Source organism: Macaca fascicularis, chromosome 19, assembly GCF_037993035.2.
Source record: "Macaca fascicularis isolate 582-1 chromosome 19, T2T-MFA8v1.1".
NCBI classification, from domain to species: Eukaryota; Metazoa; Chordata; class Mammalia; order Primates; family Cercopithecidae; genus Macaca; species Macaca fascicularis.
Window position 1 is genome coordinate 63,785,001 of NC_088393.1, and position 55,812 is coordinate 63,840,812.

Below are 55,812 nucleotides of genomic sequence, written 5' to 3' on the forward strand. Positions count from 1 at the left end.
CACCCACCCACACACACCCACCCACACACACACCCCTATGCACCACACACACCCCCCCATGCACCGCACACACACCCCCATGCACCGCACACACACCCCCCACACACACACCCCCCCCCACACACACCCCCCACATACACACCCCCCACACACCCTCCACACACCCTCCACACACACCCCCCACACACATACACACACACACACACACATACACACACCACACAGACACACACACCACACACACACCACACAGACACACACACCACACACAGACACATACACAGACACACCACACACACACCACACATGTACACCACACACGTACACCACACACGTACACCACACACCACACCCCACACACCACACCCCACACACACCCCCCACATACATACACACATACACATACACACACACATACACACACACACCACACAGACACACACACCACACACACACCACACAGACACACACACCACACACACACACACAGACACACACAGACACACCACACACACACCACACACACACCACACATGTACACCACACACGTACACCACACACCACACCCCACACCCCACACCCCACACCCCACACCCCACACCCATACACCACACCACACACACACCACACACCACACATATACATACACACACCCACCCACACCCACCCACATACACCCACCCACACACACAGCACACACCACGCACCCCACACACACACCCCAGACACACCCCACACACACACCCCCCACACACCCCCCACACACCCCACACACACCCCACAACCACACACACACCACACACACACCACACACATACATACATACACACACATACATATGCACACATACGCACACATATGCGCACATACGCGCACACACACAGACACACACCCCCACACCCCCCACACACACACCCCCACACCCCCCCACACATACACACACACACATACACACACACCACACAGACACACCATACACATACACACACCACAGACACACACACCACACACAGACACCACACACAGACACACCACACACAGACACACACACCACACACAGACACACCACACACAGACACACACACACACACAGACACACACACAGGTCGCCTCTCCAATTCTACCCCACCTCTGCAGGGGTTCCCCATCTTCCTCTCCTTCTGAGTAGGGACCCACACACTGTAGCCCCTGGACAGCCTGGGGACGTGCCCCACACACAAACCTGTGAAAACGCCACCCAAAAGCATGTGTGCCACTGCCACCTTTGGTTCTCTTTTCCCTTGACCAATTTCCAAACCCTGTGAGCCTCCTACACCTGTCAGTTTCAATGTCAGTCTAATCCTGTTATCATTACACTCGGTCATGAGAAGTTGAGATGGCAGAGTTGTGACTGAAGAATCTATCCCAGAGCCTTGACCCAACACCGTCAAGGCACTCAGTTGATGACGAAGGTGGAGAAAGAAGATCTGATCAGATATGAGTGGATGTGGACTGGCCAACGTCTCCATGGGTTTACGGCAAATGCTTTGACGCAGAGAAAAGGGATAAATAGTCCCTTTGGGGGAGTAAATGCATGTTGGAGAATGGCAGGTAACTTCGAGGCTAGACTGCTCGATCTCCAATCACGAAATAAACCTAACTATATATTCAACCTTCACTAGGTTGTTGGACGTAAAGAAACTGCCAGCGAAGCTGATAAGATGTACCAAATACAAGAGAGTCAGTGGCATTGTAGACACACTCAACAGTGATGCCTACCTGAAGGGCAGAAGTAGGCACAGTAAGATTGCAGACCTCACATACCAGGTACCGTGTTAGAGGATAGAGCCACTGGGTTGGATTGGACTCCACCGTGGCCATGAAGTACCTGGTAAGATACTCATGATCCCCCAATAAAGGGGTAAAAACATGAGCCTACTGACACGTACCTATGGTACCTGAGTTTTGCAGCAGGGCTATGCAAATCCCCAGTGCCCAACAAGGTAAAAACTATGACACCATCATTCTGGAACATTTTCATTTTCCCTAAGGGAGGGCCTGTAACTAGTAAGCAGTCACTCTGTTTCCCTCTCCTCCCCTAAAGGAGCTTTTAAATGCATGGTCGAGCTGGCAGAAAAAAATAAGGAAGTCAATGAGTTTCAGAAGGCAGACATGCACCCAGGGAGTTGCTTTAATGTTAGGTCAGGTGAAGTCGAGCAAACTTTGGCAGCCTAGAGCTCAGTTTTAAGAAATCGTATACAATTTTAGGGCAACCCTGGGGCACATTGAGGTGGGAGGACAGATGAAAGGCCACCACTCGGTGGCAGGGGAGAGACAAATGAGAAGGTTAACTAGAAAATCCCGCTGAACAGAGGGTAGTGTGGAATTCTTACTCTGCTCAGTATCGGGTCTGAGGAGGAAAGGTGAAACAATGGTACCCTTTGAGTTCCTAAATCTGAGATGGACTTCGGAGAGTCATCATTCCATAGCTTTTCGTCTCATGTTTATTTTTGTATTCTGGACCTAAATGCACAAACATGCTAAGAAATCTTTCCTAAAACTTCATTTTTCAGAAATGTCTTAATCTCTCAACTCTGAAAAAAAAAAGTTACATGAATAAAATGGAACATGAAGCCATAAAGACTGGTACTAGGTCTGTATTTGCTGGACCCAGAAAGATATTTATAATACACTATTAAGATGAAAAGCAATGAATGGGACAGTTACCCTGATATATGTATATACAGGCATCATGTCAGCTGAAGCCAGGATTTCAGGGTATACAGAAGAGTGTTAACATGACAGGTCTGAGACTGCTGTCTTTAGGATCTGCCTGCTGCATTGGCCATTGGCTAGAATCTGGAACTTGGATGTGGAGGGCGTCCTCCACCCCCATTCCCAGAGCTGATAAGAGTAGCTCACGCGCCTGTATGGCTTATACAGACAACATGGCTTATGCTAGAGCTTTGCTGTCCCTCTAGAATCCTGGAAGCTTGCATTTTCCTTCCATCTAAGCAGTGAGCCAATTTTCTTAGCACCATTTAATGCATATTTTGGAATATGCTAGGGAGAGGATGTCTATGGGACCAGTTCTCTCTCTCTCTCTCTCTCTCACACACACACACACACACACACACACACACACACACACACACACACCCCCGAGCACTGAGTTTGTAATGATCTTCCACAGCAGACAACATCCCGTGTGTTTTTCACCACTTGCTGCCGGGGGAATTCCGCATGACCTGGGTGACTCTGCCGGGAGAGGACACTCGGGAGCCTGGTTTCCTCTGGATTTTGTCCCATGTGCCTCTTCGCTTTGCCAATTCTGCTTTGCAGCCCTCATTGTAGTAAGTCACAGCTGTGAGCAGGACTGTGCCAAGTCCCAAATCATCCCACCTAACCCAACTAGGGGATGGCATTCAACACCTGACATACAGGGTAACAGGAAATAACCTCACAACATTGAATGACGTCCTCCTAAACTCACATGACCATCTCTTACCTTGCAGCAGGCAGTCCCATTAACATTGTTAGTTATGGGAGATACACTTTCAGGTCTAATTACTCCCTTAAATTGAAGTGTCCATCAGGGCAGGACCACTGTTTCTCTTTCTCCCCAGTGTTCTCAGCCTCTGCATCCATAATTGACCCTTTGCATATTTGCCAAGAGCTCAGTTCTTTTCATGCTCATATGGTTAACAAGATTGCCTTAGTTGGCCGGGCATGGTGGCTCACACCTGTAAATCCAGCACTTTGGGAGGCTGAGGCGGGCAGATCACCTGAGGTCAGGAGTTTGAGACCAGCCGAGCCATCATGATGAAACCCCATCTCTACTAAAATTACAAAAAATTAGCCAAGCATGGTGGTGGTGGGCACCTGTAATCCCAGCTATTTGGGAGGCTGAGACAGGAGAATCACCTGAACCTGGGAGGCAGAGATTGCTGTGAGCTGAGATCGTGCCACTGCACCCCAGCCTGGGAAACAGAGCAAGACTGTCTCAAAAAGAAATAAAAGATTGCCTTAATAGTCTCAGTGGAATTTCTCTTCTCTCTCACCCTGAAATGATATCTTTATGTCATGACTGAAGATGTCAAAGAAAAATTTTGGAACTGAGGCTTAGAATTTTATCAGACTGCAAAATTAATAATTACGTCAATTAAAGTAGATCTGTACTTCTCATGGAGAATACTTATTGCAACACATTTTAAATCCCATGAGAGCTGCTATGTGTGCACATGTGTAAGGCCACTGCAACCCCAATTAAGTACGTCATAATTATGGTATTACAAATCCATAGATATGAAATATGCATTAAATGGTGCTGAGAAAATGGGCTCACTGCCTAGATGGAAGGAAAATGCAAGCTTCCCATCACTATGCAAACAAAATTCGGTAAATAAGATTGGGTTGTATTTTTTAAGGTATGATTGGGACTTAATATTTAATTAAGAAATATTTAATCATGCCCTTGTTTCTGATTTTAAACTTATAGAATAAGGAATGTTCCATAAGCTTTATGCATTGTGACTCTGGGGCTTAATGAAAACAGATGCGTGTCTGACCTTTGAAGAAACACATGTAGACAGAATCAAAGGATGAAGATAACGTAGAAAAAGAGACAAGGTTTTAAAGTTATTGGTTTAAGAACTCGATTCACAATCATTGAGGAAATATCAATTAGATATAAAACTTGAAGAGAAAAGAAGTTACAAATGGCTAACACGTGTGTATACAATATTGGCACCTTGGAGTTCAGTCAACAGCAACTTCCAGCAATCAATTTAAAAAGCATTGCACTATGGTCAGATGAGGGCATGAAATGTTGGTATAAAACAGTGTTTTGCCTTTTGGGAAAAGTAATAGGAGCTTTTAATACACATTGACTCAACATTGCATTTTTTTTTTTTTTTGAGGAACCTATGAAGCAGAGTCACTAGGCATAAAGCTCATGGAATACTCTTTAAATTATCCTATATAATAGTATAAAATCAGAAACACCTGAAGCCTGATAAAGGCATGATTAAATATTTCTGGTGCACTATTATGTATTAGCAACCCACTTAAAAATCATTCTTTAGGGCGGGCACGGTGGCTCACGCCTGTAATCCCAGCACTTTGGGAGGCCGAGGCGGGCGGATCATGAGGTCAGGAAATCGAGACCATCCTGGCTAACACAATGAAGCCATGTCTCTACTAAAAATCCAAAAAATTAGCTGGGCATGGTGGCACGTGCCTGTCATCCCAGCTACTCGGGAGGCATGAGGCAGGAGAATCGCTTGAATCCCAGAGGTGGAGGTTGCAGTGAGCCGAGATTGTGCCACTGCACTCCAGCCTGGGCGACAGAGCGAGACTCCATTGCAAAAAAAAAAATTAAAAAAAAAATAAAAATAATTTAAAGAACACAAGGAAAAAGCTCATACAACAGTGTTTAGAGAAGTGTGAACTGTTTGAGTCTAAAGGTAACTCCATTTTCTTAAACATATTAGAGGGAAATAAAGTTGACTCCTGAACTCAGAAGTCAGTGGTACCAGCCCGTAGGCAGCCAAAAATCCATGTATAACTTTTGACTTCCCACACTGATAGGCAACTATTGACCAGAAGCCTTATCAACGAAGTCAATTAACACATAAGTAGACGAACATCTGTATTGTATGCATTCACGACATATCTGACTTTAATTTTTTAAGTATATCTAGGCTGCCTGGTTCATCCACAAGTTGTCATACATCTCCCCCAAAATTCTCCAATATATTTATTTTTGAAACTTCATGTATAAATGGACCCCTGCAGTTCAAACCTGTGTTCACGGGTCCACTGTGAATCCATTAAACACATTTGTGTGACACAAGTGTTTTCTTCTTTTAAATCTTGTGTTGGTGTTTTTCCCCCCTAAGCGAACACAAGTAGATTAGGGATTAATAAGTTAAGCCTCACCAAGTCCAACCCTTCCCCAAATTCTTCCCTCCTTTGACTTCTATTTCACCATTGCCTTTCTTTGAGCCCTGTCCTTGTAACTGAGACTTATTCTGAGCGACTTCTGAGTTCAGGAGTCAACTGTATTTCCTTCTAGTGATACGTTTGTCTAAGAAAGTGGAGATACCTTGAGACGCAAACAGTCCGTATTTCCCTAAACACTGTTGTATGAGCTTTGTGTTCTTTAAAGTATGATTTTTAAGTGGGTTGGTAATAATGCACCAGAAATATTTAATCATGCCTGTCTCAGTCTTCAGGTGTTTCTGATTTTATACTATGACATAGGATAATTCAAGGAAAATTCGAGAAGATTTATGCCTAGTGACTGCTTTATAGCTTCCTAAAAAAAAAAAAAAGCAATGTTGAGTCAGTGTGTGTTAAAAGCTTTCATTACTTACTTTTCCCGAACAGCAAAACACTGTTTACACCAACATTTCCTACACTCATCTGACCACACTGCAATGCTTTTTAAGTCGATTGCTGGAATTTGCTGTTGACTGAGCTATAAGGTGCCAACTGCACTATGAGGTAAGCTCCAATACCTGCACAAAAGCTGCCATGACAGCATTGCACGTCCCGAGTCGGCGTTACATCAGAATAGCTGATCACCGCACAGCTGGACACTTCAAGCACCTCTGACCAGACCTTCTCAAGCACTGAGACTCAAGGGAATCACCTGGGGAGTCCTCAAAAACCCCAGTGTCCAGAAATACAGACACTGATTAAATTAGAGACTTTGGAGGTTGGGCCCAGGAATCAGTGGATTGTTTCAGTCCCCACTGTAAATTCAGTACTTAAAGTTAAGAATCAATTTGTAAACTAAAAATAACATGTTAAGACCCCCCCTCCCCCCCACCCAACCAACTGAGCGGACCCCTTGCCTCCTGGCCAAGGGGACCTGAGAGATACTTGAAAAACAGAATTACTGACCATGGCAGGAAGGGAGGTCAAACCTCCTCCCATCTCTTTCCTTTCAAAGCCAGCACAACTCATGGGCATTAACATTAAAATAGAGCTCAGGGCCAGGTGCCAGGGCTCACACCTGTAATCCCAGCACTTTAACAGGTCAGGAGTTCGAGACCAGCCTGGCCAATATGGCAAAACTCCATCTCTACTAAAAATACAAAAATTAGCCAGATATGGTGGCGTGTGCCTGTCATCCCTGCTATTTGGGGGTTTGAGGTGGGAGAATCGCTTGAACCCGGGAGGCAGAGGTTGCAGTGAGCCGAGACTGCACCACTGCACTCCAGCCTGGGCAACACAGCGAGACTCCATCTCAAAATAAAATAAAATAGAGCGCAGAAGATGGACAGAAGAGATTCTTTGTGGCAATAAGATACCAGATTATAAACAAGACCTAAGGCAATGCCAGGAAAGGATTAAGTCTTTCTCATGTGAAAAAAATCTCATGAAATGGCTAAGAAGAAAAAAACAAGAAAAACACCTAGTGTAATGTGGCTATGTTCCAACCTGACTCTGGTATCACATCACATGACAGACAGCAGCCCCACCCCCTGCCCCAACTGAAGCATTGCTTTCTACTGACTCCAAGTCTCTGGACAAAGCTTAACTCTTTCAACCAATTGCCAACAAAAGAATCCCTGAACCCCCGCCCCCATGACTTGTAAGCTCCCACTTCGAGACATCCCACCTTCTCGGGCCAAACCAATGTACAATCTCCATTTATTGATTTATGACGTTGCCTGTAACTTCTACTTCCCCAAAATATACACAAATAGTTGTGACCTGACTGCCTGGCGACCACTTCCTCAAGGCTTCCTGTGTGCATGTTTTTCCCTGGGCCACGGTCGCTCACATTGGCTCAGAATCAACCTCTTTAAAGTATTTTACAGAGTTTGGTTTTTCTGTTAACAAATCAATACCTTAGAGTTGAGCATTCCTAAAAGCAGGGAAGCTACCTGAGTGCTTAAAGTATCCTTTCCTCCTGCCATTTGCAGCCATGTGGGTGGAACTGGAGATCATGATGTTAAGTGAAGTAAGCCAGGCACAGAAAATAAATGTCGTGTGTTACCACTCACGTGAAAGCTAAAAACGTTGACCTCATGAAGGTAGAAAGTGGAGATAGTTACCAGAGGCTGGAAAGGAGGTGAGGATGCAAAAGAAGTTGGTTAATAGGCACAAACATGCAGTCAGATAGAAGGAATAAGTTCTAATGTTTGTTAGCAGAGAAGGCTGACTATAGTGAAGAATGTATTATTTATTTCAGAATAACTAGAAGACAAAAATTGAAATGTTTCCAACACATAGAAATAATACTTGAGGTGATGGATATTCTAAATACCCTGACTTGATCATTACACATACTATGCCTGTAACATCACATGTACCCCATAAATATTATGTATCAATTTACTTTTTAAAAAATTCTTGGCCAGGCCTGGTGGCTGACGCCTGTAATCCCAGCACTTTGGGAGGCTGAGGTGGGCAGATCACGAGGTCAGGAGATCAAGACCAGCCTAGCTAACATAGTGAAACCCTGTCTCTATTAAAAATACAAAAAATTAGCCGGGCGTGGTGGTGGGCGCCTGTAGTCCCAGCTACTCGGGAGGCTGAGGAGGAGAATGGTGTGAACTCAGGAGGCGGAGCTTGCAGTGAGCCGAGATTGTGCCACTGCACTCCAGCCTGGGCGACAGAGCGAGACTCTGTCTCAAAGTAAATAAAAAATAATAACTACAATAAAAACATTCTTTTTGCCTCTAACACTTTATACATCACATGGAAGAATGGCATCTATAAGGCTACGATGATGAGTTAGCTACGTTTAACCACTCCACCCACAAGGCACATACACTTCAGAACATCATGCTGTACACAATACATGCAATTTTATCTGTCACCTTAAATAAGTTTGCAAAAAAAAAAAAAGCATGACACAAGTTCACCCATGTGAACTTGAAAAAGGTAAAACAGTTTGGCCGGCCCTTAGTACCTTTAGTCATTGTATTCCCCCACCATATTATTTCCAGCTCCTAACCAAAGAGAAAGCTAAAGAACCAATATAACGTCACAAAAAAGACCTTAAAATTCAAAGAAGCAAATCGGCCAGAAAGGTAACTCACCAACCCTGCCACCAGGTCTCCTTGGCTGGTCGAAAGCAAAACAAGCCAGGAAACGGGAAGAAAAAGGCAGTGCCTGCCCTGTGATTAGCCAGCTGATTCCTCTCTTGATTGGCCAAGGTGGGTTCTTGATGACCTTCACGATGGAGGGGGAGTACTGCTGCACCTGTGTGTTCCTGCCCCAGATGCCCCAGTTGTCTTCATCCACCCAGGACTGAACAGGGTCTGCTGATTAGAAGACAGTGCAGACCCCGTTTATGATGTTGGAGCTCGCGGGGCATCTGACCAAGAACCTCCGAAACAATTGATTTAGGCGGTGCGGGGGGGAAAGAAGTTTTCCACCGATAATCTCCATTTTGGATAACCATCTCTGCAATAAGCTCCATGAGGGGAATACGCTGTTTAGTCTACACCACCACCTGGCAAGGATCCTTTCAAATCTGAGGGAGGCCATAAATATTTGTGGAATGAATGCAACCGAAGGGATGTTTAACAGGTGATAGAATTTGCAGAGACACTTCCTAGATCCTCCACCCAGGGGGCCTGGCTTGGCAGCCTATTGGAATCACCTGGAGGCCTTTAATGATTGACTGATAACTCACTGCCATGTGCAGATATCTGCTTTGGTCAGGAGGGAGAATGCTCTGGGTATGACTGACCAATATAGCTCCTCATATTGAAGAGATTAAAGAAAAACAGGGGCAGGGGCCGGGCACAGTGGCTCAAGCCTGTAATCCCAGCACTTTGGGAGGTCGAGACGGGTGGATCATGAGGTCAGGAGATCGAGACCATCCTGGCTAACAAGGTGAAACCCCGTCTCTACTAAGAAATACAAAAAACTAGCCGGGCGAGGTGGCGGGCGCCTGTAGTCCCAGCTACTCGGGAGGCTGAGGCCGGAGAATGGCGTGAACCCGGGAGGCAGAGCTTGCAGTGAGCTGAGATCCGGCCACTGCACTCCAGCCTGGGCTACAGAGTGAGACTCCGTCTCAAAAAAAAAAAAAAAAAAAAGAAAAACAGGGGCATCTTCATAGGTACGAAAGGGGAAATATAAAAGAGTCTACATCTCTTCATGCTTTTAGATGTATCTTTGTAAATTAGGAAATAAAAGAATTTCCTTCACCCAGTAAAGTATTCCAAAGAAGCAAAAGCCACCAAAAATCTCATAATGAATGGGAAAATGATGAAAGAATATCTTTTACAATAAGATGCAAGACAAACAAGGCCTCCATCCCCACTCTTGTTTCAACATAGTGCACCTGTTCACTGGGGCCTGAAGACGGATCTGAAAGAAAGAGGCGAAATTATCATATTGGAGATAATTTGAATATCCATGCAAACTCTCTCCCCTTAAATCTGTTGATAAATGGTTAGGATTCAAAGCAGATTTGGTGAATATAAATCAACATACAAATCTGATTGTATTTCTCTAAAAAAAAAAACTAATTGGAATTTAAAATTTTAAAGGATGTCACGTGCGGTTCCAAGAAAAATATAAACTAGAAATAATTCTTATAAGAGATTGTAAACCTTAATGAATGTGATATTCATTAAGGATGTTAATGAATGTTACTGCCATATACAAGATCCTTATAAATGAAGGATAACATTACATTCTTGTACAGGAATTATTATTAAGAAGATGTCAATATGCTCCCAAATAGACCTTTATATTCAGGAAAACAATAAAATCCCAATAGAAATTTTCATATCAAAATATAATTCTGAAGTGTACGTGGAAAATAGAAGGGACTAGTACAAGCCAAGAGATGCCTGAGGAACACAGGTGGGTGGGAGGTGGGAAAGTTGATTGAACTGGATCCACCCTCTGAAGATTTAATTAAAAACTATGGTAATTAAGACTTATTGGCTGGCCAGGCACGGTGGCTTATGCCTATAATCCCAGCACTTTGGGAGGCTGAGGCGGGCGGATCATGAGGTCAGGAGATCGAGACCATCCTGGCTAACACGGTGAAACCCTGTCTCTACTAAAAATGCAAAAAATTAGCCGGGCGTGGTGGCGGGCGCCTGTAGTCCCAGCTACTCAGGAGGCTGAGGTGGGAGGATTACTTGAGTCTGGGAGGCAGAGGTTACAGTGAGCCAAGATCATGCCACTGCACTCCAGCCTGGGCGACAGAGCAAGACTCCGTCTCAAAAAAAAAAAAAAAAAAAAAAAAGACTTATTGGCACATAGATGAGCAAATACATAGTGACACAAAACATAGAACCCAGAAACAAATGTAGGCAAATATGAAAAGATGGTTTATAACAGATTTCTGGGCAGTAGAGTAGGTGAACCATTCATTAAAAGGAGCTGGTGCCATTTGTATTTAAATGACCAAAAAAAAAAAAAAAAAAATGGATCCCTTCTCCCTACCTTAGAGAAAAGTCATGACAAGTGACTTAATATTTCTGTGTGAAATTCAAAACTCGATCCTATTTTAAAAGACAATATCAGATATCTTCATGAGTTAGAGCAGGGAATGATTTTGTCAACAAAGCCCTCACAGTTATAAAACACGAAGTACATGTTGATCAATTTGATTTCATTTAAAATAAAAACTGTTCAGTGAATGGTTCTTACATAACGAAAGCTACAAACCACAAACTGGGAGGAGATATATGAAAATACATAATTGACCACGCCACTGTTTCAGAATATGTCAAGCACTTCTTCATGCAAATGAAAACAGAAAACAACCCATAGAAATATAAGGAAAACAAGGAAAAGGCATTTCACCAAAGAGGCAACAAACAGCTCACAAACATGAGAAAAATGCTCATGTGTATTAATAACCACATAAAAGCAAATGAAAACAATAAAATACTTTTTCCAACCAATATTTGGGGACTACTTTAAAATGTCGACAACATCGGGAGCAGGCAGTGAGGTGCAGCTGTGGGGATATTCACCTGGGCCTGATGCTAATATAATTGGTGAAACCACGTGTGAAGAGGTAACTGAAGTCACCTGTGCCTCAGGGACCCAGCCATTCCACTCAGGTAGTCCAAGAGGCCTGTGGGCTCACGAATGCATGCAAGAAGGTTCAAAACAGCCTTGCTCATATTGGCAAAAACTGAGAAACAACCCAACCATCTATCAGTGACAGAATGCGTCATGAAATGGTGACCTATTCATGCATTTAAATACTGTGAGGCAAGGGCTAGAAAGGAACCGCAGCTAAAACATTACCATTAATTACTCTCAAAAACAGTCAAAAGAATCAAGTCACAGAATGATACATTATAATTTGAAAATGAGGAAAACAAAACATATCTCTTAGGGGAAGGTATATCACTGGGAAAAACAAAAAGAAAATTGAAGTGAGTGAAGTTCACTTCACAACTGGAAATTCACTTTGGTGGCAACATCCGAGGGTGGAACGGGTATGCTGTTACGGCTACAGGAGTCTGCAAGGGTCCCCATCATGTCCACTTCTCAATGTAGGTTCTGGACCACGGAGACTTGTGTTATGATTACGGTAATTCCTTAAAGTTTTCATTATGTTTTTCTACACTCCTTGATGTGTATATGTCAAAACCAGGGTCATCACGACCTTCATAACACTGAACTCAGGATTCTTATAAGGAGGAAGTAAAATTGTGATTGTAAAAGGATAGCTCCTAGGACACTGAGGTTTGGTACGAACTCAGAAGATGACTGTAATGGTTGTAGGGAAGCTGGAATAGAAGGAAAACCATGCCCAAGGGTGAAATGTTGACCTCGTGTCTAAAAAACTTAGCACCTGTTCTGCCCATGCAGAAAGAGAGTAGCCGATATCCATTAAGTTCTTCTTGCAGGCCAGGCACAGTGGCTCACGCCTGTAATCCCAGCACTCTGGGAGGCCAAGGCGGGCAGATCACTTGAGGTCAAGAGTTCGAGACCAGCCTGGCCAACATGGTGAAACCCTGTCTCTACTAAAAATACAAAAATTAGCAGGGCGTGGTGGTGGGTGCCTGTAATCCCAGCTACTCAGCAGGCTGAGGCAAGAGAATATCTTGAACCTGGGAGGTGGAGGTTACAGTGAGCCGAGATGATGCCACTGCACTCCAGCCTGGGCCACAGAGTGAGACCATATCTAATAATAATAATAATTAATAATTTCTTCTTGCATGATAGGTTTAGTTACGCAGAAAGATGTTGTGCCACATGGACATTCTTCAAGGAGTTTAGGATGTAGGAAGGAATTAAGCATTTAAATTATGAACAGAGTCACCTCAACTCTCCAAATGAACCATTTTGGAGAGACTGGAGGAGCATATCTGCAGCCGGGAGCCCTGGGAATCCTAAATAGGGACCTCAGCCTGAAACGTCCCCCGCTCTATAGGACACCAGGAGCAAAGGTCTGGAACAGGCCCTCAAGGGGCGGTGGGAGTTTCGCTTCACATATTTTCTGGATCTGTTCATCAAAAGCCCTCCTGAGCCAATGGGAAGGGAGCAACTCATTGGCCAATCAAATGGCACCAGGGATCTTTTCCTCCCGCTTCCAGCCGCCAATCATTAAGACCAGGAAGGCGTGGAGCGGTGAGTTAGCGCGTCGTGCTGGGCTGTGCTTCTCTTCTATCTGCTGATTTCCTTGGTTACTTTGGGTCTTCCTTTTTCTTTCTTCCTTTCCCCCTGTCTCCTTTCTTGATCCTGATCAATCACAGCCAGGCTTCTCCATCCTGTTTACCCAGCGTTTTCCTTCTCTCCAGTTAGTGGGGTAGATGAACGCCCTGTATTTATAAGGTGCCTCCCAGTTGAGCCTGAGACCTGGGAGAAGAATGGGGAGTGCAGGTGGGGGACACTCATCACGAAGGGAGACCTTGGAGCTTCGAGGGTGGGAATGTTCTTATTAGATTCTTCATCTCTGTTGACACAAACATGTAGGAGAAGCTGGAGAACATAGACAGGGATGAGGTAAGGGGGCCCCTGCCCGTGAACGGTGGGACCCAAGTCCACTCTGCTCTTGTGAGCTTGCTCTCTGACCTAGGGCAGCAATATCTTTGATACTATAATTCCAGCATGTGATTTAAAAAGAAAATCACACTTTTAGTTGACTCATACTAATTGTGTATATGAGATGCAGAGTGATGTGTTGGTACATGGATACATATCATTAAATCAGGGTAATTAGCATATCCATCTCCTCATACACGTATCATTTCTTTGTGTTGGAAACATTCAGAATCCTCAGGTGGGAGGAGGGAGAAGGTCAGGAAAAGATAGCTGTGGGGTCCTATTCTTAGTACCTGGGAGACGAAAAAAATCTGTACACCAAACCCCTGTGATACGACTTTACCTATGTAACCGGTGTACATGTACCCCTGAACCTAAAATAAAAGTTAGAAAAACCCTTGAAAATATATAAGATATCATTAACTATATTCAACCTACCGTGCGCCCATTCCTACCCCCAGGTGTAATTTGGTATCCATTAGCCAACCTCTTTTCATCCCCCTTCTCCAATTATGCCATTTGTTTAGACTATGAAAGAAACATGTATAGAAAGAATATCTATCTTTCTATATCAATAAAAGTTGGTTTTTACTGTTAAGGGTTGAATTGTGTCCCCACCCTAAAAACACACACACACAAAATCAAAAACAAAAACTAAAGTCCTAACTCCTTCATAGGGTGACAAAATAAGGTTGTTGCAGTGGTTACTAGTTAAGATGAGGTCATACTGGAGTGGGTAGGCCCCCTAACTTAACGACAGGTGTCCTTATGAAAATGGCCACATGCGGCTGGGCATGGTGGCTCATGCCTGTAACCCCAGCACTTTGGGAAGCCGAGGTGGGTGGATCACCTGAGGTCAGGAGTTCAAGACCAGCCTGGCCAACATGGTGAAACCCTGTCTCTACTGAAAATACAAAAATCAGCTGGGCGTGGTAGCAGGTGCCTGTAATACCAGCTACTCACGAGGCTGAGGCAGGAGAATCGCTTGACCCAGGAGGCGGAGGTTGCAGTGAGCCGAGATTACATCATTGCACTCTAGCCTGGGTGACAGAGCGAGACTCAAAGCCACAAAGCTAGGCACAGTGGCTGACGCCTGCAATGCTAACACTTTGGGAGGCCGAGGTGGGTGGATCACCTGAGGTTAGAGGTTCAAGACCAGCCTGACCAACATGGTGAAATACAAAAAATTAGTCAAGTGTGGTGGCACAGCCCTGTAATCTCAGCTACTCGGGAGGCTGAGGCAGGAGGATTGGTTGAACCTGGGAGGTGGAGGTTGCAGTGAGCCAAGATTGTGCCATCGCACTGCAGCCTGGGCAACAAGAGTGAAACTCTGTCTTAGAGAAAATGGCCACATGAAGATAGAGACAAGCAGAATGGCATGTGACAGTCAGAATGGAATTACATAGCTGCAAACCAAAGAATGACACAGATTGCCAGCAAACCACAGAAGCTATGAGAGACAAGGAAGGGAGGCTCTCCTGGGTTTCAGAGAGAGCACTGCCCTGCCAGCACTTTGGTTTTGGACATCTAGGCTTCAGAACCATGAGGCAGTAGGTTTCTGTTTTAAGTTACCTAGTTTGTGGTATGTTGTCATGCCAGCCCAAGGAAACTAGTACACTATTAAAAAAAAAATGGATGTGATTTTACCCTTAGAGAACAGCTTCGAGAATATATCCTTTACTTGGGATCACCAAATGTTAAAGGTTGACCTTATTTAATGTCTCTCTACACTTATGTATTTTTCCTGATCTGTTCAAGATTTGTACACATTGTACAAATTTACACCTAGTATTTTACCCTAAATGCTTCAGGGTTTGTGTTCTAAAAATAAGAATAAAAGTAAGCTCTTTTGATAACCACACTATATAAAAAACAGGAAATTAATAGTACATTATCTAATGTACAGACCTTACACTTAATGGACTTTAAAAAATTTTTGTATTTGTTTTCACAAGTGGACTTAACATGCAAATTCTTACACTAAGCCTGTTTTTTGTTTTGTTCTAAGTTCTGGGATACATGGCTGAATGTGCCAGTTTGTTACATAGGGATACATGTGGCATAGTGGTTTGCTGCTCCTATCAACTGGTCATCTAAGTTTTAAGCCCTACATGCATTAGGTAGTTGTCCTAATGCTCTCCCTCCCCTTTCCTGCCCTCGCCACAGGCCCCGGTGTGTGATGTTCCCCTCCCTGTGTCCGTTTGTATTCTCATTGTTCAACTCCCACTTATGTGTGAGAACATGTGGTGTTTGGTTTTCTGTTCCTGTGTTAGTTTGCTGAGGATGATGTAAATTTGTATTCATTATCCAACCTATGCCTCAGTTTGAGACTGTGTGCATTCTCTCTCACTTTCCCACACACACACGTGCTTATGCCCTCTCACATACCCACACCATGCTCTCTCTCTGTTAGATTCTGGAAAAACATCATTTTTATTTAAATTTTGAAATAATTTGCTGATGAAGACGTTCGAGCCTGAAGTCTTCTCTGGGGAAAGGATTTCACATGTTTTTTTGGTTGTTGTTGAGACAGAGTCTCGCTCTGTCGCCCAGGCTGGAGTGCAGTGGCCGGATCTCAGCTCACTGCAAGCTCCGCCTCCCGAGTTCACGCCATTCTCCTGCCTCAGCCTCCCGAGTAGCTGGGACTACAGGCGCCCGCCACCTCGAAGCTTTCACAACTTCACACACAAAAAATAGATGAAAGTTGTCATTTTCTAAGAATTTATGTATTTGAAAAAAATATCAGTTTTATTGGCATCAAAATGGTAATAGGCTCTATTTTTGATGTCTGTAGGATACACAGTGGTGTCTCCTCTTCTGTTCCTGGTATTTGTCGCTTGTGTTTTCTTATTCATCAGACTTGTTGGGGCTTATCCAGTTTGTATTGTCAAAGAACCTACTTTTGACTGAGTCTTGTATTTTAATTTTTATTTCATTGATATTTTTTCTACTTTCTTTTGCTATGTTTTGCTTTTTAGCTAAATGTATAATTAGCTTATGAATTTACAACCTTCCTTATACCTTTGAAGTAACACATTTTTCTAGGTCCTGATTTAGCTGCATTTCACTCACTTTATATGTAGCATTAAATATTCAGTTCAAAACGTTGTATTCGATATTTTCTCTTTATTCATAGGTTACTTAGAAGTTATGTTTCTTAATTTTGGAATGTCCTTCATTTCATTGTCAATTTCTGACATAAACTATGATCAGAATATTCTGTGTAACTTATTTGAAATATGTTGAAGCTTGCCCTGAGGATCAGTATATGGCTGACATTGGTAGATGATTCATCTATCTTAATGTGTTTTTTCCATTTATTGGATGAAAAGGTCTGTGTCCACAAGGTAAAATTTATCCATTGTCTTTAAACCCTTTATTTTCTTTTTAACTTGTTTATTTAATTACTAGAACAAATTTATAAAATATCCTATGATTAGGGACTTGCCTAATTCTCCTTATGGTGCTGACCATTGGGGGGTGTGTGTGTGTGTATAGACATACATATACACATATACATGTATATACATATACAAATACATATATACATATATACACACACGTACATATATACACATATACACATACATATATACATATACACATATACACATACACATATATACATATACACATAAGCACATATACATATATACACATATACACATATACATATACACATATATACATACATACAAATATACATATACATATACACACATATACACGTACACACATATACACGTACACACACATATACATACATATATACATACATATAAGCGTGTGTGTGTGTATATATTTATTTATTTTGAGATGGAGTCTTGCTCTGTTCTGGGCTGGAGTGCAGTGGCACGATCTTGGCTCCCTGCAGCCTCCGCCTCCCAGGTTCACACCATTCTCCTGCCTCAGCCTCCCGAGTAGCTGGGGTTACAGGTGCCTGCCACCACGCCTGGCTAATTTATTTTTTATTTTTTATTTTTTTTGGTATTTTTAGTAGAGACGAGGTTTCACTGTGTTAGCCAGGCTGGTCTAGATCTCCTGACCTCATGATCCGCCCAACTTGGCCTCTCGAAGTGCTGGGATTATAGGCATGAGCCGCCGTGCCCTGCTGACCATTGGTATATTTTAAGGCCATGTTATTGTTGCATGTATGGTTATAATTGTTCTCTCTTCCTGGTAATCTGAGCACTGTGGTTATGCAGCATATAGATTTATCACTAATGTTTTGGCTTGGGGTCTGCTCTTCTGATATTAATATTGTTACAACAGATTTTTTTTTTAAACCTGGAATAATTTAATATCTTTTGCCTCTAATTCAAGTCATGCAATAAATGGAATGGATAGAGTTTGGTGAGTAAGGTTGGTTATAATACCTTATGCATGCATGACATGCTATTTTGTTCAGATTTCCCATTTAAAAAAATTTTAAATTGACACATAATTGTACATATTTATGGGGTACGGTGTGATATTTTGACACATGTATCCATTGTATAATGATCAATTTTGATGTATCTATTGTATAATGATTATATCCGTTTCTTGAGACATTTATCATTTCTTTGTGGTGATACTCAAAATCTTCCAGCTATCTTGAAATATCCACCACACTGTTACTTGCTTTAGTTACCCTCATGTGTAAGAGAACGCTAGAACCTGCTCTTTCTAACCGTCAGTGTGCCTGTTGACCAGTCGTTCCTGGTCTCCCCCTACTCTCCCATCCCTTCCCCAGCCTGTAGTAACCGCTATTCTACTCTCCTTCTATAAGTTCTTTTTAGATGCCCCACATAAATGAGATCATATGGTAGTTTTCTTTCTGTGCCTGCCTTATTTTACCTCATGTCCTCCACGTTCATCCAGGTTGCCACAAATGACAAGATTTCATTATTTTTTTTTTTATGGCTAGTACTCCATTGAGTCTATAGACCACATTTTCTTTATGCATTCATTTATTGACGGGCACTTAGGCTGCTTCTATATCTTGGTTATTAGTGATAGTGCTGCAGCCCGGGCGTGGTGGCTCATGCCTGTAATCCCAGCACTTTGGGAGGCTGAGGTGGGTGGATCACCAGGTCAGGAGATCGAAACCATCCTGGCTAACACGGTGAAACCCTGTCTCTACTAAAAATACAAAAAAAAAAAAAAAAAAAAGTAGCCAGGCGTGGTGGCGGGCGTCTGTAGTCCCAGCTACTTGGGAGGCTGAGGCAGGAGAATGGCGTGAACCTGGGAGGTGGAGCTTGCAGTGAGCCGAGATCGAGCCACTGCACTCCAGCCTGGGTAACAGAGCGAGACTCTGTCTCAAAAAAAAAAAAAAGAAAAAAAAAAGTGCTGCAATAGACGTGGGAGTACAGATATCTCTTTGACGTCTGAATTTCCCTTTTAAAAGATATATATACCCAGCCGTGGAATTACTGGGTTATATGGTAGTTCTATTCTTAATTTTTTGAGAAATTGCCATACCGTTTTCCATAGTGGTTCTGCTAATTTACATTCCTACCAGTGGAATGTAAGAGTTGCCTTTTCTCTGCATCCTTGCCAACATTTGTTGTTGTTATTTTTTTTTTAGTAATAGCCATTCTAACTGGGGTGAGTTACGCCAGATTTTTTTAGGTTCAAATTTGCATGTTGTTTAGTTTTTCAACTTTTGTTTTTTTGTTCTTAGTTACCTCTTTAAAGAGCAAGTATTTGGTTTTTGTATTTAGTCTTACCAGCTTTGCCTCTGTACCATTGAGGCAATTATTTTGTGTAATTACTAATAAGAGTTTAAATCAACCATCCCTTTTTTATTTCCCCTATATATTGTAGGTTCCTATTTCTGTCTGTCTTTGTTATTTTTTGGATTAGTTTGACATTTTTCCTCTTTATCTACTTTGGCAGGCAAACTTTTTTATGGTTATATCAGAATTCTATCAGTGGGTGTATCAGAATTTCATATCAAAGTTTTACTTCTGTCATCTTCCCGGAGAAGAACATTAGATCTCTTGATGTCCTTTTTCTCTCTTTTTTTTGATTTATGTGCCAGCTGTGATAAATTTTAATTCTATTTTCTGTCTCACAAGACTGACTCTATAAAGCAACTTTTCTTCGAATTCACTGTGGCATCTCTTAATTTTCACCTGGAATAATTTTCCTTCTCTCCAGTGGTCAATTTTCAGAATTTCCTAGAATGTAAGTCCTCTGTTGGAAAATTTGTCATTTATCTGCAAATATCTATTTTTACTTACTTTATTTTTGAGACGGAGTCTCACTCTGTTGCCCAGGCTGGAGTGCAGTGGTGTGATCTTGGCTCACTGCAACCTACGCCTCCTGGGTTCAAGCGATTCTCCTACCTCAGCCTCCTGAGTAGCTGGGACTACAGGCACCTGCCACCATGCCTGGCTAATTTTTTATATTTTTAGTAGAGACGAGGTTTCACTGTGTTAGCCAGGATGGTCTCAATCTCCTGACCTCGTGATCCACCCGCTTCGGCCTCCCAAAGTGCTGGGATTACAGGCGTGAGCCACTGCGCCTGGTCTTAAAGATTATTTTATTCTGGTTAGACTTGAGTCGGCAGCTATTTGTTTTGGGCACCTTCCATGGTTTACTGCCTTAGTTTCTTCTTTCTGTAGTATCTGATAGGTCAGCTGTCAACATAATGGCACAACCTTTTGAACAAATTATTGCCCTCCCCTTGCCTTAACCTCACTCTGGAATGCTTTCAAAATTTTCCCTTTTGTCTAATTTCTTTATGTTCTAATGTCATTAAGTTTCCCTGTAATGTATCTAGGTGTGAGTTCGTTATTGATGCTCTTGGACTTTATTGGGCTTCTTAATTAGTAGATTGATTTTTTTTAAATTGGTTAATAGAAACATCCAGGTCAGGCACAGTAGCTCATGCCTGTAATCCCAGCACTTTGGGAGGCAGAGGCGGGTGGATCACCTGAGGTCAGACGTTCGAGACCAGCCTGGCCAACATGGTGAAACCCCGTCTCTACTAAAAATACAAAAAAATTAGCTGGGCGTGGTGGTGGGCACCTGTGATTCCAGCGACTCGGGAGGCTGAGGCAGGAGAATCACTTGAACCTGGGAGGTGGAGGTTGCAGTGAGCTAAGATTGTGCCACTGCATTCCAGCCTGGGCAACAAGAGTGAAACTGTCTCAATTGAAAAAAAGTTATAAAAAGAAGCATCCTAGTAGCAATCTTACATTAGGTTGGTGCAAAAGTAATTGCAGTTTTTGCATTATTTTTCCTGGCAAAAACCACAATTACTTTTGCATCAACCTAATAAAACATACTACATCTGGTCCACAGTCTCTTTTCTCCTTTTGGGGAGCCAGTAACAAGTGTTAGCCCTTTTCATCCTCAGTCCCTTGTCCTCTTTTATGATTTTAGTCTTTTTTCTCTAATTCTCCTTGGATGACTTCTCTTTACTTGTCTTCTAGACCACTAATTATCTCTGTCAAATCTGATACTAACACATTGTATTAGCTTCCTGGGACTGCCATAACAATGTACCACAAAACAGACAGCTTGTGCAACAGAAACTTACTGTCTCACAGTTCTGAAGGCTAATAAGTCCAAAATCAAGGTGTTGGCAGGTGTAATTCCTTCTGAAGACTGTGAGGGAGAATCAGTTTCATTCCTCTCTATTAACTTCCACTTGCTTTACGTGTGCTTTGGTTAGTAAGTGGCATTTTCCCTGTGGCATGATATCCTCTTCCCTCTATTCATATGTGTCCAGATTTTCCCCTTTTTTATTTTTATTTTTTGAGATGGAGTCTCACTTTATTGCCCAGACTGGAGTGCAGTGGCGTGATCTCGGCTCACTGCAAGCTCCACCTCCTGGGTTCAAGTGATTCTCCTGCTTCAGCCTCCCGAGTAACTGGGATTACAGGTGCGTACCACCACTTGGCTAATTTTTGTATTTGTAGTAGAGACAAGATTTCACCATGTTGGCCAGGCTGGTCTCGAATTCCTGACCTCAGGTGATCCGCCCACCTCGGCCTCCCAAAGTGCTGGGGTTACAGGTGTGAGCCACTGCGCCCGGCCAGATTATCCCCCTTCAATGAGGTCACCAATCATATTGGACTGGGGGCCCACCCTGCTTTAATATGACCTCATCTTACATGTTCCAGGACAGCTAATTACATCTACGAGGATGCTATTTCCAAACAAGCCCAGAGTTCAGTTGCACTTGATGACCTCTAGTATGGCTCATTGTATCTACAAGGATGCTATTTTCAAAAACTTCATACTTCAGCATGTAACTTTTGCAGGGGGACACACATTGGATGCAGAAAAGATTCCCCGGGGATTTTTGTGGTGGTAGTGGTGGTAGAGGAGTGTGTGTGTGTGTGCACGCGTGTGTGCATGTGTGTGTGTGTTTGGGGGAATATTGAAAGTTCGATCTGTAGCAAATCTGAATGCGGTCTTTCCCTTCACTTTCAGAGGATCTCTTCCCAGAGCAGAAGGTATCAATATTTCAGCCTGTGGCAAGAGGCTAAACTCGGATCTTGACACTGTCTCTACATCAAGAAAAGCCCAGCTCTAGTTGCCTGCTTCTCCAAGACGGTTTCAGAGCAAAGCACCAGCAATGTTCTTGCCCAAAGTCATTCTTTAAGTCAGTGGTTTTCAAACTTGGGCATGTGTCAGAATCAACTGAAGGTGTAACAAGTGGCTCTGCCCTACCCTCAGCATTTAGTATGTCTAGGGAAGGAACTGGGGATTTCCAAAGCAAGTTGCCAGTTGGTGCTGATGTTGCTTGGAGAAGCATTGCCTTAGGCCTTGCTCAGTGGTGGCCTCAGGACTCAGATACATGTTCCTACAATTAAGATTTATTGGCAAAAGCACCCAGAGGAGAAGCCATGAAGGTCACCTTTCCATCATCGTATTCTCATTCTGAATACTTCTTAATAATTTTCCCTGGCCGGGCGTGGTGGCTCAAGCCTGTAATCCCAGCACTTTGGGAGGCCGAGACGGGCGGATCACGAGGTCAGGAGATCGAGACCATCCTGGCTAACAGGTCAAACCCCGTCTCTACTAAAAAATACAAAAAATTAGCCTGGCGAGGTGGCGGGCGCCTGTAGTCCCAGCTACTCGGGAGGCTGAGGCAGGAGAATGGCGTAAACCTGGGAGGCGGAGCTTGCAGTGAGCTGAGATCCAGCCACTGCACTCCAGCCTGGGCGACAGAGTGAGACTCCATCTCAAAAAAAAAAAAAAAAAAAAAAAAAAAAAATAATAATAATAATAATTTTCCCTAATTTTTGTGGGGGGTTTTTTGTTTGTTTCTTTGAGGCAGTCTCGTTCTGTCGTCCAGGCTGGAGTGCAGTGGTGTGATCTCAGCTCACTGCAACCTCCACCTCTCAGGTTCAAGCGATTCTTGTGCCTCAGGCTCCCAAGTAGCTGGAACTACAGGTGCCCGGCTACTTTTCTCTAATTTCTGGATCTTAGATGCTATTAAATTGTTTTTTAAAGATTTTCTCCAAATTACCTAGTTTATTCGGGGCAACATTCTGCCTAATGGCCACCCATGAATAAAACAGTTTTATTTTTATTTTCCACTGTATAACTTAAGCCTTTTATTGACTTTACTACTGATCTCTAATTTCATTGCCTTTAAGACAAAAATGACCTCGCTACTGTTGGCTTTTTCTTTTTGAATTACGATTTGCTTTACAGCTCAGAGCTCAATTGATTATCATGAATCCTCCATGTATGCTTGGAAGAATGTGCTCTTGTTTCTATAAATATCTGTAAGATAATGTGTTGATTTTTTATTTTATGTATTTATTTATTTTTTGAGATGGAGTCTCACTCTGTCGCCCAGGCTGGAGTGCAGTGGCGTGATCTTGGCTCACTGCAAGCTCTGCCTCCCGGGTTCATGCCATTCTCCCTCCTCAGCCTCCCGAGTAGCTGGGGCTACAGGCACCCGCCACCACACCCAGCTAATTTTTTCTGTTTTAGTAGAGATGGGGTTTCGCCATGTTGGCCAAGATGGTCTCAATCTCCTGACCTCGAGATCCACCTGCCTCGGCCTCCCAAAGTGCTAGGATTACAGGAGTGAGCCACCGCGCCTGGCTATACTATATTGTTTAAAAAGTCTCTATGTACAACCCACATGATATGGCTGTGTCCCCACCCAAATCTCATCTTGAATTGTAGCTCCCATAACTCCCAGGTGCTGTGGGAGGGACCAACTGGGAGATCATTGAATCATGGTGGTTTCCCCATACCATTCTCATAGTAGTGAATAAGTCTCATGAGACCTGATGGTTTTACAAGGGGAAACCCCTGTCTTTTGGTCCTCTCTTGTCTGCCGCCATGTAAGATGTGCCTTTTGCCTTCCGCCATGATTGTGAGGCCTCCCCAGCCACACGGAACTATGGGTCCATTAAACTACTTTTTTCTTTATAAATCACCCAGTCTTGGGTTATGTCTTTATCAGCAGCATGAGAACAGATGAATACACCACACTTGAGAGGTGGGGAGTTATACCGCATCTCCTTAAAGGGGAAGAATCCATCCAGCTAAGCTACTTGGAATTCTTCTTGCTCAAGTTGTTACAGTTTTAGCTACTGGAGGCTCTTTCAGCCTGCGCTTGGTTTCTTTTGTTAGGAAGCGGTCTTAGAAACCAAGATCTGATCTGGACACTGGGTGTATCGATTGCCACTAGGGTATCTGTTATACTTCCAGGCCTTTGCATGAGTGTGACCATAACAAAGTACCGTAGATAAGACTAGACTTCCAGGGATCATTTCTCTAGGTCACTACAAAATACTGCAGACTGGATGGATTACCAACAGAAGTTTATTTCCTCTAGTTCTGAAGGCTGGAAGTTCAAATCAAGGTCCAGCAGAGTCCGCTCCTGAGGAAGACTCCTTCTGGATTGTACACGGCTGCCTTCTGTGTCCCCACGTAATAGAGGAAGAGATGGGGAGAAAGAGAGCTAGGGAGGGACTTCCAGTTGTTCCAGCACCATTTACGGAAGAGATGATCCTCCTTCATTGTTCCTTTGTCAAAATCAGTTTGCTACATTTGTGGGGCATGCCTTCTCTATTGTTTACTGAGAAAAATGTAATTTCTATATTTACAATGTAATTTCTATATTAAAATGTAAAAATGTAATTTCCCTATTTACAGTGTAATTTCTATATTTAAAAGTAAAAATGTAATTCCTGTAGCTACAGCGTAATTCCCGTAGTTACAGTGTAATTCCCGTAGCTACAGTGTAATTCCCGTAGTTACAGTGTAATTCCCGTAGCTACAGTGTAATTCCCGTAGCTACAGTGTAATTCCCGTAGTTACAGTGTAATTCCGGTAGCTACAGTGTAATTCCCGTAGTTACAGTGTGATTTCTAAAAATGTAAAGTCTATATTTGCCTGGATATTGAGACTATGTCAGGTGACTGTAGGATTCTCGTATCTTCTAGATTATTGTGTCTGATTCCCCCATCTATTATTGAGACTTTGCATGATCATTTCAATGAAAAGGTGAAATGAACCTAATAACTTTCTGCCTTCATCACCATGCCCCCAATACTAGCAAGATACTGTATAAGAAAATGGTAATCTTGATCCATTTATTTTTAATGATTTGGCACTATCCTGAATTTTCCACAGGTTTTATTTATTTGTTGTTCCTGGTCACTGTCTCTTTGAGGATTGGTATCTCTGCTCCGGACAAGATGGCGGCCTCTTTCTTCTCTGATTTTGGTCTTATGTGGTATCTGGAGGAGCTCAAAAAGGAGGAGTTCAGGAAATTTAAGGAACATCTCAAGCAAATGACTTTGCATCTTGAACTCAAGCAGATTCCCTGGACTGAGGTCAAAAAAGCATCCCGGGAGGAACTTGCAAACCTCTTGATCAAGCACTATGAAGAACAACAGGCTTGGAACATAACCTTAAGAATCTTTCAAAAGATGGATAGAAAAGATCTCTGCATGAAGGTCATGAGGGAGAGAACAGGTGAGGGAGTCTGGGAAGAGGGTCAAGGCTTCTTATAATGACCATGTCCTAATTTTGGTCAGTGGTCTCTGCCTGTCTACAACAGGACCAGAATGTGCTATGGGAAAATATTAGTCGGTTTTTCCTTTTTTATTTTTTGTAGATGGAGTCTTACTTTGTTGCTCAGACTGGAGTGCAGTGTAGTGGTGCGATCTTGGCTCGCTGCAGCTGCAACCTCCACCTCCCAGGTTCAACCGATTCTCCTGCCTCAGCCTCCTGAGTGGCTGGGATTATAGGCACCTGCCACCATGCCTGGTTAATTTTTGTATTTTTAGTAGAGCTGGGGTTTCACCATGTTAGCCAGGCTGGTCTTGAACTCCCGACCTCAGGTGATACACCCACCTTGTCCTCCCAAAGTGCTGAGATTACAGGTATGATCCACCACACCCAGCCTGAAAATATTGTCCTTATAGGCAGGAAATGGTCTCTTAGACCTGGTGGTTATATGTGGGTAAAATGTCCGTGGCTATTATGTCCTAACCTGTATTGTACCTTTATCTGGGTCACCAGTGATTTTTTACCCTAAGCTGAGAGCTTGCAGCCAAGCCAGAAACTCTCTGAGGTGAAGTTGTAGCATAGGAACTATGCACTTGACTTATTTGCAAGAGCAGCCAACACCTGCGGCAGAGGACACAGTGAACTGAGGCTGACTGTTGTATCGTGCGTTTAGCCAAAGTTCACATCAGAAAAGCTATGATCTATAAGCAGCGTGGCTTTTAGAGTCACATTTATATTTATCCTGGCATAAGGTGTTAACCGTGACTTTGCACATTTGCGACATCAATGGCAGGAGATAGCTCTTTCGACTTGACTGCTGAATTGTTTCTCTTTGTCGTTGTTCAGTGTTTTACTGTGATGTGCCTGGATGTGGTTTTGTTTTCATCCCGACTGGGATTCTTTAATATTCTTGCAACTGAGATTCAGTAACTTTCTTCAGTTCTCAATTTCAGCCATTGTCTGTGTATTCCATTCTTCTGTTGCTTCTTCTGGGACTCCAGTTTCACCTACTGGACTTTCTTGTTTGTTCGAGATAGGGTCTGGCTCTGTCACCCAGGGTGGAGTGCAGTGGCATCATCACGACTCCCAGCAGCCTCAACTTCCTGGGCTCAAATGACCTCCCACTTCAGCCTCCCAAGTAGCTGGGACTACAGGTGTGTGCCACCATGCTTGGCTAATTGCACACCTGGCTAACTTTTATAAAAAATTTTGTAGAGACGAACTCTCACTATATTGCCCAGGCTGGTCTCAAACTCCTGGGCTCAAATGATCCTCCTGCCTTGGCCTCCCAAAGTGCTGGGATTACACGCATGAGCCACCATACTGGCCTAGACTCTTTATTATTATTATTATTATTATTATTATTTTTACAGAGTATCACTCTGTTGCCCAGGCTAGTGTGAAGTGGTATGATCTTGGCTCACTGCAATCTCCGCCTCCTAGGTTCAAGTGATTCTCCTGCCTCAGCCTCCTGAGTAGCTGGGATTACAGACACCCACCACCATGCCCAGCTAATTTCTTTGTATTTTATTAGAGACAGGGTTTCCCCATGTTGGCCAGGCTGGTCTCGAACTCCTGACCTCAGGTGATCTGCCCACCTCAGCCTCCCAAAGTACTGGGATTACAGGCGTGAGCCACCACGCCTGGCCTTGATTTCTTAAATTTAGTTCACATGTTTTATTTATGCAGTTTGCCTTTTCACATACTTCCGTTTTTTCTCAATATTTATTCCATCTTCTATTTTATTGAGCATTTTAAATTACTTTAAAATCTGCCTGAAGATTTTAACATTTACAGGTCTCTTTCTACTGTTTCTTTTTATCTGGTCATACAGTCTCCTAGTATGTACGGTAATTTTGAGTGCCAGATTTTGACTATGAGACATTGAAAAGATTGAGGATCTGTAATATCTCATTCCAGTGAGATTGGAATTGGTTCTGGTAGTAGTTGGGGGGAAAGTTCCTTAATAGTGAGGATTAAAATAATTGGTTTGAAATAAGATAATTTGAGAGTTTCCATTTTTGGTGATGCTAGGCTTTCTTGCACATTTTCTTGATTTGGAACATTACTTGGAAAAAACCCTTCCCCGTCAAATTTTTTTTTTTCCTTTGAGACGGAGTTTCATTCTTTCACCCAGCCTGGAGTAAAGTAGTGTGATCTTGGCTCACTGCAACCTCATTGAACGCCCCAGGTTCGAGTGATTCTCCTGCCTCAGCCTCCGGAGTAGCTGGGATTATAGGCGCCGCCTGCCACCACGCCCAGCTACTTTTTATATTTTTAGTAGAGACGAGATTTTGCCATGTTGGCCAGGCTGGTCTTGAACTGCTGACCTCAGGTGATCCGCCCGCCTTGGCCTCCCAAAGTGCTAGGATTACAGGTGTGAACCACCGTGCCCGGCCCCCCAGTCCAAATTTTTAAACAAATTCCCCCATGTTTCCTGGAGTGTTTTGGTGTCACATGCTGCAGTCTCAGCTACACTGGAAGCTGAGGCAGGAGGATCACTTCAGCCCAGGAGGATGAGGCTGCAGTGAGCTGTGATCCTCCTGCCTTGGCCTCCCAAAGTGCTGGGATTACAGGCATGAGCCACCATACTGGCCTAGACTCTCTTTTTTTCATTATTATTATTTTTTACAGAGTCTCGCACCACTGCACTCCAGCCTGGGTAACACAGCGAGACGCTGTCTCAAAAAAGTAATTTATAAAGAAGAACATTCTTTGCACGTGGAACTATTTTAGACTATTGCTAAAATAAAACGTAAGCAGGTCTGAAGATAGATCTTCCACTAGGTACTTACGCCTCTATCTCTTTTCACAGTTAGTTTGAGGTTGTAGCCACTTAATTCCCCTTAATGAGCAATGAAACATGTCACCGAAATCTCCAGAATGGCTAAGAGGACCAGGAAAGTAGGAAGCCACTGGGGAATGGGTAAACAACTTACTGAGCTTAAGATGCTAATGGGATCCTACCAATGTCAGACGGCATTTTTACCAGTTAGGAACTTCAGGGGACTGAAAAATTGGGGGAATCCCTTGTTCTCCCCAATAACTTAAGGTAGCATTACCTACAGTCACACCCAGCAGTCTATGGGCATTGGATTATATCTTTCACCTGCATCCAATCAAATCCATAACCATCATGCAGGGGCATAGGGAAAATTTCTCGCCTACAGCTGCCCCCCACATTTCCAGTCCAGCAACCACTCACCTGCAGAACATAAACATCATACTAGTTATTTAAGGAACAGATAACTGTAAGGGAGTTCTCAGCCTGGCTAAAGGATCCGGCTCTAGGCTGGTGCTCCAGAGATGACTCTAAGAACTGTAGCACCAGGGAGCTGCTACCTCTCCTGCAGCAAGGAAAGAGGGAGATGGGAAGCCCACTGTTAGAACTGTGACTTTAGAAATACACCACAACAGCTATGATTCAGAAATTGGGAAGCTCACCAGTGCAGCAGCTGCCTAAAATCAATGACTACAGGAACTGGTTTTTGTTTTTGAGACAGTCTCGCTCTATTGCCAGGGCTGGAGTACAGTGGTGTAATCTCTTCTCACTGCAACCTCCACCTCCCGGGTTCAAGCAATTCTCCTGCCCTGGCCTCTCGAGTAGCTGGGATTATAGGCCTGCACCACCACGCCTGGCTAATTTTTGTATTTTTAGTAGAGATGGGGTTTCGCCATGTAGGCCAGGCTGGTCTCGATCTCCCGACCTCAAGTGATCCACCTGCCTCAGCCTCCCAAAGTGCTGGGACTGCAGGCGTGAGCCACTGCCCAGCCAACTACAGCAATTGGAGACAAGGCTTCTGTTACAGAAGAGCCCGGTGTCTGTGTGTTCATGGAAGCTGGTAGCAAAACAGGCAGAAGATAGACTCCACTCCCCTTCTCCTTCCAGTGTCACAAGAGTGAAGGCAAATCGCAGAACTTAATCTGTACCTTGATCTTAGCTACAAGGAGTTGTGGGATGCGTAGGGCTTGGTCACTATTGTTGCTGGATTTTTTTCTTTTTTCTTTTTTTTTTTTTGAGACGGAGCCTCGCTCTGTTGCCCAGGCTAGAGTACAGCGGTGCCATCTCAGCTCACTGCAACCTCCGCCTCCCAGGTTCAAGTGATTCTCCTGCCTCAGCCTCCCAAGTAGCTGGGACTACAGGCACCCACCACCATGCCCGGCTAACTTTTGTATTTTTAGTAGAGATGGGTTTTCACCATGTTGGCCAGGATGGTCTCGATCTCTTGACTTCATGATCTACCCACCTCAGCCTTCCAAAGCGCTGGGGTTACAGGTGTGAACCACCGCACCCAGCCTGTTGTTGGATTTTTTGCTTGGTTTTTCTTTTGAGAATTCTGCCATCAAAAGAAAGCTCACTGGCATAAAGTTGGAATGGATGCGAGGTGCCATTCTATCCTATCTACTGCACCTTGTCTCTCTCCTAGAGGCAACTGCCTAGATCAGGTCCTTCTTAGGGAGACTTTCAGATCTAGTCCCTATATGTGAAACCTATATCTGTATCTAAATCCCTTGTTGACCCAAATGAGTAAATGGAATAGACACTGTCCTGTTATTGATCCATGTGAAGAGATTATTCCATACTTTTAATATCTGTATGATAGTTTGTATAATATCTGTATAATAGTTTGTGGTTTCATAGTTACTTTCCAGTTATTTTGCTATCATAGTAGCAATGAATACCTGTGAAAGTAGAAGTTGTCAAACTTTACATAGTAGCAGTGAATACGTGTGTGTGTGTGCGTGCGTGTGTGTGTGTGTACTGAAAGAAGTTGTCAACCTTTTTGTGTAGAGGACCACACGGTTTTCTATTTTAACCTTTGTGGGTCATACAGTCTCTCACAGCTATTCAGCTCTGCTATTCAATCACGAAGGCACCTGTAGACAATACACCCGTGAATGGCATAGTGAGTTCTCATGAAACTTTATAAGAGCAGACTGACCAGGTTTGGCCTGGGGGCCACAGTGTGTAGACCCCTGGAAAGATACATCCTTAGAAGAAAAAAATTTTCAGGGGCAAAGAATATATACAGGAATGCTTAACTTTGTGGTTTTTTTCTCCTCTTGCCCTCATTGACTCAGGATACACACAAACCTATCAAGCTCATGCAAAGCGGAAATTCAGCCGCTTATGGTCCAGCAAGTCTGTCACTGAGATTCACCTGTACTTCCAGGAGGAAGTCAAGCAAGAAGAATGTGAACATTTGGACCACCTTTTTGCTCCCAAGGAAACTGGGAAACAGCCACGTACAGTGATCATTCAAGGACCGCAAGGGATTGGAAAAACGACACTCCTGATGAAGCTGCTGATGGCCTGGTCAGACAACAAGATCTTTCGGGATAGGTTCCTGTACACTTTCTATTTCTGCTGCAGAGAACTGAGGGAGTTGCCGGCAACGAGCTTGGCTGACCTGATATCCAGAGAGTGGCCCGACCCCGCTGCTCCTGTAACAGAGATCGTGTCTCAGCCGGAGAGACTCTTGTTTGTCATCGACAGCTTCGAAGAGTTGAAGGACGGCTTGAACGAACCCGATTCGGCCCTGTGTGACGACGTGATGGAGAAACGGCCCGTGCAGGTGCTTCTGAGCAGTTTGCTGACGAAGAAGATGCTCCCGGAGGCCTCCCTGCTCGTGGCCGTCCAACCCGTGTGCCCGAAGGAGCTCCGGGATCGGGTGCCCATCTCAGAAATCTACCAGCCCCGGGGATTCAACGAGAGTGATCGGTTAGTGTATTTCTGCTGTTTCTTTAAAGATCCGAAAAGAGCCATGGAAGCCTTCAGTCTTGTAAGAGAAAGTGAACAACTGTTTTCCATATGCCAGATCCCGCTCCTCTGCTGGATCCTCTGTACCTCTCTGAAGCAAGAGATGCAGAAAGGGAAAGACCTGACCCTGACCTGCCAGAGCACCACCTCTGTGTACTCCTGCTTCATCTTTAACCTGTTCACACCCGAGGGTGCCGAGGGTCCGACTCCGCAAAGCCAGCGCCAGCTGAAGGCCCTGTGCTCCCTGGCTGCAGAGGGCATGTGGACGGACACGTTTGAGTTTCGTGAAGACGACCTCCGGAGAAATGGGGTTGTTGAGGCTGACATCCCCGTGCTGCTGGGCACCAAGGTTCTCCTGAAGTACGGGGAGCGTGAGAGCTCCTACGTGTTCCTCCACGCGTGTATCCAGGAGTTCTGTGCTGCCTTGTTCTATTTGCTCAAGAGCCACCTTGATCATCCTCACCCAGCTGTGAGAAGTGTACAGGAATTGCTAGTTGCCAATTTCGAAAAAACAAGGAGAGCACATTGGATTTTTCTGGGCTGTTTTCTAACTGGCCTTTTAAATAAACAGGAACAACAGAAACTGGACGCGTTTTTTGGCTTCCAACTGTCCCAAGAGATCAAGCAGCAACTTCACCAGTGCCTGAAGAGCTTAGGGGAGCATAGCGATCCTCTGGGACAGGTGGATTCCTTGGCGATATTTTACTGTCTCTTCGAGATGCAGGATCCTGCGTTTGTAAAGCAGGCAGTGAACCTCCTCCAAAAAGCTGACTTTCATATTATTGACAACGCAGACCTGGTGGTTTCTGCCTACTGCTTAAAATACTGCTCCAGTTTGAGGAAACTCTCTTTCTCCGTTCAAAATGTCTTTAAGAAAGAGGATGAACACAGCTCTACGTGAGTCCGTCCTACGACTTGTTATCTCTTTTCAGAATCTGTCTGTATTTCTGAGTGGGTTTTGCTGATGGAGTGTTTAATATAGGATCATGGTTAGAAACTCCCTTTTTCTATCACAAAACCTCAGCTCACATCTTGGCCCAACCCTTTAGGGGCTCTATGACTTTGTGAGCCTTGCCCTTCTGTGGCCGCAGTGGCCCCATTACAGATGTGGGAATAATAACACGTGTATTGTGAGGAGTGAATGAGGACCTGTGTGAAGTGTTTCGCACTTTCTCAAGCATTAGCTGATCAGTGCTATAATTGATATCATTTCCATAGCACCACACGCATGTGTCTCGACCTCTTAGCTGCAAATTACCTTTGAAAACTTACTGTAAAAAAAAAAAAAAAAAAAACCATACAGCCCGGGTGTGGTGGCTCATGCCTGTAACCCTACCACTGGGGGAGGCCGAGGCAGGTGGATCACTTAAGGTCAGGAGTTCAAGACCAGCCTGACCAACACGGTGACACTTCGTCTCTACTAAAAATACAAAAATTAGCCAGGTGTGGTAGCGCACACCTGTAATCCCAGCTACTCGGGAGGCTGAGGCAGGAGAATCACTTGAGCCTGGGAGGCAGAGGTTGCAGTGAGCTGAGATCGCACCACTGCCCTCCAGGCTGGGTGACAGTGAGACTCCCATCTCCAAAAAAACAAAACAAAACAACAACAAACAAACAAAACCCTACATAAGTAATACACTTTTTTTTTTTTTTTTTTTTTTTTTGAGACCGAGTCTTGCTCTGTCCCCCAGGCTGGAGTGCAGTGGCGAGATCTCAGCTCACTGCAAGCTCTGCCTCCCGGGTTCACACCATTCTACTGCCTCAGTCTCCCGAGTAGCTGGGACTACAGGCGCCCGCCATCACACCCGGCTAATTTTTTGTATTTTTAGTAGAGACATTTCACTGTGTTAGCCAGATGGTCTCGATCTCGTGACCTCGTGATCCGCCCACCTCGGCCTTCCAAAGTGCTGGGATTACAAGTGTGAGCCACCCCGCCTGGCCAAATCATACAAATTTTAATTTATGGCTCACGCCTATAATCCTGACACTTTGGGAAGCTGAGCAGGAGGATGCTTGAAGCCAGGGGGGCTAAGACCAGCCTGGGAAAAATAGTAGGACCCCACTTCTACAAATTTTTTTTTTTTTTTAACTAGCCAGGTGTGACAGCACATGCCTGTAGCACAAGCTACTTGAGGGAGGCTGAAGTAGGAGGATTGCTTGCTTGAGCCCTGGAGTTAGAGACTGTAGTGAGCCATGATTGTGCCACTGTGTATCCCAGCCTAGGCAACAGAGCAAGACCCCATCTCAAAACCCAAAAGAATCACGTGTGGTGGATCCTATTATCCTGTTCCAGGTGAGGAAACTGGAGGTCAGGTGAGCTGCCAGGATCTCATAGTTAGGACGTGGAGAGTTTCAGGTCTGAGCCTAGGCTGAAGATGTCAACTTAATGGCTGGGCTGTGCTGCCTCATCTTTTATTATAAACCAGCCTGGCCAACATGGCAAAACCCCGTCTCTACTAAAAATACTAAAATTAGCCGGGCATGGTAGCGGGTTCCCAGAAACCCAGTACTTCAGGAGGCTGAGGCAGGCGGATCACTTGAGGTTAGGAGTTTGAGACCAGCCTGGCCAACATGGAGAAACCCTGCCTCTGCTAAAAATACAAAAATTAGCCAGGCATGGTAGCACACACTTGTAATCCCAGCTACTCAGGAGGCTGAAGCAGGAGAATCGCTTGAACCTGGGAGGTGGAGGGTGCAGTGAACCGAGATTGCACCATTGCACTCCAGCCTGGGCAACCAGTGAAACTCCATCTCAAAACAAAACAAAACAAAACCTGTTTTGGATATAAGATAGGGTTTCTCAACCTTGGCACTGGTGATGTTTTGGGGGCTGGCTCTCCTGTTACAGTGGGGGGCTCTCCTGTGCATTGTAGGATATTTAGAAACATCCCTGGTCTCTACTCAGTAGATGCCAGAAGCACCCCTCCCCCAAGCTATAACACCCCAAAAGGCCTCTGGACATCCCCAAATGTCCCCTGGGGGGAAAAGTCACCCCAGGTTGAGAACCACTAACATAAGGTGAGCTTTCCTGAAGGATCTTCTGACTGAAGGAGGCTCTGCCTCAGACGTCTTCTGTTTGAGAAGACAGAGTAGTGCGTGTATGTGTTACAAGTGGCTTATGTTGACCGCCTGCCCGTGGAAAGCTCGTCCTTTCTTGACTGCAGGTCGGATTACAGCCTTGTCTGTTGGCATCACATCTGCTCTGTGCTCACTACCAGCGGGCACCTCACAGAGCTCCAGGTACAGGACAGCACCCTCAGCGAGTCAACCTTTGTGACCTGGTGTAACCAGCTGAGGCATCCCAGCTGTCGCCTTCAGAGGCTCGGGTAAGTGGAGAATCGACCTTGACTCGAGTATGTCACGGAGATGATGTTCATCTCACCTCTAGCTTTCAGTCGAGGCTAACTGCACAAGCAGAGAATTAACACGCAGAGCCGTTTCTCAACCTCAGCACTTCTGGACATCTCATTGCAGCTCATTCTTCATCATAGGGCTGTTCGGTGCATTGTAGGGTATTAAGATGCATCCCGGGTCTCTACCCTCCAAATGCTAATAGCTTCCCCTTGTCCAGATAACCGAAATAGTGTCCAGACACTGCCAGCTGTCCCTTGTGGGGCCAAAATCTCTCAAGTTGAGAACCACTGAGCTGTGTCACTGGGCTGCGAAATCAGAGAATGAGTTCATTACGGATGATAAGAGACAAACATAGGTGTGCAGGCTGTGCTCCCGTTAGATGAGACTCATCCAAAGTTTTCTTTGTTTTTGCAGAATAAATAATGTTTCCTTTTCTGGTCCGAGTGGTCAGCTCTTTGAGGTGCTCTTTTATCAGCCAGACTTGAAATACCTGAGCTTCACCCTCACGAAACTCTCTCGTGATGACGTCAGGTCCCTCTGTGATGCCTTGAACTACCCGGCGGGCAACGTAAAAGAGCTAGCGTAAGTCTGCATTTATTGAGACCACTGATGGGATTTCAGAGAAGACTATGCATTTCTCTTTGCAGGGAGGAGCTGCATAGTTTTAACACATCCACCTTTTCCTTCCAGGATTTGTGTGCAAACTTAGTTTCCTGAGAACTTGAAGGAGGGAGGTTAAAGTTTCTCAATCGATGCAGTCATTTCGGAAAACTGTGTTTGTCTTTAGCCTTCATGGATTCTGGCAGATTGTGTAACCCAGTAATTCCACCTGGAGGTGGACAGAGGGACTGTCTCAGTTTGCTGAAAGACAGGCACCAAAGCATTCCCAGCAGGTGTTCATAATCTCTGAGAAGTAGAAATACCACTGACAGTAAGTTGGATGAGAAACCTGTGGTTACATGCTCCTGTTCCATGAGAATGAATACTCCTGGCCGTATGCAAAAACTGGGATGAATCTCAGACATTGTTGATGGCAATGAGCCAGACCCAAGAGTACATCCTATGGCTTTATGCCTGTGAAGTTCAAAGATGGGCAAGGCTCTGGCTTTACTCCTGTAAAGTTCAAAGATGGGCAAGGCTCTGGTGTTGGAGGTTCGGGCAGTGTATTCCTCCGTGCTCGTGCTGCCATAAAGACATACCTGAGACTGGGTAATTTATAAAGAAAAGAAGTGTAATTGGCTTATGGTTCTGCAGGATGTACAGGTTTCTGCTTCTGGGGAGGCCTCAGGAAACTTGCAATTGTGGCAGAAGGCAAAGGGAAAGCAGGCATGTCTTACGTCGGGGAGCAGGACGAAGAGAGAAAAGGGAGAAGCACTACACACTTTCAAACAACCAGCTTGCGTGAGGACTTGCACAGGAACAACACTAGGGGATGGTGCTAAACCGCTAGAAACCATCCCCATGATTCCATCACCCCCCCAGACCCCTCCTCCAACACTGGGATTACAGTTGGACATGAGAGTTGGGTGGGGACACAGCCGAACCATATCTGACAGCAGTTACCTTTGTTAAGATCGTGACTGGAAAGGGATACAGGAGATGATGAACCCGCTCTGTTTCTTGACATGCTGGTAACTCAAGTGCCTTAAATTCATGACAGTCCATTGGCTGGCACTTAACCATTGTGTGTGCTTGCCAGTATGTATGTTTTAATTCAAGCATTTTTTTTTTTTGCAATTAAATAAGGGTTTCCTCTAGATACTTACCCTCTACTTATCTTCGTTGGTACTCACACATTCAAATACCTCTCTATACTAGTCTTTGTCGGCCATTTTTCTGAGCTTGCATCAACCAAATACAAAACGACCCAAACCCCCTTTTTTTTTTTTTTACAAAAAAATAACAGCTTTATTGTGATATCCACATACCCCAGAACATATTTTAAAGTATGCACTTTATATGCTTTATACTTGAAAATGTGCTTTTAAAGTATAATTGTATACTTTATGCTTTTAAAGTATGATTGTACACTTTATACAGTTTAGTGATCTTCATATATATTCATGAGGATGTACAACCATCATGACTGTCTGATTTTTAGAATGTTTTCATTATCTCAGAAAGAAACCCCATACCCGTTAGCATTCGCTCCTCATGCCCTTATCTCTCTGGTCCCTGGGAATTACTAATAAACTTTCAGTCCTACTGGATTTTCCTATCCTAGGCATCTCATATAAGTTGAATCACATGTGGTCTTTTGTGAATGGCTTGCTTTCACTTAGCAGAATGTTTTCAAGGTTTATCCAAATTGTACCATGTGTCAGTACTTCATTCCTTTTCTTGGCTAAATAGTATTCCACTGTATAGATATTCCCCATTTTGTTCTTCTAGTGTTCATCTAGTGATGAACACTTGGGTTGTTACCACCTTTTAGCTATTCTGAATAGAGCTCTATGAACACTCATGTTTGAACACCTGCTTTCACTTCTTTTGGGCTTGTAACCAGGAGTAGAATTGCTAGGTTATATAGTAATTCCATATTTAACTTTTGGAGGAACCACCAGGTTATATTTTCCTCAGTGACTGCACAATTCTGTATTCCCCCCAGCAATGTCTGAGAGTTCTGTTTTCTCCACATCTTTGCTTATTTTTTACTTATTTACTTACATTTTAAAAATTATTACTTATATTTACTTTTTTTTATTATACTCATCCTAGTGGGTGTGAAGGAGCATCTCATTGTGGTTTTGATTTGCTTTTCCTGGATGACTAATGATGTTGAGCATCTTTTCCTGTGCGTTTTGATTATTTCTGTATCTTCTTTGGAGAAATGTATTTTCAAGTCCTTCACACGTTTTAAAAACATTTATCTTACATTCAGGGGTACAGGTACGGGTTTATTATATAAGTAAATTGCATGTCATGGAGGTTTGGTATACAAATTATTTCATCACCCGTTAATAAGCATAGTACCAGTTAGGTAGTTTTTTCTTCCTCACCTTCTTCCCACCCTCGGCTCTCAAGCAGGCCCTGGTGTCTGTTGTTTTCTTCTTCATGTCTATATGTACTTGGTGTTTAGCTTCCACTTATAAGTGAGAACATGTGATATTTGGATTTCTGTTCCTGCATTAATTTGCTAAGGATAATGGCCTCCAACTCCATCCATGTTGCTACAAAGGATTTTCTCTTACTCTTTTTAATGGCTGCATAGTATTCTGTAGTGTATATGTACCACATTTTCTTTATCTAGCCCACTGTTGATGGGTATTTAGGTGAATAGTGCTGTGATGAGCATACAGGTGCATATGTCTTTATAATAGAATGATTTATGTTCCTTTGGGTGTATACCCAATAATGGGATTGCTGGCTTGATGGTAGCTGTATTTGAAGTTCTTCCAGAAATGGCCAAACAGCTTTCCATCATGGCTGAACTAATTTACATTCCTACAAAAATGTATAAGTGTACACTTTTCTCTGCAACCTCACCAGCATATATTATTTCTTGACTTTTTAATAATAGCCATTCTGACTTGTGTGAGATGGTGTCTCCTTGTGGCTTTGATTTGCACTTTTCTAATGATTAATGAGCATTTTTCATATGGTTGTTGGCAACACCTTTGCACATTTTTAATTGGGTTCTTTATATTTTCTGATTACAAGTTATATATGAGACATGCTTTGTGAATATTTTCTGCCATTCTGTGAGTTTTCTTTTCACTTTCTTAATGGTGTCCTTTTGAAGCACAAAATCTTCTAATCTGAGTACACTTTATTTTTTTATTTTGTCTCTTGTGCTTTTGGTGTAATTGCTACAAAACCATTGCCTAACCGAAGTTCATTAAGATTAACTTTTTCTTTTCTTTTTCCCCCCAAATTTGAGATGAGTCTCACTCTGTTGCCCAGGCTGGAGTGCAGTGGTGCAATCTCAGTTTACTGCAACCTTCACCTCCTGGGTTCAAGTGATTCTTCTACCTCAGCCTCCCGAGTAGCTGGGATTACAGGTGTGCACCACCATGCCCGACTAATTTTTGTATCTTTTTTTTTTTTTTAGTAGAGATGAGGTTTCACTATGTTGGCCAGGCTGGTCTCAAACCCCTGACCTTAGGTGATCCGACTCTCTTGGCCTTCCAGAGTGATAGGATTACAGGTGTGAGCCACTGTGCCTGGCCCTTTGTTTCCTTTTAAAAGTTTTGTTTTGCCTCTTATATTGAAGTCTGTATGATCCATTTTGAGTAAATTTTTGTGAATAGTGCGAAGTAGGCCACATTGTATTTTTTTCACTCCTTGAAAATAATATTAGGTTGGTGCAAAGGTAATTGCAGTTTCTGCCATTAATGGCAAATTACTTTTGTACCAACATATACACACACACACACACGTATGTGTATATATATGCGTGTATATATGTATATACATATATATGTGTATGTATATGCGTGTATATATGTATATACATGTGCGTGTATATATGTGTGTACATATGTATATACATATATGTGTATACACATATATATGTGTGTATGTATATATATACAGAGAGAGTTGTTGTTGTTTTTGTTTGTTTTGTTTTTTAGAGGGAGTCTCGCTCTGTCTGCACCCAGGCTGAAGTGCAGCGGTGTGCTCTCTGTTCACTGCTCAGCCTCCCGGTTCAAGCAATTCTCCTGCCTCAGCTTCCTGAGTAGCTGGGACCACAGGCGCCTGCCACTACGCCCGTCTAATTTTCATATTTTTAGTAGAGATGGGGTTTCACCATGCTGTCCAGGATGGTCTCGATCTCTTGACCTCGTGATCCGCCCTCCTTGGCCTCCCAAAGTGCTGGGATTACAGGCTTGAGCCACCGCACCCGGCCACACCAACCTATATCTTAAAGCTAGGAACAACGTTAAAAGCACGCATGGCCACAGAGCCCTCCTGCAGAGGCGTGAGGAGCCGTGGACTCGGTGACTTGCCAATTCCACGTTTGTTTCTTGACAACTCCCACGATGGCTTTCATCTTTATGCTGTTGTCTCTGAGTTTAGTTTATTTTTTGTGGCAGCCAGAGGTAAGGAGTGTGGTTGAGGTAATAGGAAACCACAACTACTGGCAACACAAATCAACTCAAGCACCCAAAAAAGGAGTCCTATGGGACTCAGGTTCAAAGCTTCTTCCATATTCTTTGAGGAGATATTACTTGAGCAAAGACCTGAATAATAAGGATGTGTCTAACCACAGGCCAGAAAAAGAGCATTCCACTTGGGGTGCACACATGCAAAATAGCCCAAGTTCGGTAAAGGAGCCGCTAAAGATGAGTTTGGGGAGGATCAAACATGAATAATACCTTAGAGAATGAAACTGGTGTTGTCAAGCAACTGAAAAGAACCAGGGTGACTGGGACACGGGGGCTTGGGAATGGGTAGGACCCTCGTGGATCGTGTTGTATATTTTGGGATTTTCTCCAAGTGCAGTGAGATAAGTTACTGGGGGAGGCTAAGCCAAGCATGCGTATAACTGAGATGGTGCATCTCAGGTTGGCCATCTCTGTAGCCCAGAGACCGTAAGCCAAGCACGCATATAACTGAGATGGTGCATCTCAGGTTGGCTATCTCTGTACCCCAGAGACTGTAAGCCAAGCATGTGTATAACTGAAACGGTGCATCTCAGGTTGGCTGTCTCTGTACTCCAGAGACTGTAAGCCAAGCATGTGTATAACCGAGACTGTGCATCTCAGGTTGGCTGTCTCTTTACCCCAGAGACCGGGTTGACAGGGATCAAGAAAGGGGTTGGGAGGCAGTGAGTCTCTCAAGGATGGCAAATGTGGGCTTCCCGACTCCTATAGGATTAGCAAGAGGAATGAGTCCGGGAACTAGAAACCAACAGAATGTGACATTTTCCCTTTCCTGCAGGCTGGTAGATTGTTTCCTTTCACCCATCGATTGTGAAGTCCTTGCCTGCCTTCTAACCAACAACAAGAAGCTGACGTATCTGAATGTATCCTGCAACGACTTAGACGCAGGCTTGCCTCTTCTGTGTGAAGCTCTGTGCAACCCAGACACGGTCCTGGTATACCTGATGTGAGTGGATGTCGGGGGATGCGGGGGGCCGTGGCGGCAGTCCAAACCTGGGCCTATTGACAACAATCTGCTCATTGATGGAGGCCACATAGCAGAGGTTTAAAAGCTCGTGCTTAAGAATCAGAAAAGACTTGAGTTCTATTTCAGGATTTAACACGTAGGAACTGTCTTCTTGAGCAGAATATTTAACTTTGAATGGAGGGAGAGATCCTGTCTTAGAGGTCTTACGGTTATCAATTGAGATTGTCTAGACAGAACACGTACTACATTTCAACGCTGTGAGGAGGTTGGATTAATGCACCCGCAACACACGTGGTACTTCCTGTGTTGATAACGGTTACTTCAGGCACGTAGGGTGGACTCGGTAGGTACTTGGGACCGTAGCAGAGCAAAATGTCTGTGGGCCTGTTGACCCCAGTTAGTACTACATGTGATGTTCTTGCAGTAATTGGATGAGAAGAGACTATTCAAGCCAGTTTTAGGGTATGTAAAACACAGAAGGAAGACAGATGAGTAAGTGGTAAAGGCCAGTTGATTTACCGATTAATGGAATTCTAATATCTTTAGGCGATACTTATAAAAAAAAAAAAAAAAGGAGGGGAAGACAGAAGAATAAATATGCATTTGTGTCTTTTTTTTTTTTTTTTTTTTTTTTTTGAGACAGAGTCTCGCTCTGTCCCCCAGGCTGGAGTGCAGTGGCTGGATCTCGGCTCACTGCAAGCTCCGCTTCCCGGGTTCACGCCATTCTCCTGCCTCAGCCTCCCGAGTAGCTGGGACTACAGGTGCCCGCCACCATGCCTGGCTAATTTTCTGTATTTTTAGTAGAGATGGGGTGTTAGCCATGTTAGCCAGGATGGTCTCGATGTTAGGCAGTGTTCTCAATGTTCACCGTGTTAGCCAGGATGGTCTCGATCTCCTGACCTTGTGCTCTGCCCGTCTCGGCCTCCCAAAGTACTGGGATTACAGGCGTGAGCAACCGCGCCCAACCTTTTTTTTTTTTTTTTGAGGTGAAGTTTTGCTCTTGTTGCCCAGGCTGGAGTGCAGTGGAGTGATCTCGGCTCATCGCAACCTCTGCCTCCCGGATTCAAGCAATTCCCCTGCCTCAGCCTCCCGAGTAGCTGGGATTATAGGCATGTGCCACCACGCCTGGCTAATTTTGTATTTTTAGGAGAGATGGGATTTCTCCATACTGGTCAGGCTGGTCTTGCGTGTGTCTATTTTTTAATATGCAAATATCATTGGAAGAAATAGTATAATACAGGCTGCCTGTGAGAAATAGAACTGGGAAGCTGGGAGATAGGGGAGGATGGAGATTTTTCCCTCTTTATACTTTTGGGCATTTTGAAACATGAACAACGTGAAAGTGAGAGTGTTCTGAAAATGTCAAGAAAATGAGAGGATTTACACCTCAAGCTAAAATAGAGGGATGGGGACAGGACTTAACCTCCCACCCAAAACAACCAAAAATAACCAACTAAATAAAGCAACTGTTTAAGACCTCAGACATCAGGCAATGAAGGACAGTGACTCCTGAGCGATGAGGGACAAACACGTGAGTCCTGTATTTGTCCTTGGTTACTACCTGGGGAGAGATTTCAGGATGCAGTTTAGGAAGGGGAACCCAGATGGAAGTTGGTAGACTCCCAGAGTTGGTGAAACCCCGTCTCTAGTAAAAATACAAAATACAAAAATCAGCTGGGCTTGGGGGTGCATAATCCCAGCTACTCTCGAGGGAAGCTGAGGCAGGAGAATCGCTTGAACCTGGGCGGCAGAGGTTGCAGTGAGCCAAGATCGCACCACCGCACTCCAGCCTGGGAGACAGAGCAAGACTCTGTCACAAAGGAAACAACAACAACAAAAGCCCACAAATGCCTGGATATGCCAGAAAATTGAGATCCATGAAAGAAGCAAGCTGGGTGAGGCCTGCGTGGAAATGCAGATCTTGTGTCTATCGACAGGAAGCAGCTGCCCGTTCTGTCCTAGCCTGTTGGATTTCCACGTAGGAATGTGACTCCTTATTGCCAGATAGCCCAGTTTTCAACAGAGGTTGAAATCTAGATTTCATATAAAATGTCAATGATGGTTATAGATTGCCAACTGATTTTGTTAAACACGAAAGTGCCAGAAAACTTAAATATCTGTAGGCCATGTGTGGTTCATTCATCACTAGCTTTCACCCTCTGCTTTTTTGTTTTTTTCTACTCCACACTTTTTTTCAAAGCGAACATGGATCCTTAAAAAAAAAAAAAAAAAACATAAACTGGCTGGGAGTGGAGGCTCTCACCTATATTCCTAACACTTTGGGACGCCAAGGCAGGTGAATCGTTTGAGCGCAGGAGTTCAAGACCAGCCTGGGCAACATGACGAAACCCTATCCTGACAAAAAAAATTAAAAAATTGCTTGGTGTGGTGGCACACACCTGCAGTTTCAGCTACTCAGTAGACTGAGGTACTGAGGTGGGAGGATCCCTTGAGCCTGGGAGGTAGAGGCTGCAATGAGCTGTGATCATGCCACTGCACTCCAGCCTAGGTGACAGAGCCAGACCCTGTCTTGAGGGAAAAAAAAAAAAAAAAAAAAAGTTTTGAACCTATTACTATTTTAGAGAATAATGAAATTGAAAAAGTTGAGGATACTACACACGAGGTAATCAATGCACTTTACCAGTCCATGAGGCAACAGTCTCAGAAGGCGCATGTCTTGTCTAAGGACATCATCAGATGGAGAATTAGAACCAAAATTAAAGCCCTATTAGAGTATTAGCTATGCCATATTACACGATACTTTTTCCTTCTGTGTTAACCTCTTACTTTGATTCTTCTATCAGGCAAGTAAGAAGAAAGGAGAGGGTCAGACGTGGTAGCTCATGCCTCATAATCCCAGCACTTTGGGAGGCCAAGGTGGGCAGATCACCTGAGGTCAGGAGTTCGAGACCAGCCTGACCAACATGGTGAAACCCCATCTCTACTAAAAATACAAAAATTAGCCAGGTATGGTTTTGGGTGCCTGTAATCTCAGCTGCTTGGAAGGCTAAGGCAGGAGAATCACTTGAACCCGGGAGGTGGAGGTCGCAGTGAGCTGAGATCGCGCCATTGCACTCCAGTCTGGGTGATGAGAGCTGAGATCGCGCTGTTGCACTCCAGTCTGGGTGACGAGAGCAAAACTCCGTCTCAAAGAAAAGAAGAAATGAGACAGGGTGTTTTCAGATAATCCAGAACTTCATCTCAGTTGGGGAGTTTGTGGGATTATAGAAATACTACCCTGAATATGAGATTAAGCAAAGCTCCCTGAGACGACACATCCCTCTTCACTCTCCTTCTTTTCTCCTTGTGGTTTTGTCCCCGTAGGCTGGCTTACTGCCACCTCGGTGAGCAGTGCTGTGAATACATCTCTGAAATGCTTCTGCATAACAAGAGCGTGCGCTATCTAGACCTCGGCGCCAATGTCCTGAAGGACGAAGGACTGAAAACCCTCTGCGAGGCCTTGAAACGCCCAGACTGCCGCCTGGATTCGCTGTGGTAGGTTTTTTGCCGTTTCTTGGAAGACCAGGACGTCTTTTCAAGGGCATGCGCTTCTGAAAATAGGGCACCTGGAACTGAGGAAGGCCATAGTGTCTGTGCCTGGGAATGTGAAGGTTTAAAAACTGGTTGCCTCAGATTCTTGTAGAGACATTCATGTAAACAAATCTGCACCCTGACTTCTGTGTCACAGATTTAATATGTTGTAAATAGTTCTGCAGAGGCCTGAGAGAGCCAGAATTAGGTCTGGGACCTGAGGGGCAATTTCATGGCTAAGACGATATTTGGTGCGTGTTCTACAAGATGAATACAATTTCATCAGGTGCAAAAATAAAGCCAAAATTCCAGGTAGAAGGGTAAAATGTGAAGGCGGGAGATCCAAAAATACACTTGAGAATTAATGTGTGTAACAGAGAATGCTTTAGAAGAAGACAGAGGAGAGGGTAGCATGAGATCAGCAAAAAGGAGATAGTGCAAAGACTTAATTTCATGTCATCACATAGAGAAATATCTGGGTAATCTCTGTAGCGGTGGTGGCAGTGTTTTAGAGTTACCAGTTAGGATAATACGTTACGCTCTTTCCCTGAAAAATACAGACTTGTGAAATTTGGCAGCATGATTTTTACCTAATCCATTAGGAAATCAGAGTTTAGAATTTTGTATTCCTCACTTGAAGAGTATGTTAAATAACATACCAAAAACACAAAATGCATTCATTCTCTCCCGATGGTGTGTTAGGCTATCTGGGCCAATCACTGACACTGAAAGACACCAAAAATGTAAGATACAATATTAAGAAAAAATTTAAAAGCATCTAGAAGCTAAACAGAAATATTCTTTTTTTTTTTTTTTTTTTTTTTTTGAGACAGAGTCTTACTCTGTCACCCAGGCTGGAGTGCAGTGGCGCGATCTTGGCTCACTGCAAGCTCCGCCTCCAGGGTTCACGCCATTCTCCTGCCTCAGCCTCCCGAGTAGCCGGACTACAGGTGTCTGCCACCACACCCAGCTAATTTTTTTGTATTTTTAGTAGAGACAGGGTTTCACCATGTTAGCCAGGATAGTCTAGATATCCTGACCTCGTGATCCATCCGCCTCAGCCTCCCAAAGTGCTGGGATTACAGGTGCACCCAGCCTAAACAGAAATATTCTAAAGTAGCAGGCTAAGTAGATAGCACTTAAGGCTTTCCAAAAATCCTTAAGACATATTTAAAAAAAACACAACATAACCTTAAACTAGTACTGAACCAGACACCTGAAAGAAACAAGAGCAAATCGTCTCTGGAGGTAGGTAATAGGATGACATGATCCTTGACCTTGGCTTATTCCTAAAAGGAATTTTTAAGGTCAGTAAATACCACACAGTTAAAATAACCCAAACCACAAGGAGATAAAGCACATTGAGCCAAGGACAAGTCAAAATACAAACACCTACCAAACTTTATCTAATTATCTATAAAGCAATTATACTTACTATGTTTACAGAAATATAACAAGTTTGAATCTTAGGGAAAAAGGAGATTAAATGAGCAAGTAGTACGACTAGAAATTATAAATATAATAACAATATATGGGGTGAATAGTAGATTAGACATAATTAAAGACAAAGTAAAATAGAAGATAGGTTATAATTACCTAGAAAGCAGCATGCAAACAGAAAAATAGGTAAACTTAGAATTAGCTTATAAGACTTAGATGATTAAGACATTCTAACAAACTTACTGGGAATCCCAGAAAGATAAAATATTTTAAGGCTAAAATTTTTCTGTAACTGATGAAAGATTCCAGTTCAGATTCAAGCATCCAAATAAGTGCTTAACAGGATAAATAGTGGAGAAACTGCAGAACACCCGATATAAAGATGTTGGCCTGGAAAGGTTTAACAAGGGGCTGGGAGCTGGCGGAAATGATCTACGAGAAAGGCTAGACAGACTTGGGTGAAGAGTAACAGTGGAAACCAGAGGGCAGTACAGGGAGATATCCAATATGGTGGGGAGAGGGGAGGGTGGATTGTCAACCTAGAATTCTATAGCCACCAGAAACTATCAAGAATGAGGTTAAAACACCTTTTCAAATAAATACCAATTTCTTACCACCAGATCCTTCCTAAAAGTAATTCTAAAGACTGTTTCTTAGACGAAGTTAATCGTTCCAGATGGAAGAGAGACAGAGCAAAGGAAGTGGTAGATGTCTGGATAAATCTAAACAAAATGTGGTTTGTGTATAAAAATAATACAGTCTTGAAGATTTAATAGAAAACATATACAACCGCCATAACAAAGTATAAAGGGGTAGATTAAAGTGAATACTCAAATTAGCAGAAAAGAGGAGACAGAATGATTAAAAATACCCAATCCAAAAAAGAGGAAACAAAAATTGAAGGAACAGATAAGAAAATATAAAACAAGATATATATTTGAATTCAAATATACTAGTAATTAGATATAAACAGATGAAATGTCTCAGCTAAAAAAAATTACCATGTTAAAACATAACTAATGTTTATAAGTTACTTATTAAAACGTAAGCTTGTGGTTGTACAACATTGTGAACTGTAGTAAATGCCACTGAACTGTTCACTTAAATATAGTTAATCTCATGTAAATTTTACCTCAATAAAATGATGAAAATGATAGAAAAAAAGACCTTGCAAATATTAAACCAAAGGAAGCTGATGAAACTGTATGAATCAGACAAAATAGAATTTAAGACAAAGTATCATCTGATTCATTATTTGGTTCCTGCTAATATTTAAATTATCTTCCTACTCAATTGAACTTTAAATTTTATGAGGTGAACATAATTACTTCCCATATGCAGTCCAGGAGTCCAAGGAGAGAAATCATAATGGAAATTAGAATGTATGTTGAAATGAAAAGAGAATATACTTTGCAACAAACTCAGATGGAGCTATAGTACATGTATATATTTTGAAAGGAATCTAAAGAATAATGAACTTAAGGGTTTTTTTTTTTTCATGGTAAAATAAACCCCCTAAAGGATAGAAGGAAATAAAAATAAGGACAGAAACTAATTAAACGAAAATCCCAATGGAAAAGATGAGAAACCTGCAAGGTGGTGCTTTGCAAAACCAATTTTTGTTAATGCCGTCCTATAGAATATAATGCAGGCCACACATGTAATATTAAATTTTCAAGTAGTCATATTAAAAATGAAAGTAAATATTTGAAACTGATTTTAATAATATAGTTTATTTAGCCATATATCAAACTTCAATATGTAATTCATATATCACTTCAATATGTAATCAGTACAAAAAATGACTAATGAGATTTTACTTTTTTTGTATTAACTCTTTAAGATTCACTGTTTTATACTATGGCACATCTAGATTCAGACAAGCTACATTCCAAGTGCACAGTGGTCACACGTAGCTGGCTATCACGTTGAACAGCGCAGGTGTATACCAAGAATGGGCAAAGAAACGTTTCTACAAATGCTACCGATATTAAAAAGATTCAATATGAGCAACTTTACACAATAAACTTGAAAATTTAGGTATTTTCAAGACTCAATAAGCTTCTAAAATAACTTAAATGTACTCAAGAGAAAAATGTATCAATCAAATCTTTTTATGTAGAAAATTTTAGGCTTAGAAGCTTTCACTGGTGATTCTTACCAGATTTTCAAAGAATAAATAATTCCACTCTTAGAAATCAACTTTTTCAGGATCAGAAGAGAAGAAACTCCCCACCTTTTTTTGTGACTAGCATAATCTTAATGCCAGAAACCAATAAGAATTTTATCAGTTGCAATATAATCCTTACAATTTTTGTAAGAAAGCAGAATTAAAGGCTAGTGTCGTTCATGAAATGCAAAAGCACTAAACAGAATATTAGCAAGCAGAATCCATAAATGTATTAAAAGAATAAACATAATAACTAAGTTGGGCTTATCCCCAAAATGTAAAGTTGCTTTAACATTAAAAAGATTAGTAAAAAAATCAATGTAAATCACTTTACCGGTTAAAAATAAAAATCATGATCTAAAATGCAGAAAAGTTTGAATTAAAACATATAACTCTTGAAAAATTATTTGGGAACTTCCTTGATAATCTAAAGAATATGTTCAAAAAAATCTAAAACAAACATTTGTCTAATGATAGAAAAGCTTTCTCTTCAATATCAAGAAAAAGATAAGAATGGTGGCTATAATCACTTCTAGTTAACAATGTCCTGAAAATCTTAGCAAATGCTTCAGGGTAAGAAAAACACTAAACCTGTAATCCTTGAAGAAACACCTAAGTCTATGCAGATGATTTGAATGTACATAGAAACATCCAAGAAAATCTATAGCTAAATTATCAGAATTAGAGTCTAACAAGCTTGCTTGAAACAATATATCAAAAACAGTTACCGATATATCAACAAGAAGTAATAAGCTAGTAGAATTAAAGTACCATTTACAGTAACATAAAAAAGAAATTACCTAGAAATAGCTACTGTGATATATGTGAGACTTTTGTAGAGAATGTGTACAAATTATGGCATAAAACAATGTTATATTCAAAGATTGAAATATTCAACATCTAAAAAGTCAGTTCTCCTTAAGTTGAATTCATTTGCTTTCATGAAATCCCAGTGAAAATGCCATATTTTTGTTTGGGGATTGAATTGAACTTGAAAAGTAAATTTTACAGTGTGTATGGAATTTGCAAGAGGCCAGTAATACCTAAGAAACACCTAAAATATAAAAAGTAGGGCCGGGTGCGGTGACTCACGCCTGTAATCCCAGCACTTTGGGAGGCTGAGGCGGGTGGATCACCTGAGGTCAGGAGTTCGAGACCAGCCTGGCCAACATGGTGAAACCCCATCTCTACTTAAAAAAAAAAAAAAAAAAAAAAATTAGCTGGGTATGGTGGTGGGCGCCTGTAATCCCAGTTACTCAGGAGGCTGAGGCAGGAGAATCACCTGAACCCGGGAGGCAGAGGTTGCAGTGAGCCGAGATCATGCCATTGCATTCCAGCCTGGACAACAAGAGTGAAACTCCAGCTCAAATTAAAATAAATAATGTAGGAGCCCTTGCTCTAAATGTATCAAGACTTTCTAAAGTTTTAGAAATTAAAGTATGAGATTCACACAAGGATAAGCAGATAGACCAGAGACACAGAATAGAGATCTCAGAAACAGACTGATCCACGTGTGTTCAGATGTTGCATCGTGGAATAGTTTATCACTGGTGCAGAGAGAGGAGAGACCTTCAATGAACGATGCTGAGGCAATTCCAGTTGTCCCTCCATATCTGCAGGAGGTTGGCTACAGATTTCCTCTGAGGATTCCAAATCTGCAGATGCTCAAGGTCCTTATGTAAAATGGCATAGTGTTTGTTTTGAGATAGTCCAGTTGCCCAGGCTGGAGTCCAGTGGTGCCATCTCAGCTCACTGCAACCTCTGCCTTCCAAGTTCAAGTGATTCTCCCACCTCAGACTCCTGGGTAGCTGGGACTACAGGCACACACCACCATGCTCAGCTAATTTTCTGTATTATTATTATTAATTTTTTTTAGTAGAGATGGGGTTTCACCATGTTGGCCAGGCTGGTCTCGAACTTCTGACCTCAGGTGATCCGCCCGCCTCGGCCTCCCAAAGTGCTGGGATTACAGGTGTGAGCCACCGTGCCTGGCCCATAGTGTTTGCATATAATGTATAGGCATCTTCCTATAATACTGTAAATCATCTCTAAGTTACCAGGATAGGTAATACAACGTAAATGCTGTGTGAAGAGTTGTTATACTCTATTGGTTTTTTCATTTGTATTATTTATTGTTGTGTTATTATTTTAATTCTTGAATAATTTCAATCTGCCTGTAGTTGAATCTGTGGATATGGAGGACTGACGGTACCTATCCACATGAATGACAAAGGCTGTCATGCTTTGGTGTCTCTTTTCCTGATATTAGACCGAGGTGTGATAGCCTTTAAGCATGGTACCCTTACTCTTTTGCAGTTTGGTAAAATGTTTTATCACTGTTGCCGGCTGTGAAGACCTCGCCTCCGCTCTCATCAGCAATCAAAACCTGAAGATTCTGCAAATTGGGTGCAATGAAATCGGAGACGTGGGCGTGAAGCTGTTGTGTGGGGCTCTGACGCATCCGAATTGCCGCTTAGAGGTTCTTGGGTGGGTATTGCCAAACTCCTGGTTATATTTTCATGAGTGGCAAAGATGGAGAGTGGATGGGAAGAAAGAGAAAGAGGAAAACTCCAACAGGACCACATAGCAGTTAGCCGTGGTTGCCTAATGAACCAGTGTGAAACTTGAGGGCTTAAGGCAATGAGCAGTTAGATTGCTGCTGGCTCTGCTTGTCTGGGCATCGCTGACCTCAGCCAGGTGTGCTTAGGGAGCTGGTTAACTGAGGGACTGGCTGCTTTGGGACCTTGCTATATGGTATGGAGGTTGACTGGCTGGGCTGGCTGTCCCCTTGGGGATGACAGGTGTAACTGAGCCAGTCATCTAACTGGTTGGTCTGGGCTCGTTGACATGGCATCTGTATCAGTTTGCCAGGGTTTAAAAAGTACTATGGACTGAGTGGCTTAGATAACAAATTTATCATTTCACGCTTATGGAGGCTGAAAGTCTGAGATCAAGCTGTCAGCAGAGTTGGCTCCTTCTGAAGACCATGAGGGAGAATCTGCTCCAGGCCCTTCTCCTTGTCTTGTCGATGACTGTCTGTCTTCTCCCTGTGTCTTCATGTTCTCTTCCCTCTGTGTGTGTGTGTCCAAATTTCCTCTTATAAGAACACCAGTCATATGACTAGGGCCCCCCGCACAGTGTCCTCATTTTAGCTTAATTGCCTCTATAAAGACCTTGTATCCAAATGATTCCGTTTTGGGGTATTGGGGGTTAGGACTTCAACATATACATTTTGGCAGTGACAAAATTGAGCCCATAGCATCTCAGCAGTTCAGGAGATGAAGTATAGAAAACATCCGAGATCACCAGGTGTGATGGCTTATTCCTGTCATCCCAGCACTATGGAAGGCTGAGGCAGGCCAATAGCTTGAGCCTAGGAGCTCAAGACCAGCCTGGGCAACATGGTGAAACCCCGTCTCCACAAATATTAGCCAGGCGTGGTGCATGCCTGTAGCCCCAGCTACTCAGGAGGCTGAGGCAGGAAAATTGCTAGAACCCAGGAGGTCAAGGCTTCAGTGAGCCATGATCATGCCACTGCACTCCAGCTGGGATGACAGAGACCCCATCTCCAAAGAAGAAAAATATCCAAGACGGTGGCTAAGAACTCTCCTAACCTTGCTTCCATTGTGTTATATTATCCAAATCAAGGTATGAAGCTGGCTCAGATGTTATATTCTCCAAAGCAAGGTATGAAGCCAGAAATAGACTGTCTTAGTGGAATGAGCTGCAAAGTCACACTGCTGTCGGCAGGGCTACGGAGAAGAATGGACAGTCGTGGCCACTTTCACCACCTACCCACAGACACATGATCTGATGTCATAAACACTGGGCTGTGAGATACTGCACTTGACGCCTCAGCTAGACGTCTAGCTCACATCCCATCCTACCTCCACCCTGAGGCTGGGGTCACTTATCATGTGTCTTTTTATTGCAGGTTGGAAGAATGTGGGTTAACGAGCGCCTGTTGTAAGGATCTCGCATCTGTTCTCACCAGCAGTAAGACCCTGCAGCAGCTCAACCTGACCTTGAACGCCTTGGACTACGCAGGGGTGGTTGTGCTCTGTGAGGCCCTGAGACACCCAGAGTGCGCCTTGCAGGTGCTCGGGTGAGCTGGGGTCTGTTGTGCTCTATGGGCTAAGAAGGGATTGGCTGGGACCTGCAGTATAATCACATTGCATTTAAAGTGCAAATGATGTTCCTTGTCTCAGGGTTGTTGCAGGAGTAAGAACCAAGCAGGTGAGTATAAAACTCTGACCACAGTAAGTGGTGAATGGTGAGTGCCCAATGAATGGAAGCACTTGTGGAGTGGCCTCATTGTCTGGGGTAACACCCGAGGTTCGTTGTCCCGGGGCCATGGAGATCCAAGGACGCAGACACACGAAGAGTGAGGTTAAGAGAAGTTTAATAGGCAAAAGAAAGAAGAGCTGTCTGCTACAGAGAGGGGTCTCAGAAAAATGGATTGCAGGATCCATGGTGAAACGCAGAGAGTTTTAAACATGAGCTGGTGGGAAGGTGGTGTCTGATCGACATAGGGCATGAAAAACTGTTTACGACCAGGTGTGCTATTGGCATAGGGTGTGAATCTCTGGCAGCCCCCACCCCAGTCTTTTTATTAAGCGGGCAGGTTCTCTGCCTAAGCTGTACCATGTTGCCCATTTTTTTCTTACTGTGCCCATGCTAATAAAAAAGGGAAGATGGTCCTTTCATGGTGAACAGGCCTGGCCCCCAGGTAGCTCTGTTCACTGGCACAGCTGCTGGCATTCCCCCCCCCCGTGCAATCTTCCAGCTCCCTTATTTATGTTTGCAGCTCAGTCTTTCAGGATGTTCTTTGTTAGAAAAGAAATGATTTCTAGGGCTGCATTTTGTTAGAAGGGAAGCTCTGCTGAGGACTCTTTGACCCTCACTATCTGCCTAAATAATTTTTTACCTCCAGTATCACTTGTTACTATTATAATACAAATTATGATACATATTTATATTTTAAATATTTGTAAATACAATTTATATGTATATTTGTAAGTATAACATTTATAAATATAAACAATTTTATATAAACATAATTTATAGTTTTTGTTATATTTATAATTACATATAATCCCACAAACATTATTTTACTAGATAACAATAGAATCCTTAACACTTATTTTTCTCATTCGTTTTCCCCTACTGTTTTCAAACCAATATGAGATGAAGGCAATCATAGGCAGTTATTACTAGGCTGTTCATTTCCAGAAAAGGGAAATATAATGGGTTAAAACTGTTATAACTAACACTAAAGAACATTCACTGATTTTTTTCCCCCCTTTTGTGAAGATAGTTTTGTTTTCTTGAAGTCTATCCATATAAATCTCTACCTGGAAAGGCTGAGTGCTCAATATTATTTCCTTTTCTTTCTTCCTTTTTTTTTTTTTTGAGACAGAGTTTTGCTTTTGTTGCCCAGGCTGGAGTGCAATGGCTCGATCTCGTCTTGCTGCAACCTCTGCCTCCTGGGTTCAAACGATTCTCCTGCCTCAGCCTCCTGAGTGGCTGGGATTACAAGCACGGGCCACCATGCCTGGCTAATTTTTTGTATTTTTAGTAGAGATGGGGTTTCTCCATGTTGGTCAGGCTGGTCTCGAACTCCCGACCTCAGGTGATCTGCCTGCCTTGGCCTCCTAAAATGCTGGGATTACAGGCGTGAGCCACCACACCTGGCTCTTTCTCATTTTAATGTTTGCTAAAGATTCAGAATGTAGACTACCAAAGTAGACACGTGATTAAGGGGAAGGACTCAAATTGTCTGCGTTCTGAGTCATGGAGGTCTATGTTTGTCTTCCAGCCTTGCCACGTTTGACCCTGTAACCCAGGGCAAGGCATTTGTCCTCTTTGATTGTCAGCCTCCTATCTATAAAATAGGGGTGATTATTTGGCATGGTAATTATGAAAGTATGCATCAGATAATGTGATAAATAGGACAGAACTCAATTAAGTGAGTTTTCATCTTCCTCCAGCCCCAGACCATAGATCCTCTCACAAAGATGTGTATTAAGATACATAGTTGCACTAAAAAACATAGCTTACCCCACTAGTGTGGGACAGTTGGAGGCAAACAGCTGCCAAATGGAGACAAGAGGTATTATCCATGGTGATACTTAATCCTTCTTTGTGGTTCAAAGCAATAATACAATGTATGGGGGCTCCAGAAACAAATCACTTGAATTTGTATCCAGACTACCACTATCTGGTTTTGTGACCTTTTAATATTGTTTATTCTCATTGTCTTCATCCCAAGTTAGGACAATTATGCTACCTCATAAGGCAGTTATGAAAATTTAATGAGATATGCATGTAAAAGTCTTAGCAGAGGGCCAGGACCCAGGTACTCAGATAATGGAAACTATTAATTTATCTTTGAAAAAAATAGCTTTAGGCTTTCTCCCTAACGCTGACTTCTTGTTGCAAATCCAAATGTTGATGTGGAGTTCATGCTCTCTCTAACCAATTCTGGACACTTAATTCTGTCCAGTGACATGTTGGAGCCAGCTCCTACAAGCTGGTGAGAGCCACTTGTGTGTGTACCTGTCTTTGTAACTCTGTTTAGTGACGACAAGTGGGCAGCTTGAAATTGGCCATGATTGGTGTGGAGAATTTACACCACAGAAATTGGCAAAGCTATAAATTGGGACTTTTAAAATTTATTTATTTGTTTTCTGGCGATCCAGGGGTAACATTTATCAGCATACCGCTGCATTTGATGTGTATGTCTTTCTTCTTGGAGGTAACACCAGGGTTTCCTAGGCTTGTCCTGGGATGAATTAGGGAGAAAGATGAGCTGCAGAAAAGGGGAAAAAAATATGTGGATTAAAAATAGAACCTTTTAAAATATTTTACCAGGCTGAGAAAAACTGATTTTGATGAGGAAACCCAGGCACTTCTGATGGCTGAGGAAGAGAGAAATCCTAACCTGACCATCACAGACGACTGTGACACAGTTACAGGGGTAGAAATCTGATTGCGAGGAACCTGGGCTCTGACTCGAACACCTGCAAAGGACGGGGACTGGGGACCTTATGTTACGCTGCACCCAGGAGGTACAGATCATTGACACTCTGAGTCGTGAGATTTCTGGCACCCCATTCATAGATTTTATATGATATATGTGGTTTTTATTTGCTCTGTGGCCTTGGACGAGCCACTGAAAGGCCTTCATGGTCTCTCGGTCTCACAAGGACATCTTAACCCCTCAATAAAGTGTTACATTTCTAAACATTGGAAAATCTTTTTTTGCCTTATTTGTGTACATTTAAGGGGTTTCAGTACATGTTTTGTTACACGTATATCTTGTGTGGTAAAATCTAGGCTTTTGGTATACCTATCACACAGATGGTATACATTGTACCCATTAGGTCATTTCTCACCCTGCACCTCCCTCTCACCCTCCTGAGCCTCCGACGTCTACTATTCCACACTTTTTTTTTTTGAGTTGGAGTTTCACTCTTGTTGCCCAGGCTGCAGTGCAATGGCACGATCATGGCTCACTGCAACCTCCGCC

The 55,812-nt window shown here is 43.1% G+C and overlaps 1 protein-coding gene across 1 annotated transcript; it reads left to right on the top strand.

The window, feature by feature from the left end:
* Positions 1–25,501: 25,501 nt before the first annotated feature.
* NLRP4 (NLR family pyrin domain containing 4) lies at positions 25,502–55,537 on the top strand. Its single transcript, XM_015442109.4, has 9 exons — positions 25,502–25,917; positions 31,036–32,611; positions 34,879–35,040; positions 35,483–35,650; positions 40,952–41,119; positions 44,465–44,635; positions 50,598–50,768; positions 52,216–52,386; positions 55,155–55,537. Exons 1-9 carry the CDS (start codon positions 25,515–25,517, stop codon positions 55,270–55,272), a joined length of 3,108 nt encoding a protein of 1,035 aa, XP_015297595.4. The 5' UTR covers positions 25,502–25,514; the 3' UTR covers positions 55,273–55,537.
* The last annotated feature ends 275 nt before the right edge of the window (positions 55,538–55,812 follow it).

Bases quoted from the DNA above. Each gene is read 5' to 3' on its own strand.
- NLRP4 (XM_015442109.4), top strand. From the start codon at position 25,515: ATGGTAATCTTGATCCATTTATTTTTAATGATTTGGCACTATCCTGAA. The intron at 35,041-35,482 runs GTAAGTGGAGAA...TTGTTTTTGCAG, and splicing joins TGTCGCCTTCAGAGGCTCGG to AATAAATAATGTTTCCTTTT. The intron at 44,636-50,597 runs GTAGGTTTTTTG...ACTCTTTTGCAG, and splicing joins TGCCGCCTGGATTCGCTGTG to TTTGGTAAAATGTTTTATCA.